Below are 71,613 nucleotides of genomic sequence, written 5' to 3'. Positions count from 1 at the left end.
GGAATAAAATGTTCACCGAACTCGCCTCTCAACAAGTCCATTGTTACGCGTGCTATGTGGCATATGGCACAGTCTTGTTGAAACCACATGTCAAGCAAGTCAAGCTCTTTTATTTCGGGCAAAAAAAGTTGAATATCATTTCACGGTAGCGTTCACCATTCACAGTTAAGTTACGAAACGTATCATCTTTGAAGAAAACGGTCCAATGATGCCACCAGCCCATAAACCGCACCAAACGGTGACTTTTCTGGATGCATTGGCAGCTCTTGCAATGCGTCTGACTGATCTTCACTACAAAATCGACAATACTGCTTATCCATAGCCAAAAATGAGCTTCGTCGCTGATTACAAATTGAAACTTTTTTTTTAACTTTCTGAACTTTCTAATAAAATTCAATTATTTGCAAGAGTTGTTCGTTTGTAAGACGATTCATTATAGGCCAAACTGAAGATGTTTGACAGTGAAACAAGAAACAAGTGAGACAACGTGCGTGAGCTGTTTAAACCAGTGTTGCCAAAAGGATAATACCTAAAAATCACCCTTTACTTAGGGATGATCGTGGACAGGAAACGGAATTGGAAGTGTAATATTCAGAAGCGTACCGTAGGCTCGAAATGCGGCCTGAATCCGAGCGAGTGGACTGCTCTACAGAAGCGTGGTTAGACCGATATTTACTTGCGCCTCAGTAGTTTGGTGGACTGCGATGGAGAAAAATTGCAACGTAAGGATAATACAACAGGTTCAGAGAAAATGTTGTCTTGGCTAGGCGGAGCGATGAGGACTACGCCTACGTAGATATCCGAACAATAGACATTCAGATAAAATGCGAGGCAGCCACTGCGGCTATGAGACTTAAGGCGATGGGAGAATTAATTGAGGATGGGAGCAACTCATACCATTGCGGTATAATCGAGACGACGATAGGAAACTTTAAAGGAATGTAAGAGGTTTCCCATCGGATACCTGAAACCACACTTGTGGTCGAGTGCGAGACACTGCTGCCAGCGGCACAGTCTTGGATTGATGGAACTCTGGTATTGCCATCTGGAAGATCATGCTATACATATGGATCAAAGCTAGGGAACAGAGTGGGCCTGGGGATCTACATTAAGAACCCAGGGACTGAGATCTGTTTTCGATTGCCTGACAATAAAACGATCCGGCAGATGGATATCCGGGCTATCACGAAATGCATGAGGTGGTGTGGTGTTAAGGCGAGGACGTCGAGTGTGAACATCTTTACGGACAGGAAATTGGCCATCAAGGCAACGGAACGGAGAGGTCACGAACAGTCTTGGAGTGTAGGAAGGAAATTAACGCCTAATCTGAGGATGGCAGGATTTGCATCGTTTGGTTGCCGGACCACAGCGGAGGAAGTGGGAATGAAAGAGAAGACGATTTGGCAGTGAAGGCCAGTGCGAGTTAACGTCGTGGGCAACGAACACTGTGAAACAGTGAAACGGTCTGTAGGACCACGAAAATTCTATGGGGAGATCCGGATTTTGAAAGACGAGCCTATTACTGGAAGGAAGTAAGAAGGAAGTAATTACAGCTTTCGTTATCATAACGGGACATATAGGACTTGGAGATCACTTATGCAAAATCGGTACGGTAAGTGCGGTAGTACGTATAGGGCATGTGGATAAGATGATGAGATGTTGGACCATTTCCTATGTCTTTGCCCGGCTTTCGCGGCTTACAGACACCCATGGGGACACAATATCAGATATGAACCAACTCAGGGGCGTGGTATGGAAAATAATTAATAATTGGCGAGAACATCAGAAAACATTGTCGGCGGTGGCTTTCCCCTCCTAATGCTGGCAACATTTGTGAGGTAATATGCCATGCAAAACTTCTCTCCAAAGAGGTGTCGCACTGCGGCACGCCGTTCGGACTCGGCTATAAAAAGGAAGCCCCTTATCATTGTGCTTAAACCTGAATCGGACTGCACTTATCGATAGGTGAGAAGTTTGCTCCTGTTCTTTGGTGGAATTTTAATGGGCAAAATTTGCAATTGGCAATTAGAGCGCACAACAAGCCGATTACTGGCTTAGGTCTATGTCCAGAGTGAATGGTGCATTTTCAAAGGATTTTGTCGAAATGTGGTTAATATGTATGTATATACGAGGTGGAAATTTTTGGTCCAACAGTCGGAAAGTTTAGCCTCCACGAGATAACGTCCAGTAATGGGTTGAGGCTGATAGATTTCGCCGCGGGAAAAAAACATGGTAGTTAGCAGCACCAGATTTCAACATAAAAATATCCACAAAGCCACATGGCTGTCACCCGATCAAAACACGAGAAACCAAATTGATCACGTTGTGATAGATGGAAGGCATTCATCCAGCGTGTTAGATGTACGATCGATCCGTGGAGCGAATATACATTCGGATCATTACCTTGTTGCAGCAAAGGTTCGCACCCGTTTGAACATGGCGAGGAAAGTACGATCTGACACTGCACGGAAGCTGGACATTGAAAAGCTGCAGACACAACAAATGGCAGCGGCATACTCCACTCGACTGACCCAACTGCTTGATGAAAGCACTCCTTGTTCCGATGGTATAATGGCGCAGTGGCAAACTATTGCCCACTCCATGGAAAATGCCGCGAAATCCGTACTTGGGTACCGAAAGCCTCCTCCAAAAAACCCATGGTACGACCAAGAGTGTCGAGATGCTACTGAAGCCAAGAATGCGGCATATAGAGCAACCCTGCAATCAGTAGCAACGCGCCAGATGAAGGAGAGGTATCGGGAGAAAAGGAGAGAGGAGAAACGTCTATTCCGCAGAAAGAAAAAGGAAATGGAAAGACGTGAGTGCGACAGACGAAGACGAATTGAGATGTACAGGAGTCAGAATGAAGTCCGGAAATTCTACCAAAGAATTAAACACCAAACCGATGGCTTTGGTGCAGGCACATCCTCCTGACTGACACAGACAACATGCTGAGGATATGGAAAGAACATTTTACCCAAATGGTAGTGTCCGACGTTGGCGGCGAAGGGGATACCGCAGAACCAATCCCTGATGATGGTATAGAATGTTTACCTCCTAGTTAGAATGAGGTCCAAGTAGCAGTAACCCGACTAAAGAACAACAAGGCAGCAGGAGCCGACGGGTTACCCGCTGAACTATTTAAGACCGGAGGCGACACGCTGATAAGGCGTATGCATCAGCTTTTCTGCGCAATCTGGCTAGAAGAACGCATACCCGATGATTGGAACCTCAGCATACTATGTCCCGTACACAAGAAAGGAGACAAGACAGAATGTGCCAACTACAGAGGAATAATTCTCCTCCCCATCGCATACAAGACACTCTCGAGCGTACTGTGTGAAAGATTAAAACCTAAAGTCAATGAGATAATTGGGCCCTATCAATGCGGCTTTAGACCAGGTAAATTCACCCTAGACCAGATATTCACACTGCGCCAAATCCTGGTAAAGACCCGAGAAGGACAAATCAACACCTACCACCTCTTTGTTGACTACAAAGCCGCCTTCGATACTCCTTTACGTTCAAAGGTATTTCAAGCCATGTCTGAGTTTGGTATCCCTGCAAAATTAATAAGACTCTGCAGGATGACACTTGCTGATACGCGTTCCTCAGTAAGAATAGGAAAGAATCTCTCCGAATCATTTGATACCAAACGAGGTTTCAGACAAGGAGACAGCCTCTCGCGTGATCTCTTTAATATCCTGCTGGAGAAGATTATACGAGATGGAGAAGTGAATAGACATGGCACACTAATCACAAGAGAGCACATGCTACTTGCCTATGCCGACGATATCGATATCATAGGTCGGTCACCGGAAGTAGTAACTGCAGCCTTTGAAAGAATCGAAAGAGAGTCAGTGAAAATGGGTCTGGCAGTAAATGGAGATAAGACGAAATGGATGGTCTCCACTCCCAAAAAGCCTTGTACAACCGAGCAGATAAAGAACATGGAGAAAGTTGGGAACCACAACTTTGAGATAGTCAGTAACTTTATCTACCTCGGCACCGCCGTAACCGAACTAACTGAGATAAAGCGAAGAATAATACTGGCAAACAGATGCTACTTTGGACTAAGTAAGCAGATTAGAAACAAGGCCATCTCTCGACAGACGACGACTACCCTTTACAAGACACTGATACTACCCGTGCTGTTATATGGTTCTGAAGCATGGGTACTTGTGAAAGCAGATGAGGCAGTGCTTGGAGTATTTGAGAGAAAGATTCTTCGTAAAATATATGGTCCAGATTGCGTTAACGGAGAATATAGGCGACGTATGAACCACGAGCTGTATGACGACGATAGCATAGTTACACGCATCAAAATACAACGGCTGCGTTGGCTAGGTCATGTTGTCAGAATGGATGAAGAAGCTCCAGCAAAGAAGTCTTTTGAAGGCAAACACGGTGGTACACGCAAACCGGGAAGACCAAAAGCCCGATGGAAAGATCAAGTTGTGGGAGACACCTCGAAACTTGGTGTCAGAGATTTTAGAATGAGCGCAGAAGATCGAGGCGCTTGGAACGCTATTCTACGTTCGGCTAGTGGAAGAAGTATTCTGTCATAGTCAATTAAAGTAAAGTAAGTAAGTATATACGAGGTGGTAAAATCCAAAGTGTGGCCCGGCCAAACTTAATGCCTTTCAACCTGTTTATTATGTTTTATCAGCTTTTTCATTGATTGTTTTTTCCATTTAAATGAAAAGGTTTTAAGCCATGATGTATGCACAATTACCCCCTTTGGTAAAATGAACTGAACTAAATAAATTAAAAGTGTAAATAAATGGCAGAAATTTGTGTTTGTGAGCCATACACAAAAAAAAAACTGTGAAATCATTTCCTAGTTTTTTGTTGCTGTTGTTTTTCAATGCATTACACAGGCGAACATCCATCGTTGCACATGATTGATAACGGTTTTAACATGGGATTTTAATACCCTACAAAAATAGGGACAGATATGGTAGCTTTGGTGCAGTGAGTTCACAGAGGAAATAATGGATATTTAGAAAATGCAAACGACACAAACTGCATGTGTGCATTGATAAATTATATATAGACAAAGAATTTGAACTTCGCACATAGACCGGTTGGTGGCGCTCGTGAATATAGATAAATGAAATTATCTAAGAACATGTCGCAAGCAGAATTCTGTTCTCAATGGCATGCAATTTGCGTCGTTTGCATTCCCTAATATGCATAATTTCCTTACCCGTGAAGGAAACTATGGCGTAATGCACGTATATAGGGTTTCGGCAGTCTTAGGTTAGGTTGGAAAGAGGGTGCGAATATTAATCCGCCCCCAATGGAGCAACACCTTAGCCAGTAATCGGCTTGTTGTGCGCTCTCTTAGCTTCCATTATGTTTATTATACCCTCCACCCCAAGATGGGGGGTATACTAATTTCGTCATTCTGTTTGTAACTACTCGAAATATTCGTCTGAGACCCCATAAAGTATATATATTCTTGATCGTCGCGACATTTTATGTCGATCTAGCCATGTCCGTCCGTCCGTCCGTCTGTCTGTCGAAAGCACGCTAACTTCCGAAGGAGTAAAGCTAGCCGCTTGAAATTTTGCACAAATACTTCTTATTAGTATAGGGCGGTTGGTATTGTAAATGGGCCATATCGGTCCATGTTTTGATGTAGCTGCCATATAAACCGATCTTGGGTCTTGACTCCTTGAGCCTCTAGAGTGCGCAATTCTTATCCGATTGGAATGAAATTTTGCACGACGTGTTTTGTTATGATATCCAACAACTGTGCCAAGTATGGTTCAAATCGGTCCATAATCTGATATAGCTGCCATATAAATCGATCTGGGGTCTTGACTTCTTGAGCCTCTAGAGTGTGCAATTCTTATCCGATTGAAATGAAATTTTGCACGACGTGTTTTGTTATTATATCCAACAACTGTGCCAAGTATGGTTCAAATCGGTCCATAACCGGATAAAGCTGCCATATAAACAGTTCAGGGGATTTGACTTCTTGAGCCTCTAGAGGGCGCAATTCTTATCCGATTGGAATGAAATTGTGCACGACGTGTTTTGTTATGATATCCAACAACTGTGCCAAGTATGGTTCAAATCGGTCCATAACCTGATATAGCAGCCATATAAACCGATCTTGGGTCTTGAATTCTTGAGCCTCTAGAGTGCGCAATTCTTATCCGATTGGAATGGAATTTTGCACGACGAGTTTTGTTATGATACCCAACAACTGTGCCACGTATGGTTCAAATCGGTCTATAACCTGATCTAGCTGCCATATAAACCGATCTTGGGTCTTGACTTCTTGAGCCTCTAGAGTGCGCAATTCTTATCCGATTGGAATGAAATTTTGCACGACGTGTTTTGTTATGATATCCAACAACTTTGGCAAGTATGGTTTATATCGGTCCTAAGAAGAGATGCCGGGAAAAGAACTCGACAAATGCGATCCATGGTGGAGGGTATATAAGATTCGGCCCGGCCGAACTTAGCACGCTTTTACTTGTTTGTTTTTCTATTAAGTGAGATGGACAAGTAGTCTGGCTGGCGTATTTCTTTATATTCTATGTTCCAATATAAACTACCCAGATGTGTTTGCGTCACGAATGGAGGTACCAAAAACTGGTTTTGTTTTGTGGTTCTCCACCTGATTCGGAGAGACAAAGCAAATCATCGACTGATATGTCTGTTTGGATATAGAATGCGACAAAACCACAAAAACACAAAAAACCGTGATAGCAGATGTACAGTTCCTAATCTCCAATATAAGAGAGCGAAAGATCTATTGCCCGGTGAGTGGCTACTGAATACGATATACGTGGTGCGATATAACATTTAAAGGGACATTGGGAATCAATCAATCGATCACGGAATACAAATGGAGTGTTAAGTGATAAGTGCCATGAAAATAAGGAAATAAATGCAAATCACTCAAACAAAATAAACCATAGAAATAAACAGCCTCCCAGATAAAAGATATAATATGATTTTCTTTAAGCCTCTGAGACATCCAAGTGGAAATCACGGTACAATTGGAAGAATTGAAAAACTCGAAATTAATAATTGTTATTTTTCTTTTCTCGAAAATAATCTCCCGGTGGGAAGGGAATAATGAAACTATACCGAATGAATGAGAAAAGAAAAAAAAAACAATCCTCAAAGTAAAGGTAAACTCAGAAATATATTTATTGCCAAAACGGGGGAATAATATAGTGATGATTCAATCTGAAATCCGATTGCCATTAATTGTTCTGAGTTTCCGAAAATAGGGAATTGTGCGTAATAGTTATTGTGCGAAATACCAATGCTATCTGAGTTATGAGAAGCTTTGAAAACTTTGTGGCCGCAGTAATGTAAGACAAAGATTGTGTGACATTTGACTTGAGGCCACCAATCTTACCTGTTTTTAGTTTTCTTGTGCTCCAACCAAAGCAATCCAAACTCGGGATATGGAATAGGCGTCCTTTAGGTTAACCACTATCCGGTTCGAAGGACCATGAAAAAGCTGGGATACCAGGATGATGACGGGTGGTGGTGGATGCCTAAAAGAAACCGATGGTGAGTTGGAGTTCGGTACACCGAAGTCCAATCACCGTAACACAAAAGGAAATGGAGCTCGATTACTATGGTTGCCACGGACGTAGGTAGGGCTCGTATGTTTAGACAAAGTCTTACCCAATTTTAGCTATAGGAAAATATGGTGAAGAAAAAAACGACAGAGGTTAAGATGCTCAAGACCACGTTTGCAAGTTTATTGTCTGAGTTGTTCAAACGGAAAGAAGGTAGAACCATGTTCTATCAAAATGTCTACCAATATTTTTTTTAGTACTAATGTAATGACATATGTAGTTAAGTGAGTTAAGATAATTAGTATACGTGAAGCATACGTAGCGTGATAATGATGTGGCATTGCATGCAGGGGTGGGAGTTGTGTGGCATGAACAATTTGGAATCAAATTTAAAATTGATAAATTGAGCTCATAGAAAAGTATTTGATAGTAGAGCATGAATCTTATATGTACTTTAAGTGCCAAGTGTCTGGTTGGTTACCCCAAAATACCCCCAAACTGGATATATTTACCCACCATTGCATTATAGGATTCAAAAGTAAGGTATTTGGAAGTAGAGCACGAATTCGAATCCATATTCAGGACGAAGTGTACCCACCATAAAACAGGACTTATTCACTAACCATGGAAATATAATGGCAAATTAAAAGTTATAAGAAAGTTAAAGAAGACGCAGCGGAGCGGGCCCGGTTCGGGTAGTACGTGAATGAATAAAAGCTGCCATACAGACAAATCTTCCAATTAGCATTGTTGACTCTACATAATGCATATTTCTTATTCGATTGCAATTTCAAAAAGATAATAAGATATTCCGGCATTTAAGTACACTGATCGACTCGATTTACTTCCTAGTTCGAATTAGCCATGCCTATCACTCGTTTACGTCTGTGTTTTAATCAAGATATAGGGCGAATTTTTTGTCTTCTCGTCATACAGTTTTGAACAAATAACTCTTTTGACCCAAGGACAAACATTATTTTATAGAAATAGATTCAAATTTAAGGTTTTAATTAAATGTTTTGGATTTCGAAAGGGCGTATATTATATTCGATATGGAATATGGTCTAGGATGGACCATATTTGAATATTTAAAACAGATCTCCCAATTGAAGGTACTGGGTTTATAAAATAGGGAATTTTAATCTAATTTCGCAAATTTGGATAAATTGGTGTTAAATTTTGTTAAGTAAGGTAATTGTTCAATAATAGCCATAAAGTATATTAAAGTTTTTATACCCTACACAACAATTGTGCAGATTATCCAGATCCGGGTTTGAGGAACTTGGGGACCTTGTTGACTTTCTCGCAAAAAGCTGTAGCATGTGGGGAGAATTTGTAAGAGCTGTCAAGTTTGACACTAATAGCCTGTTTGTCGATGTCGAACGGTTGCTTTTAGTTCATATGGGCTTCTCTCTCCGGTCGATGTTCGTCTATATAGACGGTTTTTAGTATTTATTTTTGATGAGTTATTAGCTCTTTTGACTTCGATAAATCTGTTTATACATCGAAATTCTTCCCATTTTGCTCGAATTGCTGTTTAAACAAACTCTTAAGTGACGCGAAAAGTATTTTGAGACACTTGATGGTTGATGGTTCATTCCATTGAACATCACCTTCAGCTCGCTACCCACATCATGCGCGTATATATAGTTAACAATGTGGCTGAAGATTTGGTTGCAGATATGTTCAGATCTCTTGCAGTAAAGCAATAGGTAAGTTCTTTGAGGTACATATTTAACCTATAACAGATATTATCAAATAGTGGGGGACCTGATGCCATAATCGAGAAATCGTCCGTTTATGATACGATCTCTATGCCATCTGGAGGGGGAAGAATGGAGGATAGGTAAAGATTAAACAGTGCCGGAGATTTCACCCTGCCTTGGGTGAACTCCCTATTTCACTCTACGTTGTTTTTTATCCATAAATTTGACAAATGACTGGCGACCACACATATAAATCGCGACCCAGCGTTTCAGGTCTCGCCGGAGGGATGTATTGGCGGATGTTCTCAAAGAGTAAGGTATGGTTGACTGTGTCGAATGCCTACGATAGGTCCATTACCTTTCTATCACATGGTCTGCGCTGCCATAACTTGCAGCTATGGCAAATGTATACGGTGATGACATGTAAAGCAGTTGTTGTGCAATCCAGTCTTCAAAATTCATGCTCATGCCCGGCGAATGGAAATTCTCCAACGAGGCTCGGGAGGTGTAGTCCCTCAAGCGTCTTGCACTGATGAGAGAAGGGAGATCGGTCTATACGACTCCTCCCTTACTCGGATCCTTTCTAGGCTTCAATAGTGGGATCACTATGCTCATCTTCCAGACATCGGGTACTGTTGGAGTGTTCAAAACCTGTCTTTGAACACTCCAACAGTACCCGATGTCTGGAGAACGGATGAAAGGTGCTCAAATCCGGGTAGATCCAGATTCTTCATCATCAGTGTAGAGATTCCAGAGTGTCCATTCGCCTTGGATGACTTAGCCCCACGGATAACATTCGTAATTTCGTCCACAGTAAATTGTGATGGCTGTCCTTCGGCTCGGAGAATACGGATACGACTAATGGCGGTCCTTCTAGCCTTGACACTCTCGGGACGCACAACAATTCCGAACCAATTGGCCTTCTTCTGATTGATAAACGACCGGCGATGAGAGGTTATTAAGTTTGGTGATCGGTCGATGGTAGGAATCATAGGGGGGTGGTGGTCTGATCCCAAATGTATGACGGCTTGCCAGGATACGTCACTCAGAAGACCAGGGGATGTAATGGAAATGTCTGGCGAGCTGCTGCACTTCTTCGAAGTCCCAGTGGGCGCATCCTCATTCGTTAAAACGTGGAGCTTTCAATCTGCTCAGCCAACGACCCCGACCCCGCTAGTCGTTACCTTGGGGACAATGCCTGGGTGTTATAACTTTGTACATTTGTTTACAACACTGAGAAGGAGCCCACCTCATTATTTTGGGAGAAGGGTGAATGCTTTTGATTTTGGAAAAAATCAATTCAGATTTAGATATGGCTGCCATATATATCATATCAGCCACAGTTTTGGTCCGATCTTTACAATTTTTTTCAGGAGGTTTTTGGGTCGACGTCTAAATTTGTGCGCTAAATGTCATCAAAATCGAATCAGATTTAGATAAAGCTTCCATATATATTTTTCATCCAACATGCACTTTTATGGCTATAGTAACCATAATTTGTTGAAATCATGATAAAAATTTACATGCTGTCACATTTTCTATAGTATAAAGTTGGCTTCGTCCGACTTTTGACTTTCTTTACATGTTTAAAACTTGAAATATTGAGCAGAAATTTGCAGACACTCCATGCGCATATTGAGTTCTAGAACGAGCAAAATGAATAAAATATTTTTGCTTTTAATATTATAAATTGAATGAGCGCAATAGGCAAAATCGTTGGAATAAATTTACTTCGTTTGGCCACTTATTAAATAAGTAAAACATTGTCGTCAAAGTTGGAATCTGTATTTATGTGTATGGAATTATATATATGTATGTACCCCTTTATAATCGAGGTCACATCTTCTATCTATCGCGCATTTTGAGAACATTTTATTTATCATAATTACATACCTTCTCCAAAGGTACAGGGAACATTTGTAGAAGGTATGTATGTTTTTGTTTAGACCACATTGTGAGAGGGGAAAAATCCTTTACAAAGTATGAGAAACGAAATACCAAATCATAAAAAGTGAAAAGAAGTGCTTGCCGTTCTTTAAACACAATCATAATAAAACTGTGGAAATAGTAAAACAAACTCTGTTAATAGTTGACCGAACCTCTTTTAAGTATACCCTGCCTCATAAAAAAGCAACTGAGTACAAAGCCATACGAAATATTTCGAGATCAATGGCGCTGCTCTCGTAATAATTGGTAGCGAAGATGGTAACCCTGAATTAAAGAAAGGATTTTAAAATGGAAAAAAAGGATGGAAATCGCGTGTACATATGGGAAACAACAATAATTTTATTATTAATATTAATAGAGCTTTGAAACGAACTTTGGTCTATAATTTAATGATGAATCGTCTGTTAAATAGTTAGTCGCGAGCTTCTTCCATTTCGCACCAAATTTACATTGTTGGACTCTAAGGCAACAACACGCTTATGTAGAGTGCGAACTGAAGAAAATGTCGCAGTCAGTATATCAATGGATACATAAATAAACAGAATTGTCGATTTTAGAGTAGCGCAGAGGTTAGCATGTCCCCCTATGACACTGAACGCCTGGGTTCGAATCCTGGCGAGAACAACAGAATATTTTTCAGCGGTGGTTATCCCCTCCTAATGCTGGCGACATTTGTGAGGTACCTTGCCATGTAAAAACTTCTCCGCAAAGATGTGTCGCTTTGCGACACGCTTTTCGGACTCGGCTATAAAAAGGAGGTCCCTTATCATTGAGCTTAAAATTGAATCGGACATCACTCATTGATTTGTGAGAAGTTTGCTCCAGTTCTTTAATGGAATGTTCATGGGCAAATTTTGGAGTAAAGATCTGCCAGAAGCATTGCAAGAGCTACCAATGCAACCAGCAAAGTCACAGTTTGGTGCGGTTTATGGACTGGTGGCATCATTAGACCGTACTTCTTCAAAGATGATGCGAATCGTAATGTAACTGTAAATGGTGAGCGCTATCGTGAGGTGATATCCAACTTTTTTTTTGCCCAAAATGTAAGAGCTTAACTTGCATGACATGTGGTTTCAACAAAACGGCAACAGCACGGGTAGGAATGAACTTAGTGTATGGCGAGTTCGGTGAACAATTTATTTTACGTTCGGGTTCGGTCAATTGGCCAGCTAGATCGTGCGATTTAACGCCTTTAGACTATTTTTTGCGGGGCTATGTTAAACCTCATGTCTAACAGACAAGCCCGCTTCAATTGGCGCATTGGAAGACAAAATTGAAGCATTTATTCGTGATATACCGGCAGAAATATTGGAAAGAGTATGTCAAAATTGGACTAAGCGGATGGACCATTTGAGACGCAGTCACGGTCAACATTTGCATAAAACAATCTTCGAACATTTAAATAAATGGCCAAGTACTATCGATTCAAATAAAAATTTCATGCATTTTTCTGAATTTTATGTGTTTTCTTTTTGAAAAGCTTTCCTATAGCTCTAAGAAATAACCCCTTATATACATTTGTGTATAGCTGTCATTTAATCTCTTGAATTTTGGGAATTCGAGATAGAAAATAGTAAACTATGACTGAAATGGATTTGGACCACAAACTCAAGGCTATTTTAAAGAAATTTTTCAGCAAATTTGATTGTAATAATCAATACAATAAAGTTTCTTGTATTGATAAGAGAATATCAATACAAGAAATAATAAGAGACTATTCAGTTAAATCCAGTTAAAACAGTACAATCGAATTTCTTGTATTAGTTGCAAGTTATTTATGATTATCTAGATATGTATGTCAGTTATCTCCAATGACACTGTTTACCTTCAATATAATTTCAAACTCGACGCTTTTTTTAAGGGGTTTACCAGGACAAATCTAATCGGAATGTCGGCAAGATTGCTGCTAGTATTACAAAAATGGAATATTCATTAAACCAAGATGATTTACCTACAACTAACTTAGAGTTTCCTGAGGATGTCACATTATGTTGTTTTAGTGAGAAGTATTTGAACAATGGGGAGGATCCTCTAGTTCTTATTTCATCACCAACGCCAGAAAGCCACTTACCTCTAAAACCATCAAAGCCCTCCTCCAATATAGACTTAAACTCGACACTTTTAAATAAATGGGTTTCTAAGGACAAATCTGGTTTGGATCTTAGCTTGGTTTCTGCAAATACTACACAAGGCAATACCACCATTGAATGTTTAATAAACCAATATGATTTATCTACTAAAGAGGATAGTCCGGAAGTAGAATTATTTTGTTCCGTTTCTAATGTATCGCCGACTCAGTTACATCCAATAAAATCGACGTCCACCTACAAAACAATTTTAAAAGTCGACCCATTGCGAAGGAGTTTCTCAGGATAAGTGTGACTTGGATGTTAGCACAATTACCGCAGATACTTCGAAATGCGAATCCAACATTGATAGTTCATTGAACCGCGAGAATACGTCTAATTCACAGTATGTTCCGGACACCAGCTTATGCTCTACTTTTGAACAAAGCCTAACAATTATAGAGGATCCTCTTAATATAAATTTGGTTACAGTCCCTCTCAAAGGCAAAGTCAAGAAAAGGCATTATTGCAAATTTTGCGGTTCATTGCAGACTCAGATTGGAAGGCATTTGCTTTTGAAACATAAGGCTGAGAGAGAAGTAAAAACTGCGAGCAGGTTGCCGGCAAAGAGTGATGACCGTATGAAAATTTTGGCAAAATTGCGGAAAGAAGGTGATTTTGTTCATAATACTAACAAAACTGCAAACACTGGCATTTTAATTTTACCAAGAAATCCACAAAAGAAGTTTGCGAAAAGTGCCGCTGATTTGACTTGTTGTTGCACTTGTAAGGGCTTCTATTCCAAAATGAGTTTTCGACAACACCGGTATAACTGCCATAAAGTCAATAGGGCTAGAAAAAATAAGTTAACTATAGCAGCGGGTAAAGCACTAACTCAATTTTACCATCCAGCGGCCAGTCCAGTCCTAAGAACGAAGATTTTGCCAGTTCTCAATGACGACGTTGTAACCGATTCCATCAGGTTTGATGAACTCATAATAAAATATGGTAGGAGGATGGCCGAGAAGTACACGTCCCCCCACAATTACGAAATGATTCGTGCTCATTTGCGGTATTTAGGCAGGTTTAAACTTCAGGCTATGGCTTTAGATCATGAAATTACCGAATTAAAAGACGTCTTTAGGCCCCAAAAACATGATATGTGCATAGAGGCTATAAAAAAAGTAGCCAGTTGGAATGAGGAACGGCAATGGTATGATCATCCACAAGTGGCGATAATACTTTCGTCTTTAATAAAAAATGTGCATATACATTGCAAGCGGAATATGTTAAAGATCTAGCGGAAGAAGATAAAAAGAAAACTGTCCGTGATTTTATCTTACTGTGGGAAGAAGAAGTACCTACGGTTATAAATAGAAAAGCCCTTGAAGACCAGAGCAACCAAAAGCGGATAAAAAAAGTTGTCCTGCCAACAAAAGAAGATATTAAGAAATTGTACTTTTATCTTAAAAACTTAGTGGCCGAATATATTTCGAAATTGACAAGCTTTGATATGGACAGTTACATCGAATTGAATAAATGTACTTTAGTGCTCATACAAATCTTTAACAGAAGAAGGGCTGGAGAACTTGAGCGCATCCAAATTGCTAACTATACCAACAAAGAAATTATAACAAACAGAATGGAGAAGGAGCTGCTGAGCAATTTATCTAATGAAGCAATATTTTTTGCAAGACAATATGCTAGGATTAACCTAAGAGGCAAACTAGGCCGCACTGTACCTGTGCTTCTTTGTCCTTTAACAGTTAAAGCAATTGATAAAATTTTAGAATACCGCAAAAAAGCAGGGATAACTATTAAAAACCCTTTTATATTCGCAAACCCGGTAGCTTCCAAAACATCCAACCAATACTTTCGTGCATGTACTTTGATTAGACAGTTTTCCACTGAATGCGGTGCAGAAATTCCGGAAAGTCTGCGTGGAACTAAATTGCGTAAACACATAGCCACTTATATGTCAATGATTAATGCAGAAGAGGCCTCTATTGATAAATTAGCCAACTTTTTGGGACATCATAAAGATATCCACAAAAACGTTTACCGAGCAACAATTCCAGAAGCTGAAGTAAATTGCGTGTCCCAAATTCTTATGGCAGCAATTGGTATTAGTGATAATGGCGTTAACGACAATGAAAGCGATGAAGATGCCGCAGACGACGAATGTGAAGGAGGTAACGTTGGTGATGAAGATAGTAGAGGTAACGTTGGCAACCAAGGTAATGGAGGTAACGAAGTGGATCTTGGTAATGGAGGCAATGTCGGTGATAGAGTTGACTTAGACGACCAGAGCAATGGGTATGACGCAGCAGTAATTGGCGATCAAAATATCATCACCTCTACCGTGGAAGATCAAAATGGAGATCCAGATTACATGCCAAAGAAGAAGAGAAGAAGTAGTAAATTTTAACATTTTTCTCGCACCAACTTATAACTTAGTATTAAGATTGTCTTTCAAAAAATCTTTTCAGAAAAATATTTTAAATATTTTATCGATATTTTAATAAATTTTTAAATTTTTAGCTTCTCCCTATGGAAAAACGAAACGTCGGAGATGGACACCAATGGAGAAAGAAGTGCTGGGCAACGAGCTGGGAGATCTTGGAAGAATAAAAAACTTCCTACCGTATTAGAATGCCTCAAATTAAAAAAAAAAAATACAATATTTTGGAGAGAAGAACCCCTCAGCAAATAAAATCTTTTATTGATAATCAAAAAAAGCCTTATAGGGACAAGGCCTAATGAGTGAATTTCGAATATTAATTTATTTCTTAATTGGTTTTATTTAAAAAACTATTGCTTCATTTACTAAAATTTAATTAATCGTTTTTTGTTTTGGATTTTTTTTGTTTTGTTATGTGATTGCGCCAATAAATTTTTTGAATTCTTAAAATGTTCAAAGAAACTAGTCAAAATTATTTCTGCTTATTATATTTTTTTTGGTTTTAAGTCACGGACTACGCTATACTGACGGGAATTTGACAGTGTTAATTCAAAAACGGGGTTTTTGACATCCATCGTCAATTTGGCCCAATTGAATCTATCAACGGTGGTTGATAGGTTCAATAAATAAAATTACATGTGTTAAAAAAACTTTCTTCCCATTTTTAAAATATATTTACAGCAAGATTGCAATATATAAAATATGTTATTATTAATATATAAATAAGTAAAAAATTAATTAGTTTAGGATTAAGAATTAAGCAATAAAAAAGTTTTATTGCCTACAATTTTTAAAAATTGTAAAATTTTATGATCTTGCCCTAACAGGCAAAAAACTTGAAAATGAAAGTTTTACCTTGTAATGTTTATTAAATGGATGTCCTTCGAAAATTATAAAACCATTTAGGTCTATGGTAAGCTAAATCTCTATACACAAAATCGTCTTGCGACAGACTATCTGATTAGTGCATAGCACAAATAGGTACTTGGCAATTAACATGGTATATGAAATTTGTTATTACCATAAAAACGAATCTTTTCGCAAAAATATATATCGATTATGAAAAATATACCACCAATAATTTTGGGAATTATCGTTAATACAACACTCATAGAAATTTGTTAGTAAAATAAGCGAAGATATTTGCTGTAACAACAGCAAAGCTGCTAAAAATGGGACAGCAATAATTTTTTGCTGAAACAGCAAACAATTTCTGCGATTCTCAGATAATAAAAATTAGCCTAAAAATTTCATAAAAACTTCAAAAGCTTGTACATTACTTATTGACTTTTAATTAAAGGTTTTTGACGTATATTTTTTTTAATTTTCACAATGTGATTTTTTAAAGATTTAAAATAACACCAAACAAAATATCTACTTAAATCATATATACGCTTTAAAATCAAAAATTTGCAAATTTACAGAACTACCAAATATATACATTCATGAATAGTAAATGCTTTCATTTTGATTCGGTATCTTTCAAAGGTAAAAAAATTTAATTTTATAACAGCAGACAGTGTTTGCTGATATCGGCAAACTTATTTCTAAGAGTGTAAAATTTTGGGTATACAAGCAAGCACTGTGGTTATAAATTAGTTTACTAAAATGGTTTTCATAATTCATATTTTTTGGAACTAAATTGTGCAAAATAGTCAGAAGCGGCATATCTTAGCTAAAGCAAGCGAAGAGACTAAAAATAATAAAAGTTGGTGCAAATGAAAAATGATAGAAAGAAAACATACCAAAGTGTTTAAAATTTTTTAACTTCTAAACTGACATTAGATCATTTACCATATGTATATTAGACGTAAAACAACAAACAATCCCATGGCAGTCGTTTGTAAGTACCGGATTGACCCGATTGACATCAACAAAGGCTGCCGCCTCGGTGTATAACAAACTGCTACAACAACATTACACGTAATATACATTTCAGGAAATTTTAGTAGTACATTTTTTGTTAAAAAGCATAAATAAAACATTAGAATATATTTTATCAGCTGTCATTTGGAAGCGTAAAAAAGTTATACAATTGTTGAAAAGTAGAAAAAAATTTACGCCCGAATACCCTTATAATAAAAAGATAAGACTTAATATAAAAATGTTTAATATATTTAGGCAGTAATCAACTTTTTATCTGAAAACAGCAGTAACTGTTTCCTATTTTAGCAAGCAATTACTGCTGTTCTATTTTCTGTTATTTCAGCAAACATTTTTGCTTTTTATACCCATCACCGAAGGATGAGGGTATATTCATTTTGTCATTCCGTTTGCAACACATCGATATATCCATTTCCGACCCTACAAAGTATATATATTCTAGATCAGCGAAAAAATCTAAGACGATCTAGCCATGTACATCCGTCTGTCTGTTGAAATCACACGACAGTCTTCAAAAAAAAAAAAAAAATATTGAGCTAAAATTTTGCACAGGTTCTTTTTTCGTCCATAAGCGGTTAAGTTCGAAAATGGGCTATATCGGACTATATCTCGATATAGCCCCCATATAGACCGATCCGCCGATTTAGGGTTTAAGGCCCATAAAAGCCACATTTATTATCCGATTTTGCTGAAATTTCAGACAGTGAGTTTTGTTAGGCCCTTCGACATCCTTCGTCAATTTGGTCCAGATCGGTCCAGATTTGGATATAGCTGCCATATAGACCGATCGGCCGATTTAGGGTCTTAGGCCCATAAAAACCACATTTATTATCCGATTTTGCTGAAATTCGGGACAGTGGGTTTTGTTGGCCCCTTCGACATCCTTCGTCAATTTTGACCAGATCGGTGCAGATTTGGAAGTAGCTGCCATATAGACCGATCCTCCGATTTAGGGTCTTAGGCCCATAAAAGCCACATTTATTATCCGATTTTGCTGAAATTCGGGACAGTGAGTTTTGTTAGGCCCTTCGACGTCCTTCGTCAATTTGGCCTAGATCGGTCCAGATTTGGATATAGTTGCCACATACACCGATCCTCCGATTTAGGGTCTTAGGCCCATAAAAGCCACATTTATTATCCGATTTTGCTGAAATTTAGGACAGTGAGTTTTGTTAGGCCCTTCGACATCCTTCGTCAATTTTGCCTAGATCGGTCCAGATTTGGATATAGCTGCCATATAGACCGATCCTCCGATTTAGGGTCTTAGGCCCACAAAAGCCACATTTTTTTTCCGATTTTGCTGAAATTTGGGACAGTGAGTTGTGTTAGACCCGCCGACATCCTTCGTCAATTTGGCTTAGTTCGGTCCAGATTTGGAAGTAGCTGCCATATAGACCGATCCTCCGATTCAGGGTCTTAGGCCCATAAAAGCCGCATTCATTATCCGATTTTGCTGAAATTTGGGGTAGTGGTTTGTGTTAGTCCCCTTGACATCCATCGTCAATTTGGCCCAGATCGGTTCAGATCTGGATATAGCTGCCATATAGGCCGATCCTCCGATTTGGGGTCTTAGGCCCATAAATGGCGCATTTATTTTACGATGTCGCCGAAATTTGGGACATAAAGTTAAGTTAAACTTCTTGACATAGTTCTGCATTATGGCACAGATCGGACAAGATTTGGATGTAGCTGCCATATAGACCGATTTCTTGAATTAATATTTTAGGCCCATAAAAGGCGCAATTTATTGTCCGATGATGCCGAAATTTGGGATAAAGAGTTGAGTTATGCCCCTCCACATATTTCTGCAATTTGGTCTAGACCGATCAAGATTTGCATATAGCTGCCTTATAGACCGATATCTCGATTTAAAGTCTTGGTCCCAAAAAAAGCCCATTTATAATCCGATTTAACTGAAATTCGGCACATTGACTTATGTTAGGCTTTTCGACATCCATGTATAGCTACTAAAAAGACCAAAATTTTGTTATACAAAATTGAACAATAACTTGTTCTTATTAGTATTTGGTCCAAATCGGATCTTATTTCGATATTACTGCTATAGTATATAAGGTATGCAATTTTCACTGGATTTTGATGAAAGGTGGTTTACATATATACCGTAGGTAGTGGGTATCCAAAGTTCGGCCCGGCCGAACTTAACGTCTTTTTACTTGTTTACTAACAAATTTCTATTATTGTAGCTATTCTGCTATTATACCAAGATGTTTACAATTTTAGTATAGCAGATTGACTGCTGAAAATCCTTTTGCTGTTGTTTGCTGAAAATATCTGCTGCTCCTTTTATGGATGGAAGGCACATTTAAATACAATATGCTAAACTTCATGCAACATATAATTAAAATTTTCACACAATTCTCTTCTTTGTGGACCTATTTGACAGACTACGCTGACCAAAAAGCATATAATGTACTCATTCTTTAAGGATTGAGCCAGAGTTCTTAATGTTTCCATACTGTATGTATTGGGCGATTTAAAGATACTTAGCGAAAATCGTGCATTCAGATACTATATAATAAAAAAATAGTATGAAACACATCGCACAAAACTCGAGTAATAATTTCATTTTATGCAAGTCATTAGGGTTTTCCTTCTCAAGTTATACACTTAAAGAAACAAGTTTGCTGATATTAGCAAACATTGTCTGCTGATTCAAAATTAGTTTTTTTAACCTTTGAAGGAAACCGTTTCAAATTTTTTAATTTCTTAATGGTAGTTGCTTTACATTAATGTTTGTTTTTGCAATTTTTAAGCGTAAATTTTTTGTTCAAAAGCATAAAGCAACTAATTTTAGTATATATTTTGTCTCCTGTTATTCGAAATCGTTAAAAATTATCCACTTGTGGAAAATTGAAAGAAGAATTTCGCTAAATACCTTTAAAATAAAAAGATACGATGTAATGTACAAGTTTTTGAAGCACTCACGAAATTGTTTGTCTATTTTAAACTTTTTGCGATGTGAAAACAGCAGAAAATTCAAAAAAAGGTTACAACTGTCCCATTCTAAGCAGATTTTCTGCTATTACAGCAAAAATGTTTCCTGTTTTTACTAAAAAAATTTTATGAGTGTATATAAGGATCAAACATTTTTAAAAAATCGAACCACAGATGGGAGAAACGTGCATTTGGTCCTATATTCTCTAGCATTGGAGCTGGAGCTCTGAAACTACACACATCCGCACTATGACCGCCTTGTTGAGTTACAAATTCGAACATTTAGGTAAAAAAAAATATATATAGTAGTACGACAACCCTTACTCACATTGGTGTTAAGAAACACGTATATATTATTACTACACTTGGTACTATTTGGCGCATTATTATGGAGGGTGCTACAACTCTGAAGTTTTATTGACAGATACACTACGACATCATAAAATGGGGTTTCGGAATTCGCACATGTTTGAGTGGCCGGACAAAACTTCTTGTGCAGATTTCCTGTCGACATAATCTGTTGTAAAACAAACGATTCGTTTAAGACTTTGTTTTGAAACTTATCAAAAGAAGTTGCAACTGTAAATAAAAGCCGTATTTAAATGAAAATCTCCAAAAACAAAACAATAACAAAATTATGATTTTCAAACATCCATCTGTAATAGGGACCTGTACAATATGTTTTGATGACGGTTATTGGTCTCAATAAGTTCAACACAGGTAATCATCCAGAGCAAACGGAAAGAGTCGAATTCTGAAATTTGGCACATATTTCGATGTCTGTCTTTACATATAACTGCACTGAGCCAATCTAAACGACTTTTTTTTTCAACGAAAACGTTGGTAAGTAAAGGCCGGTACTATGTTCACCTTTTGTAGCAATTTTTCGCTACCTTTTATATTAGACTCTAGCTTTATATTGTAATATAAGGTATTTCCATTTGTAGACATATTTACTTAAAGAGAAAACCAGAAAAACTTTTGACAAATTACCATTTTCATTCATGATTTCCTCTTTTATAACAAGAGTACACCAAAGAAAAGCGAACGCAGTACCAACCTTAAGCAGAACAAGTAAAAGCGTGCTAAGTTCGGCCTGGCCGAATCTTATATACCCTCCACCATGGAGCGCATTTGTCAGTTCTTTTCCCGGCATCCTTCTTAGGCAAAAAATTATATAATAAAAGAAAGAAAGAAAAATCTGCTATTAAAGCGATATCAAGATATGATCCGGTTTAGACAACAATTAAATTATATGTTGGAGACCTGTGTAAAATGTCAGCCAATTCGAATAAGAATTGCGCCCTTTGGGGGCTCAAAAAGTAAAATAGAGAGATCGATTTATATAGGAGCTGTATCGGGCTATAGACCGATTCAGACCATAAACACGTATGTTGATGGTCATGAGAGAATCCGTCGTACAAAATTTCAGGCAAATCGGATAAGAATTGCGCTCTCTAGAGGCCCAAGAAGTCAAGACCCAAGACCGGTTTATATGGCAGCTACATCATGTTATGGACCGATTTGACCCATACTTGGCACAGTTCTTGGATATCATAACAAAACACGTGGTGCAAAATTTCATTCTAATCGGATAAGAATTGCGCACTCTAGAGCCTCAAGAATTCAAGACCCAAGATCGGTTTATATGACAGGTATACCAGGTAATGGCCCGAATTAAACCATACTTAGCACAGTTGTTAGAAGTAATACTAAAACACTATGTGCAAAATTTCAGTCTAGTCGGATGAGAATTGCGCCCTCTAGAGGCTCAAGAAGTCAAGACCCAATAACGGTTTATATGGCAGCTATATCAGGTTATAGACCGATTTGACCCACACTTGGCACAGTTATTGGATATCATAACAAAACACGTCGTGCAAAATTTCATTCCAATCGGATAAGAATTGCGCACTCTAGAGGCTCAAGAAGTCAAGACCCAAGATCGGTTTATATGGCAGCTGTATCAGGTTATGGACCGATGTGAACCATACTTGGTACAGTTATTGGATATCGTAGCAAAACACGTCGTGCAAAATTTCATTCAAATCGGAGAAGAATTGCGCACTCTAGAGGCTGAAGAAGTCAAGACTCAAGATCGGTTTATATGGCAGGTATATAAGGTTATGAACCGATTTGAACCATACTTGGCACAGTTGTTGGACATCATAACAGAACACTTCGTGCAAAATTTCATTCGAATCGGATAGGAATTGCGCACTCTAGTGGTTCAAGAAGTCAAGGCCCAAGATCGGTTTATATGGCAGCTATATCAGGTTATGTACCGATTTGAAACATACTTGGCACAATTGTTGGATATAATAACGAAACACGTCGTGCAAAATTTCATTCCAATCGGATAAGAATTGCGCACTCTAGAGGCTCAGGAAGTCAAGGCCCAAGATCGGTTTATATGGCAGCTATATCAGGTTATGGACCGATTAAAACCATACTTAGCACAGTTGTTGGATATCATAACAAAACATATCGTGCAAAATTTCATCCCAATCGGATAAGAATTGCGCACTCTAGAGGCTCAAGAAGTCAAGACCCAAGATCGGTTTATATGGCAGCTATATCAAAACATGGACCGATATGGCCCATTTACAATACCAACCGACCTACACTAATAAGAAGTATTTGTGCAAAATTTCAAGCGGCTAGCTTTACTCCTTCGGAAGTTAGCGTGCTTTCGACAGACAGACGGACGGACTGACGGACAGACGGGCGGACATGGCTAGATCGACACAAAATTTCACGACGATCAAGAATATATATACTTTATGGGGTCTCAGACGAATATTTCGAGTAGTTACAAACAGAATGACGAAATTAGTATACCCCCCATCTTATGGTGGAGGGTATAAAAAGCTCTACTTTGCCAACAGTGATATGAGGGAGATAGGAGTATGAAATATAAAAGAAAGCACAAAATATAATATAAATATGCATGCCATAAGTGGTAGGGAACGTACTCTTGGCGCTTTCTTTTCGGAGTAAACTAGATCTTTGAAATTGTATATTTAGGTTTACTTTGACCTTATATCTAAATAATAAAGAGTAACAAAGCGATTTTTTGAAGTTCGAACGCACATATATTGCTTTGACATTTGGCTGACATTTAACACACAGCTGCACTACGGCAATCTGAAATAAATGATCGAAAATTTTTTTAGAAAAACTAATAGTTAAGTGCTACAAAGTGGAAATACGGTCATAAAATTTGTGGGAAAACCCCCATTTTGTAGAATAATACATTTTTAGTATGGTATGGCACTATTTGCACTCAATCAAGTACGTCATTTTCGTATTAAATATACAAAAACATGCGACTTAAAACATATTATTGCTTTTACACCAATAGCTTACGAGTTTGAGTTTCAAACTTGGCTCATATGATCTTATTTTAAATTTAGTACGAGAGAAAGGAACCAAATTTACAGCATCTTATTTTATATATCTAAAACTTAGGTTTACTGTTAAGTTAAGGAAGAAAAAAATTAACCACAAATCGGAGAAATTATTATTTTGGTTCGGTTAGAGTTAAGTAATATAACACTCAGATAAACCAATGTAATACCTTAATTCCTTTTGAAATAAATTTCGTGTCATTGCTTTGATTTTCACAGTGACTTAGTACCTACCTATACATGCCAAGTATGGTCTGAATTGGTCATTAACTTGATAAGCCCCCATATTAACTAATTGCTCAAATTGCCTTTGTAATAACCTGGAGGGCGCAATTCTTTTTCGAACTGCCTGTCAATATATACAGAATTGATGTTCTGTTGTGACTTCCTACATTCATAGACTGCAATATATATTTCTGGCCTGATGAAAATGCAAATATTTATCATCAAAAAGGGTTTTATTGTTTTCCAAAGTATTCTCCAGTATGATTTATACATTTTGCATGCGCTCAAACCAATTGTCGAAGCACTTTTTCCACTCCGATTGAGAGACTATCAAAACATGGTTATTAAACGCTTCAACAGCATCTTGTAACGAAAATCATTAACCACGCATTTTTCCTTAACGTGTGGAAATAAAAAGAAATAATTTATGCGAAGTCAGGGCTGTATGGCGGATGACCCAGTTAAAAAGCCGCTGGTTTGGGCCGATGTGTGAGAGATCACGTTGTCATGGTGAAAAATGACTCGTCTTCTCTTGTACGTCTTTCAAAATTCCCCGAAGACTTAAGGCAAACATACTGTGGTGTGACAGTTTTGCCGCAGAATCAGACGACCATTTGCTTCGAAGTGCTTCTACCACGAACAACTTTCGTTGGATTTTGGTGTATAGGTAGGTACTAAACGTCTTTTGAAGCAGCGCGACCGTATTTTTCAACATTTCAATACCAGACTTTTTTTTAGCGATTATCAGATTGTGCGGGTTTCAAGAAGAACAGACCTTATTTACGGCTAGGTGTTCATGCAATAGCGAATGTATGTTGGTGGGAGTAATGACCAAGGATGCCTCTTTCTCACGGCAATCTTGCATTTTCAGTTCACGCACGGCATCAATGTTCTCTGGTGCAACGGCGGTGTTTAGACGATTGAAGTCATAAACCAGTTTTTCATAATGGTATAGGATGGTGCTTCACCGCCCTATAAAGATTAAAGATCATCAATGCACTCTTGTCGTGATAAACCTCGTCTAATGTTGTGAAAACTTATAGAGAGTTCACGAGTTGATGAATGGTTGATGTGTCGTTGGGTAAAAAGTAGGAGTGTAGTACTCAGTAAGCTGTTGTGACATAGGAGTACAATGTTGGTGAATAACAAGTAAAAGCGTGCTAAGTTCGGCCGGGCCGAATCTTATATACCCTCCACCATGGATCGCATTTGTCAAGTTGTTTTCCCGGCATCTCTTCTTAGGCAAAAAAAAAGGATATAAGAAAAGAGTTTCTCTGCTATTAAAACGATATCAAGATATGGTCCGGTTCGGACCACAATTAAATTATATGTTGGAGACCTGTGTAAAATTTCAGCCAATTCGTATAAGAATTGCGACCATTGGGGCTCACGAAGTAAAATAGAGAGAACGATTTATATGGGATCTGTATCGGGCTATAGACTGATTCAGACCATAATAAACACGTTTGTTGATGGTCATGAGAGGATCCGTCGTACAAAATTTCAGGCATATCGGATAATAATTGCGACCTCGGTAATTGCGAAGTCAAGATCCCAGATCGGTTTATATGGCAGCTATATCAGGTTATGTACGGATTTGAACCTTATTTGACACAGTTGTTGAAAGTAAAAATAAAATACCTCTTGCAAAATTTCAGCCAAATCGGATAGGAATTGCGCCCTCTAGACGCTCAAGAAGTCAAATCCCCAGATCTGTTTATATGACAGCTATATCAGGTTATGGACCGATTTCAACCAAACTTGGCACAGTTGTTGGGTATCATAACAAAACACGTCGTGCGAAATTCCATTCCATTCGGATAAGAATTGCGCCCTCTAGAGGCTCAAGAAGTCAAGACCCCTGATCGGTTTATATGGCAGCTATATCAGGTTATGCACCGATTTGAACCATACTTGGCACAGTTGTTGGATATAATAACAAAACACGTCGTGCAAAATTTCATTCTGATCGGATAAGAATTGCGCACGCTAGAGGCTCAAGAAGTCAAGACCCAAGATCGGTTTATATGGCAGCTATATCAGGTTATGGACCGATTTGAACTATACTTGGCGCAGTTGTTGGATATCATAACAAAACACGTCGTGCAAAATTTCATTCCAATCGGATAAGAATTGCGCACTCTAGAGGCTCAAGAAGTCAAGACCCAAGATCGGTTTATATGGCAGCTATATCAAAACATGGACCGATATGGCCCATTTACAATACCAACCGACCTACACTAATAAGAAGTATTTGTGCAAAATTTCAAGCGGCTAGCTTTACTCCTTCGGAAGTTAGCGTGCTTTCGACAGACAGACGGACGGACGGACGGACGGACGGACGGACGGACGGACGGACGGACGGACGGACGGACAGACGGACGGACATGGCTAGATCGACATAAAATGTCACGACGATCAAGAATATATATACTTTATGGGGTCTCAGACGAATATTTCGAGTAGTTACAAACAGAATGACGAAATTAGTATACCCCCCATCTTATGGTGGAGGGTATAAAAATGAAATTAACGCCGCTGAAGTTATATAAAAGTGGCAACGCTAGAAATAAAAAATTTGCCAGACGTGGTTATGTCGTCAAAACATGCCGTTGGCAGAGGAAAAATGTAAACCCTGGGCTCAAAACATACAAATGTCGTCGAAACAACCATTTGAACGAAAAAATGGGCTGAAAACATTCGATTTACACATATATATATATATATATATATATATGGCAGTCATTTGTCAAATTTAGGGATGAAAAACAACGTAGAGTGAAAAAGGGAGTTCACCCAAGGCAGGGTGAAGTCTCCGGCACTGTTTAATCTCAACCTATCCTCCATTCTCCCCCCTCCAGATGGCATAGAGATTGTATTTGTATTAGTATTTTATTATGATAAAACCCATACAAAAAAATTTCTAGCGTTGCCACTTTTATATAACTTCAGCGGCGTTAATTTCATTTTTATTCACCAACATTGTACTCCTATGTCACAACAGCTTACTGAGTACTACATTCCTACTTTTTACCCAACGACACATCAACCATTCATCAACTCGTGAACTCTCTATAAGTTTTCACAACATTAGACGAGGTTTATCACGACAAGAGTGCATTGATGATCTTTAATCTTTATAGGGCGGTGAAGCACCATCCTATACCATTATGAAAAACTGGTTTATGACTTCAATCGTCTAAACACCGCCGTTGCACCAGAGAACATTGATGCCGTGCGTGAACTGTAAATGCAAGATTGCCATGTGATTGCCGTGAGAAAGAGGCATCCTTGGTCATTACTCCCACCAACATACATTCGCTATTGCATGAACACCTAGCCGTAAATAAGGTCTGTTCTTCTTGAAACCCGCACAATCTGATAATCGCTAAAAAAAAGTCTGGTATTGAAATGTTGAATAATACGGTCGCGCTGCTTCAAAAGACGTTTAGTACCTACCTATACACCAAAATCCAACGAAAGTTGTTCGTGGTAGAAGCACTTCGAAGCAAATGGTCGTCTGATTCTGCGGCAAAACTGTCACACCACAGTATGTTTGCCTTAAGTCTTCGGGGAATTTTGAAAGACGTACAAGAGAAGACGAGTCATTTTTCACCATGACAACGTGATCTCTCACACATCGGCCCAAACCAGCGGCTTTTTAACTGGGTCATCCGCCATACAGCCCTGACTTCGCATAAATTATTTCTTTTTATTTCCACACGTTAAGGAAAAATGCGTGGTTAATGATTTTCGTTACAAGATGCTGTTGAAGCGTTTAATAACCATGTTTTGACAGTCTCTCAATCGGAGTGGAAAAAGTGCTTCGACAATTGGTTTGAGCGCATGCAAAGTGTATAAATCATACTGGAGAATACTTTGGAAAACAATAAAACCCTTTTTGATGATAAATATTTGCATTTTCATCAGGCCAGAAATATATATTGCAGTCTATGAATGTAGGAAGTCACAACAGAACATCAATTCTGTATATATTGACAGGCAGTTCGAAAAAGAATTGCGCCCTCCAGGTTATTACAAAGGCAATTTGAGCAATTAGTTAATATGGGGGCTTATCAAGTTAATGACCAATTCAGACCATACTTGGCATGTATAGGTAGGTACTAAGTCACTGTGAAAATCAAAGCAATGACACGAAATTTATTTCAAAAGGAATTAAGGTATTACATTGGTTTATCTGAGTGTTATATTACTTAACTCTAACCGAAACAAAATAATAATTTCTCCGATTTGTGGTTAATTTTTTTCTTCCTTAACTTAACAGTAAACCTAAGTTTTAGCTATATAAAGTAAGATGCTGTAAATTTGGTTCCTTTCTCTCGTACTAAATTTAAAATAAGATCATATGAGCCAAGTTTGAAACTCAAACTCGTAAGCTATTGGTGCAAAAGCAATAATATGTTTTAAGTCGCATGTTTTTGTATATTTAATACGAAAATGACGTACTTGATTGAGTGCAAATAGTGCCATACCATACTAAAAATGTATTATTCTACAAAATGGGGTTTTTCCCACAAATTTTATGACCGTATTTCCACTTTGTAGCACTTAACTATTAGTTTTTCTAAAAAATTTTTCGATCATTTATTTCAGATTGCCGTAGTGCAGCTGTGTGTTAAATGTCAGCCAAATGCCAAAGCAATAAATGTGCGTTCGAACTTCAAAAAATCGCTTTGTTACTCTTTATTATTTAGATATAAAGTCAAAGTAAACCTAAATATACAATTTCAAAGATCTAGTTTACTCCGAAAAGAAAGCGCCAAGAGTACGTTCCCTACCACTTATGGCATGCATATTTATATTATATTTTGTGCTTTCTTTTATATTTCATACTCCTATCTCCCTCATATCACTGTTGGCAAAGTAGAGCTTTTTATACCCTCCACCATAAGATGGGGGGTATACTAATTTCGTCATTCTGTTTGTAACTACTCGAAATATTCGTCTGAGACCCCATAAAGTATATATATTCTTGATCGTCGTGAAATTTTGTGTCGATCTAGCCATGTCCGTCCGTCTGTCCGTCCGTCCGTCTGTCTGTCGAAAGCACGCTAACTTCCGAAGGAGTAAAGCTAGCCGCTTGAAATTTTGCACAAATACTTCTTATTAGTGTAGGTCGGTTGGTATTGTAAATGGGCCATATCGATCCATGTTTTGATATAGCTGCCATATAAACCGATCTTGGGTCTTGACTTCCTGAGCCTCTAGAGTGCGCAATTCTTATCCGATTGGAATGAAATTTTGCACGACGTGTTTCGTTATTATATCCAACAATTGTGCCAAGTATGTTTCAAATCGGTACATAACCTGATATAGCTGCCATATAAACCGATCTTGGGCCTTGGCTTCTTGAACCTCTAGAGTGCGCAATTCCTATCCGATTCGAATGAAATTTTGCACGAAGTGTTTTGTTATGATATCCAACAACTATGCCAAGTATGGTTCAAATCGGTTCATAACCTTATATACCTGCCATATAAACCGATCTTGAGTCTTGACTTCTTCAGCCTCTAGAGTGCGCAATTCTTCTCCGATTTGAATGAAATTTTGCACGACGTGTTTTGTTATGATATCCAATAACTGTGCCAAGTGTGGGTCAAATCGGTCTATAACCTGATATAGCTGCCATATAAACCGATATTGGGTCTTGACTTCTTGAGCCTCTAGAGGGCGCAATTCTCATCCGACTAGACTGAAATTTTGCACATAGTGTTTTAGTATTACTTCTAACAATGTGCTAAGTATGGTTTAATTCGGGCCATTACCTGTATCATAATATCTGTTATAGGTTAAATATGTACCTTAAAGAAGTCGCCGAAGGTCTCAGAACCCATATATATATATATATATATATATATATATATATATATATATATATATATATATATATATATATATATAAATATATATATATATATATATATATATATATATATATATATATTTATTTATTTATATATACTGAAGTCAACAACGAGATCGTGGGTACGAACCCCTTTATTCACTGGGACCTCAATATATATATATATATATATATATATATATATATATATATATATATATGTATATATATATATATATATATATATATATATATATATATATATATATATATATATATATTATATATATATATATATAATATATATATATATATATATATATATATATATATATATATATATATATATATATATATATAATATATAATATATATATATGAACCGCCCACTGCGCCAGTTAAGGCTTGAGAACTCCGTGGTAAAAAAAACACAAGTTTGTTTTATTAGTTGCTGAGTGGTTGCACTTTTCGTATGTTAAAACAAGCCGTTTTGGTTTAAAATCTGACAAATGATTATTATACCCACCACCGACGAATGGGGGTATATTCACTTTGTCATGCCGTTTTCAACACGAAATATCCATTTCCGACCCTATAAAGTGTATATATTCTTCATCAGCGTAAAAATCTAAGACGATCTAGACATGTCCCTCCGTCTGTCTGTTGAAATCACGCTACGGTCTTCAAAAATAGAGATATTGAGCTGACATTTTCCACATGTTCTTCTTTATTATCCATAAGCTGGTTAAGTTCGAAGATGAGCTATATCGGACTATATCTTGATATAGCCCCCATATAGACCGATCTGCCGATTTAGGGTCTTAGGCCAATAAAGACCACATTTATTATCCGAGTTTGCTGAACATTCGGAACAGTGAGTTGCCTTAGGCCCTTCGACATCTTCCGTCAATATGGCTCAGATCGGTTTATATTTTGATATAGCTGCCATATAGACCGATCTCTCGGTGTTAGGTTTTGGGTCCATAAAAAGCGCATTTATTGTCCGATGTTGCCGAAATTTGGGACAAAGAGTTAAGTTAAGCCTCTCCACATATTTCTGCAAGTTGGTCTAGATGATTTGCATATAGCTGCCATATAAACCGATCTCTCGATTTAAAGTCTTGGCCCCATAAAGGGCGCATTTTTAATCCGATTGCACTGAAATTTGACACACTGACTTATGTTATGCTTTTCGACATCCGTGTGGTATAAAGTTCAGATCGGTTTATTTTAAGATATAACTACTAAAAAGACCAATATTTTGTTATATACAATTGAACAATAACTTTTACTTATTAGTATCTGGTCCAAATCGGAATATAGCTGCTATGGGGCATAAGGTATGAATTTTGCACTGGATTTTGAGGAAAGGTGGTTCACATATATATCCAAGGTGGTGAGTATCCAAAGTTCGGCCCGGTCGAACTTAACGCCTTTTTACTTGTTATTTTTGATTTTAATCTTAAAGAAAACTAATTTGCAATGTAACAAGTAAAAGCGTGCTAAGTTCGGCCGGGCCGAATCTTATATACCCTCCACCATGGAGCGCATTTGTCGAGTTCTTTTCCCGACATTTCTTCTTAGGCAAAAAATGATATAAGAAAAGATTTGCTCTGCTATTAGAGCGATACTAAGATATGATCCGATTTAGACCACAATTAAATTATATGTTGGAGACCTGTGTAAAATGTCAGCCAATTCGAATAAGAATTGCGCCCTTTGGGGGCTCAAGAAGTAAAATAGAGAGATCGATTTATATGGAAGCTGTATCGGGCTATAGACCGATTCAGACCATAATAAACACGTATGTTGATGGTCATGAGAGGATCCGTTGTACAAAATTTCAGGCAAATCGGATAATAATTGCGACCTCTAGAGGCTCAAGAAGTCAAGATCCCTGATCGGTTCATATGACAGCTATATCAGGTTATGAACTGAATTAAATCATACTAAGAACAGTTGTTGGATATCATAACAAAACACGTCGTGCAAAATTTCATTCCAATCAGATAAAAATCGCGCTCTCTAGAGGCTCAAGAAGTCAAGACCCAAGATCGGTTTATATGGCAGCTATACCAGGTTATAAACCGATTTAAACCATACTTACACTACAGTCTTCAAAAATTGAGATATTGAGCTGAAACTTTGCGCAGATTCTTTTTTTTGTCCATAAGCAGGTTAAGTTCGAAGATGGGCCAAATCGGACTATATCTAGATATAGCCCCCATATAGACCGATCCGCCGATTAACGTTCTTAGGCCCATAAAAGCCACATTTATTATCCGATTTTGCTGAAATTTGGGACAGTAAGTTGTCTTAGGCCCTTCGTCATCCTTCGCCAATTTGGCCCACATCGGTCCAGTTTTGGATATAGCTGCCATGTAGACCGATCCTCCGATTTAGGGTCTTAGGCCCATAAAAGCCACATTTATTATCCGATTTTGCTGAAATTTGGGACAGTGAGTCGTCTTACGCCCTTCGACATCTTTCGCTAATTTGGCCAGATCGGTCCAGATTTGGATATAGCTGCCATATAGACCGATCCTCCGATTTAGGGTTTTAGACCCATAAAAGCCTCATTTATTGTCCGATTTTGCTGAAATTTGGGACAGTGAGTTGACTTAGGCCCTTCGACATCCTTTGTCAATTTGGCTCAGATCGGTTTAAATTTAGATATAGCTGCCATATAGACCAATCTCTCGATTTAAGGTTTTGAGCCCATAAAAGGCGTATTTATTGTCCGATGTCGCCGAAATTTGGGACAGTGAGTTGTGATAAAACTTTCGATATTATTTTTCAATTTGGCTCAGGGACAGTAAGTTGTCTTAGGCCCTTCGTCATCCTTCGCCAATTTGGCCCAGATCGGTCCAGTTTTGGATATAGCTGCAATATAGACCGATCTCTTGATTTATGGTTTTGGGGCCATAAAAGGCGCATTTATTGTCCGAACTCGCCGAAATTTGGGACAGTGAGTTGTGTTAGGCTCTTCGACATGTATCTGCAACTTAGTCGAAATCGGTCCAGATTTGGCTATAGCTGCCATATAGACCCATATCTCGATGAAAAGCCTTGGCCCAATAAAAGGCGCTTTTATAATCCGATTTCACTGAAATTTGACACAGTGACGTATGCTTGCCTTTTCAACGTCCGTGTCGTTTATGGTTCAGAGCGGTTGATTTTTAGATATAGCTACTAAAAAGAGCAAAATTTGGTTTTACACAGTTGAACAATGGCTTGTACTTATTAGTATTTGGTCCAAATTGGAACATATTTCTATACAGCTGCTAGGGGTCATAAGGTATACATTTTTCCCGGATTTGACGAAATGTGGTTTATATATATACCCGAGGTGGTGGGTATCTAAAGTTCGGCCCGGCCGAACTTAACGCCTTTTTACTTGTTTCTTATCAGCTAGTCAGCTAAAGGGTGATTTTTTTGAGGTTAGGATTTTCATGCATTAGTATTTGACAGATCACGTGGGATTTCAGACATGGTGTCAAAGAGAAAGATGCTCAGTATGCTTTGACATTTCATCATGAATAGACTTACTAACGAGCAACGCTTGCAAATCATTGAATTTTATTACCAAAATCAGTGTTCGGTTCGAAATGTGTTCAAATTTTGACAAATTTTGTTCAGCGATGAGGCTCATTTCTGGTTGAATGGCTACGTAAATAAGCAAAATTGCCGCATTTGGAGTGAAGAGCAAACAGAAGCCGTTCAAGAACTGCCCATGCATCCCGAAAAATGCACTGTTTGGTGTGGTTTGTACGCTGGTGGAATCATTGGACCGTATTTTTTCAAAGATGCTGTTGGACGCAACGTTACGGTGAATGAACACATTTCGAACCGAACACTGATTTTGGTAATAAAATTCAATGATTTGCAAGCGTTGCTCGTTAGTAAGTCTATTCATGATGAAATGTCAAAGCATACTGAGCATCTTTCTCTTTGACACCATGTCTGAAATCCCACGTGATCTGTCAAATACTAATGCATGAAAATCCTAACCTCAAAAAAATCACCCTTTATATTAAGGTCTTATTGATTGGTTAGTGTTTTCGATGTTAACAGTGATGTGGGTGTAAGGGGCAAGATTCTTTAGAATTGTTATGTTTTATAGGTTTTAGCGGAAGTTATTGAGACAAATTCGATTATACAAACATTAAATGATCAGCGTTCTTGGTGGTTTTGGTGGAGACAGTAATGGTAGGTGTCGTAACTAGATCAACTGGTCAGCGTTCTTAGTGGTTTTGGTGGAGACAGTAAAGTGGGTGTGGTAACTCGCATCTCATTCTTAACACTGACTGAGGAGGGATTTGAACCCGACTGCTATGCTGGCGATGTTATAATACATCTTAGGGGTAAGGATCCGAACCAGCTATGCAGAAGGACCGAAAGGATATGACTTGGCTAGACCCAAGGGTCTCAATGTTAACTCAGAGAAGACAGAAATATGCCTGTTCACGAGGAAGACGAAGGTGGGCCAATTTGACGCACCACGTTTCCTTAATAAAACGATTTCGATATCTGACAATGTCAAATACTTAGGAGTGATCTTGGATAGGAAACTTGGAAACGTTGGAAACGTCACATTCTGGAGCGTACTGAGAAGGCTCACAGATGTTGGGCACTAAATAAACGGGTCGTAGTCTCGAAATGGGGCCTGAATCCGAGTCCACTAACTCTACAGAAGCAAGATTAGACCAATACTTACTTACGCCTCAGTAGTTTGGTGGACTGCTATGGAAAAAGTGAAACGTTCGGACCATACAACAAGTTAATAGAACATGTTGTCTTGGTATAGGCGGAGCGCTGAATACCACGACCACTAGGGAACTATAGACTATTCTTGATATCTGACCCATTGACATACAAATTAAATATGAGGCAGCCACTACGGCTATGAGACTAAAGGCGATGGGAGAATGGATTGAGGATGGGAGAAGCTCATACCGTCGCGGTATAACCGAGGCGAGGATAAGAAACATGGCAGGAAGGGAAGAGGTTTCCGTAGACGTATCGTGTCTGCCAACACATGCATTGGGAAAAGTAAAGCTGACAGACAGGGTTGTCGAGCATGGTTAATGTGGTATTTAGTCATAGAGGCGTTTTCGCAATAAATTCGGTATAAATACAACATTCCAACGTACGGCCCTTGAAGCCTTCACACACCTAATATGGCAGATGAGTTGTTGTAACCAAATGACGTAACGAGTCCCATAGTGGTTGGTGTGTGTTGCGATCTCTGGCTTTTCTTTTCCATTTGCTAAAAAAGTCTTTGATCATTGAGCTCGTCTCAATTAATCGCTATTAGATGGTCGAAAATAACCTCAAGTATTGAGACGCCCAAACGCCCGCTTGTGGTACAAGAAAATCTGAGACGGTTTGCAAGCTTTGACATTCAATAAGGGTTTGTCACGATTTTAAGCAGCTTTCTGTATCAGAAGGTGTTGATTTTTTCGAGAATTTAAGAATCTGTATTGTAACAATTGTTTGTCTGTTTCCCATTTAAAGAAGAAATGTAAGAGTAAGACCAATTGTGCGGAATGTGGGAAGTGCCATCACATCCTTTTTCACTTGAACAATAGTAAGAGTACCGGACGGAGTTCCTCTGAACCCTTACAAATCCAGACAACTCCACATGAGATCCCTACTACATCTAACCAGGCTGCTTTGTGTTCCACCATATAGGAGGTCAACCCCTCCTCTTACATTCAATACCACGGAACAGGATGTATCTGCAAGTTGGCGCGATGTTTTATTAAGGACCGCTTTAGTTCCTCTTGAGAATTTAGGAGGGATATTCACTCTGAGAGCCTTGATCGATCCTGGTTCTCAAAAAACTTTTTTCAGAACGGATTAGAAATCGTTTTTGATTACTAAGCCATCTCTCATCCTACATAATTGGTGGAATCGGTGGTTAAACTCAGTAATCTGAGACAGAGTGTATTTTGACTCTCTGCTCCAAATCGAATGATGAAAGGATTCAGGTATTGGCTTGAGTTTGCCCAAGGTAACAATTAATCTCCCTTCTTTTACAATTAAACCACCGAATCTTGAAGACATTTCATTAACAGATGCCTTATTTTTTAAAACCGTCCAGATCGATTTGATAATTGGTGAAAATAATAGCCTTCAGAATGAACTTGATGGGATACATAGGAGCATATGTGGCAATCTCTCTGTCCACAAACTCCATTTTTGTTGGGTGATAAGCGGCCCAGTTCCTCCAAAAGCTCCTTCGGAGCACAACTATTTCAATCGTTCCCAAACTAATCGAGAAGTACGTTTACTGCGAGGATTACTACAAGAAACCTACAAAAAGGACTTATGTTCCCATTGCCATTTAATCAGAAACTTGAAGATTTCTTTCCCCTGAATGTTTGGGGTTTTTTGTGCTTCGGAGAAATATGGGAATAGAGCAATCATTGGCGAGAGATCTTGGGTTATCCGAAGAATACCACAAAGTACTGAATGAATATCTTCACTTTGGACATACATATGGAGAAGACAACATAGGAAGAGAAAATTAAGAACAGAAAATGCCAATCATTTTATTAGCCGCATCATGCGATTCACCAACTCGAAAGCAGAGGATCACGCAGCTACTCGTGGCGTTTTATGGCTCTCTGCTCTGGGCAGTAAGTGAAATACCTCCAAAAATAGTTTCACACACTCCTATACAAATGACGAGGCTACGCCTAATTCGGGATATCGAAATCGCACGTTGAATACGCTACTCTGCGTCTGCACTCATAGAAAAAAATCTAATGAAAATACGAAACACTGTCTGCTGACTGTTACCAGTTAACTTTGCAACTATTACAGCAGTAGTTCTGCTATTTAAGCAGTAGCAGAACAGCAGGTTTACTGTTGAAAAGTCTGATATTTGCTGAAAATTACTAGGGTTTGATTATAAAGGGGATGCTAGAAGAAAAAAGTTCTTTGAATTGTTTTTCAAATATATATGAGCTACACCAAATATCAAGTTGTTGACCGATATGGACCGTACTTGTCATGCAGTACATGTCATACAAAATTATCACCTCTAATGAGTTATAATTGCGCCCTCAAGAGGCTCAGAAAGTCAAATTTTGAGATCGGTTTATACGGAAGCTATATCAGACTATGAACCGATTTTGATCACACTTGGCAGTTATTGGAAGTCAAACCGAAATGACATATGCAAAATTTCAGCCAAATTGGATCGGATCAGCCAATTCGAAAGCTAGCGGGCTTTTGACAGTCGGACGGACGGACATGGCTAGATCGAAATAGAATGTCAATACGATCAAGAACTTTATGGGGTCTTAGACTAATATTTCGAGGTATTACAAACGGAATGACGAAATAGGTATACTACCATCCTTTGGTGGAGGGTATAAAAATAAAATGCAAATGTGTCTCCGTGGATGTTCATAATCACCACTGAATGTATTTTCCATAATCATTTTATATCCTCCACCATAGAGTGGAGGCAATCTACAATAATATCGTCATTCTGTTTGTAACACCTCAAAATATTGGTTTAATACCCCATTAAGTATATATATTCTTGATCGTCATGACATTTTAAGTCGATCTAGCCATGTCCGTCCGTACGTATTTGTAAATGGGCCATATCGGTCCATATAAAGGGTGATTTTTTTGAGGTTAGGATTTTCATGCATTAGTATTTGACAGATCACGTGGGATTTCAGACATGGTGTCAAAGAGAAAGATGCTCAGTATGCTTTGACATTTCATCATGAATAGACTTACTAACGAGCAACGCTTGCAAATCATTGAATTTTATTACCAAAATCAGTGTTCGGTTCGAAATGTGTTCAAATTTTGACAAATTTTGTTCAGCGATGAGGCTCATTTCTGGTTGAATGGCTACGTAAATAAGCAAAATTGCCGCATTTGGAGTGAAGAGCAACCAGAAGCCGTTCAAGAACTGCCCATGCATCCCGAAAAATGCACTGTTTGGTGTGGTTTGTACGCTGGTGGAATCATTGGACCGTATTTTTTCAAAGATGCTGTTGGACGCAACGTTACGGTGAATGAACACATTTCGAACCGAACACTGATTTTGGTAATAAAATTCAATGATTTGCAAGCGTTGCTCGTTAGTAAGTCTATTCATGATGAAATGTCAAAGCATACTGAACATCTTTCTCTTTGACACCATGTCTGAAATCCCACGTGATCTGTCAAATACTAATGCATGAAAATCCTAACCTCAAAAAAATCACCCTTTATTTATATAGCTGCCATATAAACCTTGGATCTAGACTTCTTGAGCCACTAGAGGGCGCAATTCTTATCCGATGGCATGAGGTGTTTTGTTATGACTTCCAACAACTGTAGTAAGTATAGTTTAAATCGGTTGATAACCCATGACCGCAAGTTTACATGTGAAATATGGTCTGAATCGGTCTATAACCTATAAACGGATCTCCCTATTATATTTCTTGAGCCCTTAATGGGCGCAATTCTTATTCGATATGGCTGAATTTTTTACAAGAACTTCTACTGTGGTCTTCAACATTCAATTTCCTTTGTTTGCCTAAAATGCGATACCGGGAAAGGAACAATTGGGATCCATAGTGGAGGGTATATAAGATTCGGACCAGCCGAACTTAGCACGCTTTTTCTTGTTTCTTAAATTTTAGAAACAAAACGCCATGTCTGTCATATACATCAATGGACGCGATGACTATATATAATGAATCTGTTGACCAGGTAGCTTCTTAACAGCAAGATTCCACAAATTAAACTCATCTCTTCCGACAAAATATCCAAAATATACCTAAAATATGGAAAACCAGTCACTGAAAAACATAAAAACAAGAAAAATAACAATTTTTCCAGCACATTTTTGTACCTAACATTGGATTTTGTTTGCTGATTTAGCTGGCCGAAATGTTTGCTATGTTTTCTGAAACGGCAGTAATGTCTACTTTCCCATTTTCAGCAGATAAAATCTGCTGTTTTAGCAAAAAATTTTTCTGTGATTGTTGTTGTTGGTCAGCCGTTATCGATGAAGGAATCCATCGGGTCAATCCGGCTAGAATTTTGTAGCTGTCCTATCGAAATTAGTACAAACCGTATTGTCCTTCACACCATTTAATACAAATGCAAATTTGTCCATGAACATTACTTCACATACTTAACTTTAATTGGCTATGACAGAGCATTTGTGCCACTAGCCGAACGTAGAATAGTTTTCCAAGCGCCTCTATCTTCTGTACCCATTTTAAAATCTATGACACCATGTTTCGAAGTGTCTCCCACCACATGATCTTTCCATCGGGCTTTTGGGCGTCCCGGTTAGCGTGTACCACCGTGTTTGCCTTCAAAAAACTTCTTTGCTGGAGCTTTAATCCATTCTGACAACATGACGCCAACGCAACCATTGTATTTTGATACGTGTTACTATGCTATCGTCGTCATACAGCTCGTGGTTCATACGACACCTATATTCTCCATTAACGCAAACTGGTCCATCCGTCTTCGCAAGTATCCATGCCTCAGAACCACCTACCAAAACCTGTAGGGGTATCGAAATCGACTTTGTAGTCAACAAAGAAATGGTAGGTGTTGATTTGTCCTTCTCGAGTCTTTATAGGGATTTGGCGCAGAGTGAATATCTGGTCGGGGGAGGATTTACCAGGTCTAAAGCCGCATTGATAAGGCCCAATTATCTCATTGCCTCTAGGTTTTAATCTTAACAAGTAAAAAGGCGTTAAGTTCGGCCGGGCCGAACTTTGGATACCCACCACCTCGGGTATATATGTAAACCACCTTTCATCAAAATTCGGTAAAAATTTCATACCTTATACTCATATACCTCATACCGATCTGAACTATATACGACACGGATGTCGAAAAGCCGAACATAAGTCACTGTGTCAAATTTTAGTGAAATCGGATTATAAATGCGCCTTTTATGGGGCCAAGACTTTAAATCGAGATATCGATCTACATGGCAGCTATATCCAAATCTGGACCGATTTGGGCCAAGTTGCATAAACATGTCGAAAAGCCTAACACAAAGCACTGTCCCAAATTTCGGCGAAATCGGACAATAAATGCCTCTTTTATGGGCCCTAAACCTTAAATCGAGAGATCGGTCTATATGGCAGCTATATGCAAATCTGGACCGATCTGGGCAAAATTAAGGAAGGACGTTGAAGAACCTAACCAAACTCAAATTTCAGCGACATCGGACAATAAATGCGTCTTTTATGGCTCCAAAACCTAAAACCTAGATATCGGTCTATATGGCAGCTATATCAAAATCTGGACCGATCTGTGCGATATTGCAGAAGTATGTCAAGGGGCTTAACTTAACTCACTGTTCCAAATTTCGGCGACATCGGACAATAAATGAGCATTTTATGGGCCCAAAACCATAAATTTAGAAATCGGTCTATATGGCAGCTATATCCAAATCTGAACCGATCTGGACCAAATTGCAGAAATATGTCAAAGGACCCAACACAACTCACTGCCCCAAATTTCAGCAAAATCGGATAATGAATGTGGCTTTTATGGGCCTTACACCATAAATCGGAGGATCGATCTATATGGCAGCTATATCCAAATCTGGACCGATCTGAGCCAAATTAACGAAGGATGTCGATGGGTCTTACATAATTCACTGTCCCGAATTTCATCAAAATCGGATAATAAATGTGGCTTTTGTGGGCCTAAGACCCTTAACCGGAGGATCGGTCTATATGGCAGCTATATCCAAATCTGGACCGATCTCAGTCATATTGACGGAAGATGTCGAAGGGCCTAACACAACTCACTGTCCTAAATTTCAGCAAAATCGGATATTAAATGTGGCTTTTATGGGCCTTAGACCCTAAATCGGAGGATAGGTCTATATGACAGCTATATCCAAATCTGAACCGATCTGAGCCAAATTGACGAAGGATGTCAAATGGCCGAACACAACTCACTGCCCCAAACTTCAACAAAATCGGGTAATAAATGTGGCTTTTATGGGCCTAAGACCCTAAATCGGCGGATCGGTCTATATGGGGGCTATATCAAGATATAGTTCGATATAGCCCATCTTCGAACTTAACCTGCTTATGGACAAAAAAAGAATCTGTGCAAAATTTCAGCTCAATATCCCTATTTTTAAAGATTGTAGCGTGATTTCAACAGACGGACGGACAGACGGACGGACATGTCTAGATCGTCTTAGATTTTTACGCTGATCAAGAATATATATACTTTATAGGGTCGGAAATGGATATTTCGATGTGTTGCAAACGGAATGACAAAATGAATATACCCCCATCCTTCGGTGGTGGGTATAAAAACACAATGCACTCGAGAGTACCTTGTATGGTATGGGGAGGAGACTTATTTCTCTATAGTTGGCACATTCCGTCTTATATCAATTCTTGTGTACGGGACATAGTATGATGAGGTAAAAATCATCGGACATGCTTTCTTCTAACCAGATTGCACAGACAAGCTGATGCATACGCTTTATCAGCGTGTTGGCTCTGGTCTTAAATAGTTCAGCGGTTAACCCTTGGGCTCCTGCTGCCTTGTTGCTATTTGAACCTCATTCTGACTAGGCGGCAAACATTCTACATCATCATCAGGGATTTGTTCTGTAGTAAACTCTTCGCCGCAATCGCCGGACACTAGAAGTTGGGTAAAATGTTCTTCCATATCCTCAATGAATGTTTTTTGATTATTTGGTAGAATTTCCGGACTTCATTCTGACTCCTGTACATTTTAATTCGCTCACACTCACGTCTTTCCATTTCCTTTTTTTCTGCGGAATAGATTTTTCTCCTCTCTCCTGTTCTGCCGATACCTCTCTTTCAACTGGCGCGTTGACACTCTTGGTCGTACCATTTGTTTCTTGGCGGAGGCTTCCGGTACCCAAGTACGGATTTAGCGGCATTTTGAATGGAGTGGGCAATAGTTTGACACTGCGCCATAATATCATCGGAACAAGGAGTGCTTTCAGCTTTTTGCAGCTTTTCAATGTCCAGCTTTCGAGCAGTGTCAGATAGTACTTTCCTCGCTATGTTTAAACGAGTGCGAACCTTTGATGCAACAAAGTAATGATCCGAATCTATATCATATATATAGCAGCGGTCATATTCTCTCTTTAGGCGCTCGTAGAAAATATCCTTGATCTGCTCGTCTTAGCCTTCCGTCGGGGCATGGGCACAAATAGGGCTGATGTTGAATAACTTGTCGTTCATTTGGATTGTGGGTAGCCTCTCATCTACCGGAGTAAAGCTTGAGACAAAGTGTTTCAGTCTCCGATAGGTTTGTAAACACTGAAAACGAAACCCGGTTTCAAATGTCTTCACCGTAATCGATTTTTAGAAAAAAAGTCAGAGAGCGAAAACCAAAAAAAAAAAAAACAAGTAAGAGCGTGCTAGGTTCGGCCGGGCCGAATCTTATATTGTATATCCTCCACCGAAGATCGCATTTGTCGAGTTCTATGCGCGGTATCTCTTTTTAGACAAACAAAGAATATTGAATAAGAACTGTTATGCTATTGGAGCTATATCAAGTTATAGTCCGATTCGGGCATAAATGAATACTGAACATTGTATAAGTCATTGTGTAATATTTCAGTTCATTCGGATAAGAATTGCGCCTTGTAGTGGCTCAAGAAGCAAAATCGGGAGATAGGTTTATATGGGAGCTGTATCAAGCTATTGATCGATTCAGACCATTTTAGACACGTATATGGAAGGTAATGAGAGAAGCCGTTGTACAAAATTTCAGCCAAATCGGATGAGAATTGCGCCCTCTAGAGGATCAAGAAGTCAAGAATTCAAGATCCCAGATCGGTTTATATGGCAGCTATATCAGGTTCTATACCGATTTACGCCATACTTAGCGCAGTTATTGGAAGTCATAACAAAACATCTCATGCAAAATTTCAACCAGGATGTGAATTGCGCGCTCTATTGGCTCAAGAAGTCAAGATACAAGATCGGTGTATATGACAGCTATACCAGATTATGGACCGATTTAAATCATACTTAGCACAGTTGTTACACTACGTGCAAAATTTCAATAAAAGCGGACGAGAATTGCGTCTCTAGTGGCTCAAGAAGTCAAGACCCAAAATCGGTTAATATGGCAGCTATATCAAACCATGGTCCGATTAAAACCATACTTAGCGTAGTTGTTGGAAGTACTACCAAAATACTACGTGCAAAATTTCAATAAAATCGGATAAGAATTGCGCCCTCTAGAGGCTCAAGAAGTCAAGACCCAAGATCGGTTTATATGGCAGCTATATCAAAACATGGGACGATTTAGCCCATTTACAATACCAACCTACACTAATAAAAAGTATTTGTGCAAAATTTCAAGCGGCTAGCTTTATTCCTTCGAAAGTTATCGTGCTTTCGACAGACAGACGGACGGACGGACATGGATAGATCGACTTAAAACGACATGACGATCAAGAATGTATATACTTTATGGGGTCTTAGACGCATATTTCGAGGTGTTACAAACAGAATGACGAAATTAGTATGCCCCCATTCTATGGTGGAGGGTATAAAAACGGGTTTTTGATGTCGGTTTAACGAATTTCTTTATTTACCATTATCCAAATGTTTCTCTACAGCGTAATATGCAGCTTCACATATTACCAGTAGGAGAACTTTCTAGAATTTCCAATACCTTGATTGAATCAAAAGGAATGCACAAATTCTTGTTTAATAGTCTAAATAAAATGAAAAGTCCTTATTCCAAGGACTTCTGTGAAAAATTGATGACACGTTTAGAAGAAAGAAGACGTAAGATAATGAGCAGAGTAATAATATTCTGAGATCAGATGTTTTTCCATCGAATGGCAATGTTTTAATATAGGTTACAAAGGGAGGAAGGGATACATTTTCTATAAGTTCAAGTGATCAAAGCAATACTTCAGATTTAATAAACATCAGTGGAAACACTGATTGTCCAACATCTTTATAAGCTGTTCTAAAGACAATGTCAAAAACATACAGAGTCCTAAAAACAACAAGTAAAAGCGTGCTTAATTCGGCCGGGACGAATCTTATATACTCTCCAACACGGATCGCATTTGTCGAGTTCTTTTCCCGGCATCTCTTCTTAGGCAAAACAAGTAAAAGCGTGCTAAGTTCGGCCGGGCCGAATCTTATATACCCTCCACCATGGATCGCATTTGTCGACTTCTTTTCCCGGCATCTCTTCTTAGGCAAAAAAGGATATAAGAAAAGAGTTGCTCTGCTATTAAAACGATATCAAGATATGGTCCGGTTCGGACCACAACTAAATTATATGTTGGAGACCTGTGTAAAATTTCAGCCAATTCGTATAAGAATTGCGCCCATTGGGGGCTCTCGAAGTAAAATAGAGAGAAAAATTTATATGGGATCCGTATCGGGCTATAGACCGGTTCAGACCATAATAAACACGTTTGTTGATGGTCATGAGAGGATCCGTCGTACAAAATTTCAGGCATATCGGATAATAATTGCGACATCTAGGGGTCAAGAAGTCAAGATTCCAGATCGGTTTATATAACAGCTATATCAGGTTATGAACCGATTTGAACCTTATTCGACACAGTTGTTGAAAGTAAAAATAAAATACGTCATGCTAAATTTCAGCCAAATCGGATAGGAATTGCGCCCTCTAGAAGCTCAAGAAGTCAAATCCCCAGATCTGTTTATATGACAGCTATATCAGGTTATGGACCGATTTCAACCATACTTAGCACAGTTGTTGGATATCATGACGAAATACTTCGTGCAAAAATTTATTCAAATCGGATAAGAATTGCGCCCTCTAGACGCTCAAGAAGTCAAGATCCAAGATCGGTTTATATGGCAGCTATATCAGGTTATGGACCGATTTGACCCACACTTGGCACAGTTGTTGGATATAATAACAAAACACGTCGTGCGAAATTTCATTTCAATCGGATAAGAATTGCGCACTCTAGAGGCTCAAGACGTCAAGACCCAAGATCGGTTTATATGACAGCTATATCAGGTTTTAGACCGATTTGAACCGTACTTGGCACAGTTGTTGGATATAATAACAAAACACGTGGTGCAAAATTTCATTCCAATCGGATAAGAATTGCGCACTCTAGAGGCTCAAGAAGTCAAGACCCAAGATCGGTTTATATGGCAGCTATATGAAAAAATGGACCGATATGGCCCATTTACAATACCAACCGACCTACACTAATAAGAAGTATTTGTGCAAAATTTCAAGCGGCTAGCTTTACTCCTTCGGAAGTTAGCGTGCTTTCGACAGACAGACGGACGGACGGACATGGCTAGATCGACATAAAATTTCACGACGATCAAGAATATATATGTATACTTTATGGGGTCTCAGACGAATATTTCGAGTAGTTACAAACAGAATGACGAAATTAGTATACCCCCCATCTTATGGTGGAGGGTATAAAAAGAAACAAGTATAAAAAGAAACAAAAAATTCGGCCGGGCCGAATCTTATACACCCTCCACCATGGATCGCATTTGTCGAGTTCTTGTCCCAGCATCTCTTCTTAGGCAAAACAGGATATAAGAAAAGATTTGCTCTGCTATTAGAGCGATATCAAGATATGATCCGATTTGGACCACAATTAAATTATATATTGGAGACCTGTGTAAAATGTCAACCAATTTGAATAAGAATTGCGCCCTTTGGGGGCTCAAGAAGTAAAATAGAGAGATCGATTTATATGGGAGCTGTATCGGGCTATAGACCGATTCAGACCTTAATAAACACGTATGTTGATGGTCAAGAGACGATCCGTCGTACAAAATTTCAGGCAAATCGGATAATAATTGCGACCACTAGAGGCTCAAGAAGTCAAGATCCCAGATCGGTTTATATGTCAGCTATATAAGGTTATGAACCGATTTAAACCTTATTTGACACAGTTGTTGAAAGAAAAAATAAAACAAGTAAAAGCGTGCTAAGTTCGGCCGGGCCGAATCTTATACACCCTCCACCATGGATCGCATTTGTCGAGTTCTTGTCCCAGCATCTCTTCTTAGGCAAAACAGGATATAAGAAAAGATTTGCTCTGCTATTAGAGCGATACTAAGATATGATCCGATTTAGACCACAATTAAAATATATGTTGGAGACCTGTGTAAAATGTCAGCCAAATCGAATAAGAATTGCGCCCTTTGGGGGCTCAAGAAGTAAAATAGAGAGATCGATTTATATGGGAGCTGTATCGGGCTATAGACCGATTCAGACCATAATAAACACGTATGTTGATGGTCATGAGAGGATCCGTTGTACAAAATTTCAGGCAAATCGGATAATAATTGCGACCTCTAGAAACTCAAGAAGTCAAGATCCCAGATCGGTTTATATGGCAGCTATATCAGGTTATGAACCGAATTGAATCATACTTAGTACAGTTGTTGGATATCATAACAAAACATGTCGTGCAAAATTTCATTCCAATCGGATAAGAATTGCGCTCTCTAGAGGCTCAAGAAGTCAAGACCCAAGATCGGTTTATATGGCAGCTATATCAAGTTATGAACCGATTTGAACCATACTTAGCACAAAAGTTAGAAGTGAAACTAAAACACTATGTGCAAAATTTCAGTCACATCGGATAATAATTGCGACCTCTAGAGGCTCAAGAAGTCAAGATCCCTGATCGGTTTATATGACAGCTATATCAGGTTATGAACCGAATTAAATCATACTTAGAACAGTTGTTGGATATCATAACAAAACACGTCGTGCAAAATTTCATTCCAATCAGATAAAAATCGCGCTCTCTAGAGGCTCAAGAAGTCAAGACCCAAGATCGGTTTATATGGCAGCTTTACCAGGTTATAAACCGATTTAAACCATACTTAGCACAGTTTTTAAAAGTGACACTAGAACACTTTGTGCAAAATTTCAGTCAAATCGGATGAGAATTGCGCCCTCTAGAGGCTCAAGAAGTCAAGACCCAAGATCGGTTTATATGGCAGCTATATCAGGTTATAGACCGATTTGAACCATACTTGGCACAGTTGTTGGATATAATAACAAAACACTTCGTGCAAAATTTCATTCCAATCGGATAAGAATTGCGCACTCTAGAGGCTCAAGAAGTCAAGACCCAAGATCGGTTTATATGGCAGCTATATGAAAAAATGGACCGATATGGCCCATTTACAATACCAACCGACCTACACTAATAAGAAGTATTTGTGCAAAATTTCAAGCGGCTAGCTTTACTCCTTCGGAAGTTAGCGTGCTTTCGACAGACAGACGGACGGACGGACAGACGGACGGACATGGCTAGATCGACATAAAATTTCGCGACGATCAAGAATATATATACTTTATGGGGTCTCAGACGAATATTTCGAGTAGTTACAAACAGAATGACAAAATTAGTATACCCCCCATCTTATGGTGGAGGGTATAAAAAGGATAAAAGAAAAGATTTGCACTGCTATTAGAGCGATATCACGATATCACGGGCTCTTTAGCCCGGCACCCAACAGTGAATTTTGAACTGTTCAGCCATTTCGTTGGGAGATTTGCGACACTCGAGGATGGTTTCTGCAAGAGTTGCCTTTATTGCCCTTTCCAAAAAGTTGGATTTGAAGTTCAATTTTCTGTTCAGCAAAACACCCAGATATTTTGCGCTTTCAATAAATTGCGACAGGAGACAAGTTCCACTGTAGCCAACATCCAGGTGGCATCCAGATTGTGAGAATACTAGACTAGTACTGAAAGGAAGCAAGAAGAAGGTCAGAATAGCTAATGGTATCATAACGGGACACATAGGACAACGAGTTCACTTATGTAAAATCGGCGCGGCAAGTGATAACATGTGTGGGGCATGCGGGGAAGATGAAGTGACGTTGGAGCATTTCCTTTGTCATTGCCCGACTTTCGCATCTAACAGATACCGGCACTTAGGTGGAGACACAATAAAGGGAAGGCATGAACCAACTTAGGTGAGTGGTATTGAAAGCAATTACGGATTTTGTAAGTAGCACGGAATTCCTAGCTTAAAATTTTCTGTTTAGAAGTTACTTCATAGTTTTTAGAGCGCACAACAAGCTTAGGTGTATGTCCATAGTGGCATGGGGCGCATAAATATCTGCACCCTCTTTCAACCTAACCTAATCTTAGTTATTAATAAACTTTCTCAAGGTAGAATTGATGCCTAGAAACTCACAATCCTTCATGTTGACGTCAGTTTTACTTTATTGAAAGTACCTTCAGAAATGCTACCATTGTATATTCCTTGACAGCGAGAGAACCCTTTATGTAGTCGACTAGGTCGTGAAGGAAGCCTTAGCTGAAAGCTACCGGGCGCGTCCACAGGTTGCGGATGGTGAAAGCTCAGTTTGTATGTGGAGTAGCTGCAAATGCGGCCGCGGGCAGTCAGCGATTTTCGAGGGGAGAGTCTCAGTGAGGAGTCAGGTGGCACTGGCTCTTAATTAAATACTAAGTGGCAATGATACTCGAGATAACAAGGCGAGTTATTGGTGCCTTCAAATAACCAATGGCCTACATCAGCGTCTGTTCCCAGGTTAGGGGCGGCTGGAGGCGAGCGTTGGATCTTGGAGCAAGCGGTTCGCCACAACGAGGGAAACATGTGCAATCCCACTAAACCAATGCGGTTGGGGCGCTGGCCCAGTAACCCGCCCCCGGAAAACTATGAGAAACAAAGAAATAGTAAAAAGGAACCCCCATCGTTGACGACCCACGCAAACAAAAAAAGGACCATGATTTGCGGATTTGCACCTGATGTCCGCACTCTTTATAGATAAGTTGCAGTATTCGCGCTGGCGGATGTATTAGAGAAGTACAAGGCAAATATTACCGCCTTACAGGAAGTGCGATGGACTGGGAATGGCGTCACTACAACACCAAACGGTGACGAACTATACTATAGCTGCCATAACACGAGGCATGAATTTGGCTGTGGATTTGTGGTTAGTCGGAGACTGAAACACCTTATCTCCAGCTTTACTCCGGTGGATGAGAGGCTAGCCGCAATCCGCATAAAAGCCAAATTCTTCAAATCTGCCTTATTTGTATCCATGCCCCGACGGAAGACAAAGACGAGCAGACTAAGGATATTTTCTACGAGCGCCTGGAGAGAGAATATGACCGCTGCCCCGCCCATGATATTAAAATCGTTCTGGGAGATTTTAGTGCGAAGATAGGGAAGGAAGACATTTTTGGTCCAACAGTCGGAAAGTTAAGCCTCCACGAGATAACGTCTAGTAAAGGGTTGAGGCTGATTGATTTCGCCGCGGCAAAAAGCATGGTAGTTAGTAGCACCAGATTTCAACATAAAAATATTCACAAAGCCCGAGAAACCAAATAGATCACGTTGTTATAGATGGAAGGCATTCAGCTCCAGGAAAGAAGTCTTTTGAAGGCAAACACGGTGGTACACGCAAACCGGGAAGACGAAATACCGATGGGAAGATCAAGTGGTGGCAGACATCTTGAAACTTGGTGTCAGAGATTTTAGAATGAGCGCAGAAGATCGAGACGCTTGGAAAGCTATTCTACGTTCGGCTAGTGGAACAAATATTCTGTCATAGCCAATAAAAATATACTCCCTCCATCCATATATGACATTCTGATACAAGCAGAGTATGTCTCCCTAAGCCAAGGAACCAGTATATCTGATATACTGGTACAGCTTGTAATTCAACCGGGATACATCAACAAGGCATGGCGACTTAAAGGAGTCGAAACTTCTTATCACCCAAAGGATTTTCGGCGCAGACACAATTTCCCTAAAAACCTCCAACGAATGCATACTAGTGACAACCCCTTCTGGCGCCACGTTGTCCGTTGGAGAATTTCCCGGGACATCTGTATCAACAAGTAGTTCGTTTGTTTCCTCATTTGACATTGTCTATACATTCTCTGACTTCTGAATATACCCCACCGTAATAGGTCACGCGGATAGAATCTTCCTTAGCCTAGTGGCCCCAGATGTATCCTCAACGGAGCTGCAGAATTCTACCCAGGATTTGTTCTAAACCTTTCTCAACTCGCCCTTATATTTTACTAACAGACCCGGGCTCGCTCCGCTGCGCCTTCTTTTACTTTATATGGAACAAAAGTTTCCTTGGAATATTTATTGTCCATAATTAAAGAGCTTTTAGTGAAATACCATGTTGCGAAAATAGTACATCGCTAAACTAACAGTTTAACACTATAAGTGCTTTTATCTGAATCCCATATGATCTTTATTGGTCTACGAATTAAAGTTTGGATGTTAGGTGTACTCCATTCTTAAAACACTTCATTTCAGCCCGATATTCTCATGATGTTTGATTTAGTGTTTTTTTCGGGGGAAAGGTGGAAAGATACTTGGCCCTGAAAAAATTTCAGCGCCAAGCTCTTCTCTCAAATACCAATTATTTAAACCCCATATTGTTATTGGTTTAAGAGGAGTTTACAGGGTGAGGCGTCTCCCAAACACATGGCCCCAAAATAGCTTATCAAATTCGTTTTCTAATCTCAAATACCTTTCATTTGACCCACATATTGGCATAGTCGAAAAATTTTTTCCCTTTAAGGGTGTTTTGGGAAAGGGGTGATGCCCTAAATACATGGTCCTACATTTGGATATCAAATTCGTATTCTACACCCAAATACCTTTATTAGAGCCCCACATTGCGATGGTCACTAAAAAATAGCTGTCTGTGGGGTATTTTTTGAAAGGGATAGACCCCCAGAAAATTGGTTCCGAAAATGGGTATCAATTCTAGCTCTACCCCCAATACCTTTCATTTAAGCTCCACATATTTCTACAGGGTGGCTGATGAAAGCCGCTACCAAAAAAAAATGTAATAACTTTTTTTCTATTTAATAATAATAATTTAATAATTAATTTAATTAATTAATTAATTAATTTAATTAATAATAATTTAATAATTAATTTAATAATTTAATTTAACATGAATAAAAGAAAAATGTATTCCATACACCGAAAAAAAAATGTAGCAATATTCATCATTGTAGCAATATTCATCAGCCACCCTGTATATATTATTTATTTGAACCCCATATTGCCATTGCCCTCAAAATTGGATATCAAATTCGTTTTCTAATCTCATTTAAACTCCTTATTGCAAAAGTCAGCATATATGTCCGGTTTGGGGTATTGGCCCTAAAAACTATGAATATTTAGTTCCACACTCTTTAAGACCCAAATTGTCGTGGTGAGCAAATACATCCTATTTGGGGATTGTTATGGTAGTGGGACGTCCGCTAGACAGTTGGCCCCTAAAGTTCATATCAGATACGTGGTCTACTCCCACATACCTTTAATTAGAGCCCCATATTTCCATAGTCGGCAAACATGACCGGCTTGGTGGGTGTTTTGGGGGATGGGCGGCCACTCAGTGAGTTGGCCTTGAAAATATATATCGGAATCGTGTTCCACTTTAAAAACCCTCTTATTTGAGCCTCATATTGCAATAGTCAGCAAATACTATTTGGGTGGTGTTGTGGGGGTGGGGTGGCCCCATAGACACTCTTCCCGAATATTGATATAAAATTCGTGCTTTACTCCCAAAGACCTTTCATTTGAGCCCCATATTGCTATGTTCGTAAATTTGTCCCCTTTGGGGGAAGTTTTTGGTGAAAGGCGGCTCCCCAAATACTTGATCCCATATTTGGATATCAGATTCGTATTCTTCATTCAAATACCTTTTATTTAACCCCCATATTCCTATGGTCAGTAAATAAGTCCTGTTTGGGGGGTGTTTTGGGAAATGGGTGGACCCCCAGAAACGTGGTTCCACATTTGGTTATCAGATTCGTATTCTACTCGCAAATACCTTTCATTTGAGTCCCATATTGCCATGGTCGGTAAATATGTCAGGTTTAGGGGTGTTTTGGGGCTTGGGGTGGTCCCCCTGGCACTTGGTCCGACAATTGGATATCAGATACGTTTTCTTATTCTAAATACCTTTCATTTGAGTCCCATATTGTCGTGATTGGTCTAAATATATGTTTGGTAGGTTTTAGGGTGGGGCGGCCCCCCTAAGTACCCCTCCGAAATTTGGATACCAAATTTTTATTTTTAGGGTACTATATGAGAGCACACAAAATTTCGCTTAAATCGCACCACCCATCTCCGGGATCTGGCGTTTTTGAAAATTATGGTAAGGGGGAGGGTCTGCCCCCCCTTCAGATATCAAAAAATGTAGTACCCTACCACGGGGTCATTATGCACCATCCTTGAAAATTTTAAGAAAATCGGTTCAGCCGTTTCTGAGTCTATAAGGAACACACAAACATACAAACAAACAAACAAATATACAAACAATACACAAATTGATTTTTATATATAAGATTAGCTCAGCCTTATAGATGTCCCAATCGTGTGGTGCTCTTGTGGCTTCCGCTCTATTGAAGAGTTTTCTGCGGTTCTTCCATAGCCAACCAGCTCTGGGATCCACCATGAGGGTCGCTGTTTGCCCCTTGGCTTGGCACTAGGACATGCTGACACAAGCGGGTCATTCAAGGCCTTCGATATCCGCTTGACCATTATGCCTATATCCTGCGCAGTTGCCAATTCCTTTCCTGGTCTGGAAGGTATAGACGTACAGAATTTGTGTCGAAATTTATCCCAATACACCTCTGTTCTGTTTAGACAAGGGACCACTTCTGCGGTATTTTCTCCAAGGCCGAAACTATTATAACCATGATCAGAGATGTTGTGGTCATCCAAAACATCCCAGTCGCATATTCTCGTCTTCCGTTACAAAGGTAATATCTAGTACCTCCTGTTCCCAGTAATAATGGCCGGTTAATCCTCTTTATTACAAATCGCCAGATTGCATCTTATAATATATTGGATAAGCAGGTCACCCTTTTCGTTGACATCCGAAATTCTCCATATCTGTGGATGTGCATTAGCATCACTTCCTATAATGAGTCTTTTCTTCCCTGCAACTTAAGGTTTGATGGCTTTATCTCTATAGCGTGTGCCATATATGGGGAAGCCAGCCAGTAATAGACTTATTTATTTCAAGGCTGACTACTACGGAATTTCAGTGCTTAGCGACTGAAGGAGAAAAACATTTCGACTACTTTTTTAAAGAATACGAGCTCTGTTTCGCTTATTGCCCGTTCCCTTGAGTAGTTAAAATTTCGGAATTCTCAGTTAGCGAATCACTCCTTCACACACCGATAGTTCCTGGATAAGAACCATGTAAAATCCACCTACCATCAGGAGGACCTTAAGTGCCACCGAAGCTACCTTGGTGGAGATTTTTCTGCTGAAACTGGACCATAGTCAGAATTCAGAACTTCCACCTCTGTTGCGTGAGCCTCGTGTTCTGATTCCGCCAGGAGTTCATCCTCACAACATTCGTTAGATCTTGTCATGATGGTCTTCCGTACGCATCCAGAGGCAGGTGAGAAAGCTGCGGAACCACTCTTTTTCAGGACACTGGACACTTGCGGTGTTGACGATTCCTCCTTAGACGCTTCACTAGCTGCTGCTGTGGAAGTACTTTTTGAGTTCCGTCCTTCCCCGCTGTAGCACACCATGAGCCCAGTTCAACCGGATGACCACCCACACAGGGCTTGTCGGGTCGGGTCAATTGAGCGTTGATCCCCGGAGGAAATTAATCTCTATCGACCCTGATACCAGCCTGCATCGTCGCAAACTGTATGAGACCCAGGAAATTCCGCAAGGAAATCAAAGTATACTGATGACAGTCATTAACTTTCTCACTCCATCATCAACCTGTCCCTAGCGACATAATCAATGATTCTTGGACTCATCTTACTATTGTTAGCCCTAGTTGTTTAAGGCATGGTGCCCTCCACCTGACCACAGCCTTTTGGCCGACTGCGGTGCAGTTTCCGAATAAAGACGTGTAGTTTTTGGGGTAGCCTGTGCAGCGGAAAAAGCCCCTGCTGACCAGTCGTCTGTCGGCTAGTGGAGCCTGGAGCTGCTGCTAGACCTGTCGAGATTTTAGTAGCAGACAACAAGCTACGGCCTGATACCACCCCCGCAGCTGTTGGGCCTTTGGAGTCCAATGTAAGCCTACTCCCAGGCTCTAGATCTGCCGCTCCACTGGAAACAGACGCATATCATCAACCGCCTAACGCCCACTATCGTAGCTATCCTTCAGTGACGTAAATTTTTTTCCAGAAAAATGAGCTACTAGGAGTTACAGAAAAATTCTTGCAGAGCGAAATAACAAAACATCCGTTCCACTCAACGGTTCAAATAAGAAATTATTATATATAATTGCATCTATTTAAATCTGGGACAAATTCGAGATCCAATTGCATCCAATTAGATCTAATTTTAGATCCAATTATATATAACTATTTTTCGAATATCTGGCATCAGATATAATTAGATTTGACTATATCAACTTTTTTAATCGGGAAGTTAAAATTCTTAACTACTTTCCAAGAGTAGGGGGAAAAGAAATAATTAGTACGATGCGGTTTTTCTGAAAGTATACCAATTGTATTTGTTTTCCATTTACGCGGCATATTATAAACAAATGGTTAGCTGATTTGGTAGCGCATCTAACTAGCAAACGTGAGTACCCTTGTTTAAACTCTACTAGCAGAAAAAGGTGAAGGCAGCACTAATATGGAACAATTGCAAATGTAATACCCCGAATAAAAAAAAGTGATATGGTCAGATCCAAATACATCTCGTATAAGATATAGTTGGATCTTATTAGATCCAAAGGGATCTGCCATATCCAATTATATATAATTAGATCTGATGCTATATAAAACTATATCTGATAGTAGAAATACTTGGATAGGGAGCCAGGTATAATCATATCTTCTATATATACTTATATTCTGGATTTGGATATAATTATATCTGGCCTTATATGTAATTATATCTTTGGCTATATATATATGTACTAGCTGAACCGGGACCACTCCGCTGCGCCTTCTTTTACTTTATATGGAACGAAATTGTCCTTTGAATATTTATTTTCGATAATTATAGGGCCTTTAGTGAAATACCATGCTACGAAAATAGTATATGTAGGTCGCTTCACTAACAGTATAACAATATAAATGTCTATATCTGGAACCGATATTATTTTTATTGGTCTATGAATTCGGTCGGAGGCTTAAGGGTCATTTAACTTTGGATGTTAGATGTACTCTATTCTTAAAAGCCTTTATTTGATCTCGATATTAGTGTGGGAATTTTGGGAGTGGAAAGATCCCCAGAGTGGTGGTTGGTGGGTTTAGAGGTTTCGTGGACTCCCAAAAGTGGTTATGAATTTCGTGCTCTACTTCAAAATACCTTTCATTTGAGCCCCATATTGGGGCTCCATGATCGGTAAATATGTATGTCCGATTTAGGGGTGTTTTCGAGGTGAGGTGGTCCCCCAGACTCTTAGCTCTGAAAAAAATATGAACATCGTGTTCTACTCTCAAATATCATTTATTTAAACCCCATAGTGCCATTGGTTTAAGAGATGTTTAAGGGATGAGGCGTCCCCAAACACTTGGACCAAAAATTGGTTATCAAATTCTTTTTCTAATCTCAAATACCTTTTATTTGAGTAAGGGGTCAATTAACCTATTTGACGTATTTTTAAGAGGAAAAGCGCCACTACACGTGAACGCAAATTTTAAATCAACGGTATTTGGAAGTAAAGAACGAATTTGATATCTATTTTTTGGGCAACGTGCCGGTGGCTTCCTCAGCCCCAAAACAAACGGTTCCACCATGGCAGTATGGGGTTCAAGTGACTCGGGAGGCCACCCAAAACCCGCCAAATGGATATATAGACCAATCACGACAATATACAGCTCAAACAAAAGGTACTTGAGAGAAAAAAGCGAATTTGAATTGAGCAGCCTTATGTTTGGGGAGTCGTCGCACCTCAAAATACCTCCCTATTATATAAAAGCTATTTGGGGTGGAAATTGATTGATTTTCGGGAAACTGATTCTCATTTTCGGGACAAAGATCCCGGGGTTCACCCCACCCTCAAACTGAACTAATTTACCGATCATGCCATTATGGGGCTCATATAAAATGTATTTGAAAGAAGAGCACGAATCTTATATTTACTTTGAGGTCGAATTGTGTGGGTGGCCAACCCATCACCGAAAGACCGGAAATATTTACCAATATGGTAATATAGGACTCAAAGAAAGGTATTTGGGAGTAGAGAAAAAAATTGCCCAGGAATCGAGCAGGCGCAAACTTCTCACACATCAATGAGTGATTTCCGTTTTAAGTTAAAACCCAATGATAAGGCACCTTTTTCACAGCCGAATAGCGTGCCGCAGTGCAACACCCCTTTGTAGAGAATTTTCTACATGACCATGCATGGCATGGTACCTCGCAAATGTCGCCAGCATTAAGAGGGGGTAACCACGGCTTTCAATTTCGTCTGATATTCTCGCCAGGATTCGAACGCAGGCGTTCAGCGGCTTAAACGGATATAGGCTACAGTGGCACGAATTCGACATCCACATTCAGGTCGTGGTGTCCCCAGCCTTAATAGATAATAGAGAATTAAAGATGGCGCAGCGGGCCCGGTTCGGCTAGTTTAAATTAAATTTCATTTTTATGAGATTCAAATTTTTTAATGCTCTCACAATGGGTTCATTTTGACCGTACGAGGGTTGCCCTTTATATTTCGGGATTGGACTACCCCTTGTGTTGTAATCTAGCAGCTGACAGCTCTATCGTAAAGCTTGACGTTTTTGAGGCTATACGTACTCAGAACGTTGTTTGTGTTGTTTACAGCAACTTAAAAGATTCATCTCGCCCAAAAAATGGAACTAAATCTTGAACATTTTCATGCGATTATTTTTTGAACTTTCGACGTAGATTAACTGAACAGCAGTGCATTGATGAACTTAATTCAACTTTTGGCGATGAAGCTCCATCAAGAACCAGTGTTTATCGATGGTATGGTGAATTCAACCGAGGTCGTAGTTCCCTCCAAGTGGAATTTCATAAATTTCATCCGAAATCAGTTGTTGTTCCAAAAACCATTGATGCTGTGCGCCAACTGATATTGCAAGATCGTTATGTGACCTATCGCGAGATTAAGACAACCTTCGGCATAAGTGGGACCAGCTTACACCCAATATTGCATGAACAAATTTGTTCGCGTTGGATCCCACACAATTTGTCAATCACTAAAAAAAGGGTCGTGTCGATTAGTCGAAAGGAATGCTCCAAAATTACGAAACAACTGCATTTTTATACCCACCACCGAAGGATGGGGGTATATTCATTTTGTCATTCCGTTTGCAACACATCGAAATATCCATTTCCGACCCTATAAAGTATATATATTCTTGATCAGCGTAAAAATCTAAGACGATCTAGACATGTCCGTCCGTCTGTCCGTCCGTCTGTTGAAATCACGCTACAGTCTTTAAAAATAGAGATATTGAGCTGAAATTTTGCACAGATTCTTTTTTTGTCCATAAGTAGGTTAAGTTCGAAGATGGGCTATATCGGACTATATCTTGATATAGCCCCCATATAGACCGATCTGCCGATTTAGGGTCTTAGGCCCATAAAAGCCACATTTCTTATCCGATTTTGTTGAAATTTGGGGCAGTGAGTTGTGTTAGGCCCTTTGACATATTTCTTCAATTTGGTCCAGATCGGTTCAGATTTAGATATAGCTGCCATATAGACCGATTTCTTGATTTATGGTTTTGTGCCCATAAAATGCTCATTTATTGTCCGATGTCGCCGAAATTTGGAACAGTGAGTTAAGTTAAACCCCTTTACATACTTCTGCAATATCGCACAGATCGGTCCTAATTTGGATATAGTTGCCATATACACCGATATCTAGGTTTTAGGTTTTGGGGCCATAAAAGATGCATTTATTGTCCGATGTCGCTGAAATTTGACACAGTGAGTTTGGTTAGGCTATTCGACGTCCCTCTTAAATTTTGCCCAGATCAGTCCAGATTTGCATATAGCTACCATAGGTTTAGGGCCCATAAAAGAGGCATTTATTGTCCGATTACGCCGAAATTTTGGACAGTGCTTTGTGTTAGGCTTTTTGACATGTTTATGCAACTTGGCCCAAATCGGTTCAGATTTGGATATAGCTGCCATGTAGACCAATATCTCGATTTAAAGTCTTGGCCCCATAAAAGGCGCATTTATAATCCGATTTCACTGAAATTTGACACAGCGACTTATGTTCGGCTTTTCGACATCCGTGTCGAATATAGATCGGTATGAGGTATATGAGTATAAGGTATGAAATTTTCACCGAATTTTGATGAAAGGTGGTTTACATATATACCCGAGGTGGTGGGTATCCAAAATTCGGCCCGGCCGAACTTAACGCCTTTTACTTGTTTATCACTCAAAACATCGATTTGATGAGTCATCCGTCGTCTAGTCCTGACATGGCACCGAATTATTTAGTTCCTTTAACTTTCGTATGTAAAAAATTAAATGAGAGTTCAACGTTTTTCGACACCTGACGAAGCGGTTGATGCGTTCAGAATGCATCAACAGAGTGGCAAAATTGCTTCGACAATTGGTTCAAACGCATGCAAAAGTGTATAGATCTTAATGGGAAATATTTTGAAAAACAATAAAGCGATTTTTGATGTTTGATATTTGTTTTTCTTTTCTCTTTTCACGAAATATAAAAAGCAACCCTTGTAGTTGCTTCTATGCGTTTTATTATAAAAAAAATCAACAAAATTTAGAGATCCACTTGGAGTAATCCTGTTCAGGGCAATCTATAGATCCACAAACAAATTTATAAAGAAACAAGTAAAAGCGTGCTAAGTTCGGCCGGGCCGAATCTTATATACCCTTCAGCATGGATCGCATTTGTCGAGTTCTTTTCCCGGCATCTCCTCTTAGGCATAAAAAAGATATAAGAAAAGATTTGCTCTGTTATAAGAGCGATATCAGGATATGGTCCAGTTTGTACCACAATTAAATTATATGTTGGAGACCTGTGTAAAATGTCAGCCAATTCGAATAAGAATTGCGCCCTTTGGGGGCTCAAGAAGTAAAATAGAGATATCGATTTATATGGGAGCTGTATCAGGCTATAGACCGATTCAGACCATAATAAACACGTATGTTGGTGGTCATGAGAGGATCCGTCGTACAAAATCGGCAAATCAGGCAAATCGGATAAGAACTGCGCACTCTAGAGGCTCAAGAAGGCAAGACCCAAGATCGGATTATATGACAGCTATATCAGGTTATGGACCGATTTAAACCATACTTGGCACAGTTGTTGGATATCATAAAAAATACTTCGTGCAAATTTTCATTCCAATCGGATAAGAATTGTGCATTTTAGAGGTTCAAGAAGTCAAGACCAAAGATCTGTTTATATGGCAGCTATATCAAAACATGAACCGATTTAAACCATACTTAGCGCAGTTATTGGAAGTAATACCAAAACACCACGTGCAAAATTACATTCAAATCGGACCAGAGTTGCGCCCTCTAGAGACTCAAGAAATCAAGACCCAAGATCGGTTTATATGGCAGCTATGTCAAAACATGGACCGATATGGCCCATTTACAATCCCAACCACTAATAAGAAGTATTTGTGCTAAATTTTAAGCGGCTAGCTCTACTCCTTCGAAAGTTAACGTGCTTTCGACTGACAGACGGACGGACGGATATGGCTAGATCGACATAAAATGTCACGACGATCAAGAATATATATACTTTTTGGGGTCTCAGACGAATATTTCGAGTAGTTACAAACATAATGACGAAATTAGTTCACCCCCATCCTACGGTGGAGGGTATAAAAAATTTACATTTTAGATCTGTGGACACTCAATATTGAAGCTTTTATCAAAAAATTTATTTATTTAGTTAAAAAAATTAGAGAATTGATTTGAACACAACTGTATGTATATACGTTAGGCGCTAGGGACACTTATAAGAAAAATCTGCTTTTCCTTTTGAATCTCATTATGAATTTTTAGCAAAAAGCATCCAGTTTAGCCGAGGGACCACTTATGCGGTATTTTCTCCATTTTGAAACTAATTTATATTGAAACTAATATAACGATGGTCAGAGAAGCTGTGATCATCCAACACTTCCCAGTCACATATTCTTGCGCGTATATCTTCCGATATAAAGGTAATGTTTAGTGCCACCTATCTGTTCCTGGCAATAAAGGTCTCACCCCTTTCGTTGGAATTTCTGAACATGTGAACTTCCTCATATCGGTGGATGTGCATTAGCATTACTTCCTACTATGAGGCTCTTCCTCCCTGCAGAAGCGGCTTCAACAAGCAAATAAAGGTTTGAAGGCGGTATCTCTGAATCGTGTGCCATATATAGGGGGGAACCCGCCAGTAATGAGACTTATTTATTTCAAGGCTGACTACTACTGAATCTTCAGTGCTTAGCGAAGGAACAAGAAAAACATTTAAACTACTCTTTGTGCCGCCGAAGCGACCTTACAATGGTGGAGATTTGCTGAAACCGAATCATAGTCAGGATTCAGAACTTCCACCACTGTTGCGTGAGCCTTGTCTTCTGATTCCGCCAGGAGTTAATCCTCACAAGATTTGTTAGATCTTGTCATGATGGACTTCCGTACGCATCCAGGTGCAAGTGAGAAAACAGTGGAACCACTCTTTCTTAGGAAATACTTTTGTGGAAATACTTTTTGAGTTCAGTGCTACCCCGCTGGCGCACACTTTGAGCCCAGTTCAACTTGTGAACCCACACAGGGCTTGTCGGGTCCCGTTTCGATGCCTTCTCCTGCTGTCTCGATTGTGGCAGGAAATTTTCAGTCTCCTACAACTGCCAGACTTTGGCGATGGGGTTGATAGTTCCTCAGGCAAGAGTTCAGTAACAACTTCTTAGTTGTCTCTTGATTCCCCAACCCTACCGCTTCTTTAGACCTTCAGTTTCAACTATTTAAATCCGTAGGATACAAATCCTTCAGACTTGTTGAGGTCTGCGAGAGAGTCGGAATTTAGTATTAATACTACATGTCTCCGGTCAGCATTAACCTCATCCAACATAAAATCTTCCAGTCGGTGGTTAAAAGACTTAGATTACTTTCCCTTAGTCATCCAAGAATGGATTTAGGATCTGAAGGAATACTTGGTATCCAAGCATGTGTCATTGGTTGAGAAGGAATATCTTCATTCTTGAGTAAATCTAGTGTTGCGCCTGGCCAGATCTCACCAATCTTTTTTAGGGCGCAATGATACATTTCAATTGAGCGTTGATCTCTGAAACCAATTAGTCTGTATTGGCCCCGATACCAGCCTGCATAGTCACAAACTGGCGGGGACCCAGGAATCGGACTATATTTGGATATAGCTGCCCTAAAAAAAATCAGATCTCCCGAAGAGCATAACACTGCTAAAATACTGAAGAAGAACAAGTAAAAGCGTGCTAAGCGACATAAAATGTCGCGACGATCAAGAATCTATTTAATTTATGGGGTCTTAGACGAATATTTTGAGTAGTTACAAACAGAATGACGAAATTAGTATACCCCCAATCCTATGGTGGAGGAGACTCCAGATGGAGACTCCAATGGAGACTCCAGACTGTGTCCTGCGGAGGTGGACAAAGTTGTAACAGGAACGAAGGAATCGCTCACGGCCCCTGAGTCTTCGTGGAGGACTGTGACTTCCAAAAGGCCACATCCATCACGGAAGGGGAAGATGGTCGCTGAGAATTGTAATCTCTTACGCCAGAGTGGCAAGGAAGCACAACAGAGATGAGCTGACTCATGCAGTTATCAATATCGGTAGGTAGCATCCGGTAGGACTCCACCAGATCATCGGTCCCAAGTGGAGGATCTGGTTAACGATCGGATTTTTGAACTTGTGTGGAACTCTGTAGAGGGTCCACCCATATAAATGATGAGCTGCGAGTTTAGAGGGGACATCTTTACGCTGCGTTTTGCGTCGGCGGAAAGTATTGATACCGTCAAACAGCTCGTCAGAGGTATTCACGCTCCCTGAGAGGGCGCAAAGCTAGACCTGGTGGGAAAGATGGATATCCCCCAGCTCACAAAGGCTACGGTTTTCATCAAGGGATAGGGCAGTAAATTTGCGACGGAACGTATGTTTGGATTCTTGGGCAAGCAAAACCAAGGTTTGGTCACAGAGAAGTGGATGGTCTTCCACAGGGAGGAGTAGGAGGACTCTCCTTGTGGTTGGCATTGATCAAGTCTCCGTGCGAGCATTGCGCATTACGGGAGCAAAGCTGTATTTTTCAAGATTGGGAAGACTAGGACAGGCAGAAATTTTCATTCTGCGACACCAGGCCGTGCAGTGGCAGGTGACTCAACACCGCCCAACAAACAGGGGCGACTTTATAAAAAGTCGGAAGACTAGACTAGGCAATTAACCTAAAACGATGACATCAGGCAGTGCAGTGACAGGAAAGTCAATGAGAGACGATGAGATCATCACCTACTCCCAAGATGCCCATTTACTGGAGGACCAATGATTGAGGTAATCTAGATAAACCTCCTCCGGAGCGAGACTGCAACACAAGCTCTGATGGAAAAAATCAGCAAGGGCAAGATTCATATTGCCTTAATTCGGGAGCCATGGACGACCCGGATCAAAGTCGCTGGACTACCCGAAACAAAGTCTCTGGACTAAACCATATCAACTACCAATTATTCTATGCTATCACTGGTACTCGGCCGAGGACCTGCGTTATTTGTCATAGAAATTTGAATTATATATTTTCCCTAGGGCTGTCAACGTCGGATGCAATAGTGGTGAGACAGGGAGACGGTGGAGCATACCTGGCATAACTTTATCTGCCTTTCGACTCTCCGACACCGCCACCAACGTCGGAGCTGCAACGGCTGGTGAGGAAAGCAAAACAGACAGGAAACGGGGTGCTAATAGGGTGAGATGCGAACTCTCACCATATTTCGTGGGGTAGCACCAACACTAATAAGCGGGCCCAAGCCCTGGCAGAGTTCTTGAATACTAACGACCTTATAACACTTAATATTGGTAACACCGCTACCTTTGTTAATAGAATTAGGGGGGAGGTAGTAGTAGGAAGGTCTCCATGGAACACTCTTTCTCTGACCAGTTCTTCAGGAATAAGTAGAAGATCAACTGGACAAAATTCGGAAGGCTACTAAAAAGAAGACTTGGGCAAGATAATTTAGATTGTCCAAGCATAGAAGAGATTGACGAAAATGTCAACAGGATTATGGCTGCATTGGTGAGATCCTTCGAAGAAAGTTGTCCTCTTCGGGAAAGGAAATCAGCCCAACAAAAACCCTGGATGACCGGGGAGATTCATAATATTGGGAAAGAGGTCCGCAGACTTTTTAACAGAGCACGTCGTAAAAAAGCGGAAGTTTATTGGGATGTGTATTACACACGGCTCAAGGAATACAATAAGATTACCAGAGCGGCAAAACGTGCCTCCTGGAAGCTTTTCTGCCAACAGGTCGATAGCGTTAATGACGCCGCCAAGATAAAAAAGTTTCTCTCAAAAACCCATGTCCAAACTGAAACTTTAGTAGACGATATGGGAGTGAGAGCAGAGACAACGGAGGACATATTGAGGCTGATGATGAAAACCCATTTTCCACAGGATACGACGGGACTCACGGAGACACCGGAATCTTGGAATAATGACGTTGATCGATGGTTTATAATAACGGAATTTATGGTGAAGGAATCCTTGAGGAGCTTCAAATCATTTAAGTCACCTGGACCTGATGGAATATTTCCGGCGTTACTACAGAAAGAGGCAGACTATCTGGCGCCTCGTCTGGCCAAAATTTTCACAGCGTGCCTAGGACTTTCATATACTCCGAATGCCTGGCAGGGGGCTAGGGTGGTGTTTATACCTAAGCCCGGCAAGGCTAGGTTTGCGACACCAAAGGCCTACAGACCCATAAGCCTTACATTCTTTCAACTCAAAACCATGGAACGTATTGTGGACACCATAGAGATAGAGAGTATGACATCCAGAGAACTGCTCAAATACAAACAGCATGCCTATGACAAGGAAGGGTCGGTGGAGACTACCCTAGCACGAGGTTGTGCATGAAATAGAAGAATAGTTCGATGCCAAAACGTACACACTGGCGGTATGCATTGACATCGAGGGGGTTTTTAACAATGTGCGGACTGACACACTAATCCAATCCTTAGACCAGTACCGGGTGGACTCGGTCCTTAGAGACTGGATAAACCATATGCTAAGGAACAGGTGGATAAATTGTGTGTCCAATGGCATAAATATAAGGGAGAAATTGGCATAGGGCCACTTATAGCCACTCCTATGGGTGACCACCATACGGATGCTGACTGAGACGCAGACGATGTTATTGTATAATACTTCTAAGAGGTAAGGATCAGAACGAGCTATGCAGAAGGGACGAAAGGGTCTTGCATATGGCATATGACTGGGCTAGAAATATGCCTGTTCACGAGGAAGACGAAGGTGAGCCAATTTAACGTACCACGTTTCCTCAATAAGACGGTTTCAGGAAACGGTGGACAGGAAACTGAATTGGAAGTGTCACATTCAGAAGCGTACTGAGAAGGCTCACAGATGTTGGGCACTATGTAGACGGGCCGTAGGCTAAAAATGGGGCCTGAATCCTAGGATAGTCCACTGGCTCTACAGGAGCGTGATTAGACCAATACATACTTACGCCTCAGTAGTTTGGTCCGTCCGTCCGTCCGTCCGTCCGGCTGTCTGTCGAAAGCACGCTAACTTTCGAAGGACTAAAGCTAGCCGCTTGAATTTTTGCACAAATACTTCTTATTAGTGTAGGTCAGTTGGGATTGTAAATGGGCCATATCGGTCCATATTTTGATATAGATGCCATATAAACCGATCTCGGGTCTTGACTTCATGAGCCTCTAGTGGGCGCAATTCCTATCCGATTTGGCTGAAATTTTGCATGTGGTGTTTTGGTATGACGTTCAACAACTGTGTCAAGTGCGGTGTAAAACGGCCTATAAACTAATATAGCTGCCATATAAACCGATCTTGGATCTTGACTTCAATATACGTGTCACATATGGTCTGAATCGGTCTTCAGCCTGATACAGCTCCCCTATAAACCGATCTCCCTATTTTACTTTTTGAGCCCCTAAAAGGTCCAATTCTTATTCGATTTCGCTGAAATTTTACACATAGACCTCTACTGTGGTCTTCAGGACTCAATTCAATCAGCATAGCAATTTTTTTCTTTTATCCTTTGTTTGCCTAATAAGAGATACCGTGGAAAGAGCTCGACAAATGCGATCCATGGTGGAGGGTATATAAGATTCGGCCCGGCCGAACTTAGTACGCTTTTACTTGTTTTATCTACTTTTCTTATCTACGGTTGTCGCTAGGCCCACCGAAAAAAGTTGCTGGGCAAAGAAAGCAAAAAGTTTACAACTCTGATAATGTGGAAACCTCTTCGTATTTTTGATTTCTAGTTCTACCACCTTTTTTTATTTTAGCTCCAATAAATTAGGAAAACTTTTGAACTTAAAAAGACAGGTTACAATTACAGCCGTATACGGCAATAGTTGGATGCAATTTTTACCGGACAATTTTCACATCAAATACGGATTTTCGGTCGATTTTAATTAGCGCCATAATTTAAGCAGAACGTAAATCGTCGTAAAAATTTATCTTTTTTTTTAAATATTAAACGTTTATTGTTGATTAATTTTTCAATTTGTTTGCTTAAAATTTTATGGAAATAAAAGTCATTTAAAACCAATTGATCGACACAAACAATAAAACTAGTTTGAGAGCAAAGGAAACAAGTAAAAAGGCGTTAAGTTCGGCCGGGCCGAACTTTGGATACCCACCACCTCGGGAATATATGTAAACCACCTTTCATCAAAATTCGGTGGAAATTTCATACCTTATGTCCCATATCAGTTATATCAAAATATGTTCCGATTTGGACCAAATACTAAAAGTACACTAGCTATATCTAAAAATAAACCGATCTGAACCATATACGACACGGATGTCGAAAAGCCTAACATAAGTCACTGTGTCAAATTTCAGTGAAATCGGATTATAAATGCGCCTTTTATGGGGCCAAGACCTTAAATCGCGATATCGGTCTATATGGCAGCTATATTCAAATCTCGACCGATCTGGGCAAAATTGAAGAAGGACTTCGTAGAGCCTAACCAAACTCACTGTCTCAAATTTCAGCGACATCGGACAATAATTGCGTCTTTTATGGCCCCAAAACCTAAAACGTAGATATCGGTCAATATGGCAGCTATATCCAAATCTGAACCGATCTGTGCGATATTGCAGAAGTATGTCAAGGGGTTTAACTTAAATCACTGTCCCAAATTTCAGCAAGATTGGATAATAAATGTGGCTTTTATGGGACTTAGACCCTAAATCGGATGATCGGTCTATATGGCAGCTATATCCAAATCTGAACCGATCTGAGCCAAATTCACGGAGGATATCGAAGGGCCTAACACAACTCACTGTCCCAAATATCAGCGAAATCGGATAATAAATGTGGCTTTTATGGGACTTAAACCCTAAATCGGATGATCGGTCTATATGGCAGCTATATCCAAATCTGGACCGATCTGAGCCAAATTCACGGAGGATGTCGAAGGGCCTAACACAACTCACTGTCCCAAATTTCAGCAAAATCGGATAATAAATGTGGCTTTTATGGGCCTAAGACCCTAAATCGGCCGATCGGTCTATATGGGGGCTATATCAAGGTATAGTCCGATATAGCCCATCTTCGAACTTAACCTGCTTATGGACAAAAAAAGAGTCTGTGCAAAGTTTCAGCTCAATATCTCTATTTTTAAAGGCTGTAGCGTGATTTCAACAGACAGACGGACAGACGGACAGACGGACGGACATGTCTAGATCGTCTTAGATTTTTACGCTGATCAAGAATATATATACTTTATAGGGTCGGAAATGGATATTTCGATGTGTTGCAAACGGAATGACAAAATGAATATACCCCCATCCTTCGGTGGTGGGTATAAAAAAATTATCAAAATACTGAAGATGGTCCTCCAAAACTATCACTATAAAACTAAGATATTCGCAAAGTGGGGGGGCCCACTCACAACAATAAAATTCTGGCTACGTCCATGATGGGAGCTATATCAGGCTATTGACCGATTTGAACCGTACTTGGCACAGCTGTTGGAAATCATAACAAAACGCTATGCGCAAAATGGTAGCTGAATTGGATGAAAATTGCGGGTTGTAAGGGCTCAAGAAGCCAAATCGGAAGATCGGTTTATATGGGAGCTATATCAGGTTATTGACCGATTCAAACTATATATGACTCGTATATTGAAGGTGATGGGAGAAGCCATTTCTGCCAAATCGGATAAGAATTGCGGCCTCTGGTGGCTCAAGAAGTCAAACTTATAAATCGGTTTAGATGACAGCTGTATCGGGTTACAGACCGATTTGAACCATACTTAGCACTCTTGTTGGAACTCATTACGAAAAATATCATGCCGAATTTCAGACAAATCAGATAGTAATTGCGCCCTCTAAAGGCTCAAGAAGTCAAGGCCCCTGATCGGTTCATATGGCAGCTACATAGGGTTATGGACCGATTTGATCCATAGTTAGCACACTTGTTTAAAGTCATAACAAAACACGTCATGCAAAATTTCAGCCACATCGGATTAGAATTGCGTCCTCTAGTGGCTCAAGAAGTCATGATTTAAGTCAGCTATTTATATCAGGTTATGGACCGATTTCAACAATACACAAAACACAGTTGTTGGAAGTCATAACAAAACATGTCGTGCTGAATTTCGGCCAAATCGGATAGATTTTGCGCCCTGTAGAGGCTCAAGAAGTCAAGACCCCAGATCGGTTTATATAGAAGTTATAGGACCGATGTGGTCCATTTTCAATCCCAACCGACCTTCAATAATAAGAAGTATCTGTGCGAAATTTTAAGCGGCTAGCTTTACTCCTTCGAATGTAAGCGTGCTTTCGACAGACAGAAGGACAGACATGGCTAGATCGACTTAAAATGTCATGACGATCAAAAAATGTATGCAAACGAACTGAACCGGGCCCGCTCCGTTGCGCCTTCTTTTACTTTATCTGGAACAAAATTATCCTTTGAATATTTATTTTCGACAATTAAAGAGCTTTTAGTGAAATACCATGATACGAAAATTATATATATATATATATATATATATCGCAAGAGGATAACAATATAAATGTCTTTATCTGAATACCATATCATCTGTACAGGTCTATGAACTCGCTCGTTTGGGAGCTAGATATTCTCCATTATTAAAAGTCTTTATTTCATCTCGATATTGTCATGATGTCCGATTCTGGGGTGTTTGCAGGCGTGACGTGGTACCTTAGACTCTTGGCCCTGAAAAAAATATCAGCATCGTGGTCTTCTCTCAAATGCCGTTTATTTAAACCCCATATTGCCATTGGTTTAAGGGGAGTTTATGGAATGAGGCATCCTCAAACATTTGGCCCCAAAATTTGTACTCTTTGGGTGGTGTTTTGCGAAAGGGGCGGTGCCCCAAATACATGGTCCCACATTTGGATATTAGATACCGTATTCTACTCCCGAATACCTTTGTTTGAGCGATGGTCAGTAAATATTTCAGCCCCACATTGACGTGGTTGGTAAATATCCCCGATTTAGGGGTGTTTTGGGGAGTGAGGTGGTCCCCCAAAAATATATCAGCATCGTGCTCTACTCTCAAATATCATTTATTATACCCTCCACCATAAGATGGGGGGTATACTAATTTCGTCATTCTGTTTGTAACTACTCGAAATATTCGTCTGAGACCCCATAAAGTATATATATTCTTGATCGTCGTGACATTTTATGTCGATCTAGCCATGTCCGTCCGTCTGTCCGTCCGTCCGTCCGTCCGTCCGTCTGTCTGTCGAAAGCACGCTAACTTCCGAAGGAGTAAAGCTAGCCGCTTGAAATTTTGCACAAATACTTCTTATTAGTGTAGGTCGGTTGGTATTGTAAATGGGCCATATCGGTCCATGTTTTGATATAGCTGCCATATAAACCGATCTTGGGTCTTGACTTCTTGAGCCTCTAGAGTGCGCAATTCTTATCCGATTGGAATGAAATTTTGCACTACGTGTTTTGTTATGATATCCAACAACTGCGCCAAGTATAGTTCAAATCGGTCCATAACCTGATATAGCTGCCATATAAACCGATCTTGGGTCTTGACTTCTTGAGCCTCTAGCGTGCGCAATTCTTATCCGATCAGAATGAAATTTTGCACGACGTGTTTTGTTATTATATCCAACAACTGTGCCAAGTATGGTTCAAATCGGTGCATAACCTGATATAGCTGCCATATAAACCGATCAGGGGTCTTGACTTCTTGAGCCTCTAGAGGGCGCAATTCTTATCCGAATGGAATGGAATTTCGCACGACGTGTTTTGTTATGATACCCAACAACTGTGCCAAGTTTGGTTGAAATCGGTCCATAACCTGATATAGCTGTCATATAAACAGATCTGGGGATTTGACTTCTTGAGCGTCTAGAGGGCGCAATTCCTATCCGATTTGGCTGAAATTTTGCAAGAGGTATTTTATTTTTACTTTCAACAACTGTGTCAAATAAGGTTCAAATCCGTACATAACCTGATATAGCTGCCATATAAACCGATCTGGGATCTTGACTTCGCAATTACCGAGGTCGCAATTATTATCCGATATGCCTGAAATTTTGTACGACGGATCCTCTCATGACCATCAACAAACGTGTTTATTATGGTCTGAATCAGTCTATAGCCCGATACAGATCCCATATAAATCGTTCTCTCTATTTTACTTCGTGAGCCCCAATGGTCGCAATTCTTATACGAATTGGCTGAAATTTTACACAGGTCTCCAACATATAATTTAATTGTGGTCCGAACCGGACCATATCTTGATATCGTTTTAATAGCAGAGAAACTCTTTTCTTATATCCTTTTTTTTTGCCTAAGAAGAGATGCCGGGAAAACAACTTGACAAATGCGATCCATGGTGGAGGGTATATAAGATTCGGCCCGGCCGAACTTAGCACGCTTTTACTTGTTTAAACCCCATATTGCCATTGGCCTCAAAATTGGATATCAAATTCGTTTTCTAATCCCAAATACCTTTCATTTAAACCCCTTATTGCAAAAGTAAGCAAATATGTCCGGTTTAGTCAGCAAATTGTTATGGTGAGCAAATACGTCCTATTTGGGCGTTGTTATGGCGGTGGGACGTCCCCTAGGCAGTTGGTCCCGAATATTGATATCAGATTTGTGGTCTACTCCCAAATACGTCCTATATGGGTGGTGTGATGGGGACTTTTCCCGAATTTTGATTTCAAATTCGTCATTTACTTCCAAAGACCTTTCGTTTGAGCCCCATATTGATATTGTAGTAAATCTTTCCTCTTTCATACTCTTGGACCCACATTTGGATATCAGATTCGTATTCTACACTTAAATACCTTTTATTAAGCCCCATATTGCCATGATAAGTAAATAAATACTGTTCAGGTGGTGTTTTGCGGAAGGCACGTACCCTCAGAAACTTGGTCCCACATTTGTATACCAAATTCGTATTCTACTCGCAAATACCTCTTATTTGAGCCCCATATTGCCAAGGTCGGTAAATATGTCCGATTTATGGGTGTTTTGTGGGTTGGGGTGGTCGTTTTATACTCCTAAATACGTTTCCTACTCTGAAATAACTTTCATTTGAGTCCCATAATGTCACGATTAGTCTATATATATATATATGTAGTAGGTTTTGAGTTTGGGGCTGTCCCCCTAGGTACCCCATCCGAAATTTGGATACCAAATTTTTATTTTCAGGTTACCATAAGAGAGCACGCAAAATTTCGCTTAAATCGCACCATTACCGAGATCTGGCGTTTCTGAAAATTAAGGTAAGGGGGAGGTACCACCCCCCTTCAAGTATCAAAAAATGTAGTACCTTATTTTCACCACGGGATCATTGTGCACCATCTGTAAAAATTTCAAGAAAATCGGTTCAGCCGTTTTCGAATCTATAAGGAACACAAAAACAAACTCAAATTGATTTTTATACCCTCCACCATAAGATGTGGGGTATACTAATTTCGTCATTCTGTTTGTAACTACTCGAAATATTCATCTGAGACCCCATAAAGTACATATATTCTTGATCGTCGCGACATTTTATGTCGATCTAGCCATGTCCATCCGTCTGTCCGTCCGTTCGTCCGTCCGTTCGTCCGTCCGTCTGTCTGTCGAAAGCACGCTAACTTCCGAAGGAGTAAAGCTAGTCGCTTGAAATTTTGCACAAATACTTCTTATTAGTGTAGGTCAGTTGGTATTGTAAATGAGCCATATCGGTCCATGTTTTGATATAGCTGCCATATAAACCGATCTTGGGTCTTGACTTCTTGGGCCTCAAGAGTGCGCAATTCTTATCCGATTGGAATGTAATTTTGCACGACGTGTTTTGTTATGATATCCAACAACTGTGCCAAATATAGTTTAAATTGGTCCATAACCTGATATAGCTGCC

The 71,613-nt window shown here is 39.6% G+C and overlaps 2 protein-coding genes and 1 long non-coding RNA gene across 3 annotated transcripts; 2 read left to right on the top strand and 1 right to left on the bottom strand.

Moving 5' to 3' along the window:
* The first annotated feature begins 7,946 nt into the window (after positions 1–7,946).
* LOC131998508 (uncharacterized) lies at positions 7,947–8,383 on the top strand. Its single transcript, XR_009398750.1, has 2 exons — positions 7,947–8,028; positions 8,086–8,383. It is a non-coding gene; the product is annotated as an uncharacterized LOC131998508 (long non-coding RNA).
* A 5,197-nt stretch (positions 8,384–13,580) lies between these two features.
* LOC131998503 (uncharacterized) lies at positions 13,581–16,107 on the top strand. Its single transcript, XM_059370811.1, has 2 exons — positions 13,581–15,692; positions 15,817–16,107. The coding sequence occupies exons 1-2, from the start codon at positions 14,789–14,791 to the stop codon at positions 15,924–15,926; spliced, it is 1,014 nt and encodes a 337-aa protein (XP_059226794.1). The 5' UTR covers positions 13,581–14,788; the 3' UTR covers positions 15,927–16,107.
* Positions 16,108–27,264: 11,157 nt separating this feature from the next.
* LOC131998504 (uncharacterized) lies at positions 27,265–27,832 on the bottom strand. The gene is made up of 2 exons (XM_059370812.1): positions 27,670–27,832; positions 27,265–27,610 (listed from the first exon to the last, which is right to left on the bottom strand). The coding sequence occupies exons 1-2, from the start codon at positions 27,827–27,829 to the stop codon at positions 27,402–27,404; spliced, it is 369 nt and encodes a 122-aa protein (XP_059226795.1). The 5' UTR covers positions 27,830–27,832; the 3' UTR covers positions 27,265–27,401.
* Between the last annotated feature and the right edge of the window lie 43,781 nt (positions 27,833–71,613).

The sequence above is a fragment of the Stomoxys calcitrans genome, chromosome 1 (genome assembly GCF_963082655.1).
Source record: "Stomoxys calcitrans chromosome 1, idStoCalc2.1, whole genome shotgun sequence".
Lineage (NCBI taxonomy): Eukaryota > Metazoa > Arthropoda > Insecta > Diptera > Muscidae > Stomoxys > Stomoxys calcitrans.
This window is presented reverse-complemented; position numbering and strand designations above follow the sequence as displayed.

Coding starts and splice junctions, on each gene's coding strand:
- LOC131998503 (XM_059370811.1), top strand. CDS start 14,789: ATGGACAGTTACATCGAATTGAATAAATGTACTTTAGTGCTCATACAA. Junction 15,693..15,816: donor AAAGAAGAAGAGAAGAAGTA/GTAAATTTTAAC, acceptor TTAAATTTTTAG/CTTCTCCCTATGGAAAAACG.
- LOC131998504 (XM_059370812.1), bottom strand. CDS start 27,829: ATGGTGAAAAATGACTCGTCTTCTCTTGTACGTCTTTCAAAATTCCCC. Junction 27,611..27,669: donor CGTTGGATTTTGGTGTATAG/GTAGGTACTAAA, acceptor TTTCAATACCAG/ACTTTTTTTTAGCGATTATC.